The 71901-nt window shown below is 39.3% G+C and overlaps 1 long non-coding RNA gene across 1 annotated transcript; it reads right to left on the minus strand.

Moving 5' to 3' along the window:
- Positions 1–6968: 6968 nt before the first annotated feature.
- On the minus strand, positions 6969–46824 carry LOC139030913 (uncharacterized). Its single transcript, XR_011483354.1, has 6 exons — positions 46518–46824; positions 35051–35175; positions 33074–33208; positions 20068–20290; positions 13253–13547; positions 6969–7079 (listed from the first exon to the last, which is right to left on the minus strand). It is a non-coding gene; the product is annotated as an uncharacterized lncRNA (long non-coding RNA).
- Positions 46825–71901: the final 25077 nt, after the last annotated feature.

A 71901-nucleotide genomic window follows, 5' to 3' on the forward strand; every position in this document is an offset into this window, starting at 1 on the left:
AAAGAGCAGCTGTTAAATGTATGGGGTTTCCCTTGTATGTTACTTGTTGTTTCTCCCTTGCTGCTTTTAATATCCTTTTGTTTCTAGTCTTTGTTAGTTCGATTAGTACGTGTATTGGCATGTTTCTCCTTGGGTTTATCCTGTATGGGACTCTTTGTGCCTCTTGGGACTTGACTATTTCCTTTTCCATGTTGGATAAGTTTCCAACTATAATCTCTTCAAAAATTTTCTCATACCCTTTCTTTTTTCTCTTCTTCTGGGACCCCTATAATTTGAATGTTGGTGCATTTGATATTGTCCCAGAAGTCTCTGAGGTTATCCTCAGTTCTTTTCATTCTTTTCACTTTATTCTGCTCTTCAGAAGTTATTTCCACCATTTTATCTTCCAGCTCACTGATTTGTTCTTCTGCTTCAGATATTCTGCTATTGATTCATTCTAGAATCATCCATTCTATTTTTAATTTCAGTAATCATGTTGTTTGTCTCTGTATGTTTAGGTTTTAATTCTTCTAGGTCTTTGTTAACTGATTTTTGCATTTTCTCCATTTTGTTTTCAAGGTTTTTGATCATCATTGCTATCATTATTCTGAATTCTTTTTCAGGGAGTTTGCCTATTTCTTCTTCATTTATTTGAACTTCTGTGTTTCTAATTTGTTCCTTCATTTGTGTAGTATTTCTCTGCTTTTTCACTATTTTTTTTAACTTATTGTGTTTGAGGTCTCCTTTTCCCAGGCTTCAAGGTTGAATTATTTCTTCCTTTTGGTTTCTGCCCTCCTAATGTTGCTCCAGTGGTTTGTGTACACTTTGTATAGGGTGAAATTTGTTCTGAGTTTTTGTCATTGTTGTTGTTTTGTTTTGTCTATTTGTTTGTTTTTCCTCTGATGGGCAAGGCTGAGTGAGGTGGTAATCCTGTCTGCTGGTGACTGGGTTTTTATTTTGCTTTGTTTGTTGTTTAGATGAGGCATCCTGCACAGGGTGCTACTGGTGATGCCAGGTCTTGTATTCAAGTGGTTTCCTTTGTGTGAGTTCTCACTGTCTGATCCTCCCCCGGGTTATTTCTCTGGTAGTCTAGGGTCCTAGAGTCAGTGCTCCCACTGCAAAGGTCAGGGCTTGATCCCTGGACAGGAACGAAGATTCCACAAGTGGTTTGTTATGGCATTAAGTGAGATTAAAACAAATACCCAAAAATAAGAAACCAAAGGTGAACCCGAGACAAATGGCAGTTGCAAAATCAGGCAAATAATAATTAAAGTAATGGAATATACACATAACGTATACATCCCTGAGCAAAGTCAAAACTGTCCAACAAAAATAAAGTACAATAGATTGACCCAGTGAACAAAGGAAATAAAAAATTATATTTACCAGTTAAGAACAAAACTAACTAAAGCACAAACTGGAAAACAAAACTAAAGCAAGGTGCCAAGTGGGGAATAAAGCAATGAAAACAAAACTAACAAATATGTTGAGAGGAAAGGAAAAAAAGAAAAGAAAGAAAGAACAGATATGCAAAGTTAAATAGAGGTAGATGAAGAAGATTTATATACATTAAAGGTTAACTTCAAGGGGAAAAGAACAGTAGGAAAGGCAAGCAAAGGAATAAATGTTTAAAAAATATAATAGGTTTAAAAAATTAAAATCATAATAAAGAGAAAAGATAAACAAAAAAGCAGAAGAAAGAAAAAAGGAAAATCCCACAGAACTGCAAGAGCTCAATATAGAAGCAGAGGTTTATAACAACAATAAAAAGTGTGACTTAATATACACATGACTTCCCTGGCGGCTCAGACGGTAAAGCGTCTGTCTACAATGCGAGAGACCCAGGTTCGACTCCTGGGTCGGGAAGATCCCCTGGAGAAGGAAATGGCAACCCACTCCAGTACTCTTGCCTGGAAAATCCCATGGACGGAGAAGCGTGGTAGGCTACAGTCCATGGGGTTGCAAAGAGTCGGACACGACTGAGCCACTTCACTTTAATATACACATATACACATACACCCATGAGCAAAATGAAAACTGTCCAACAAAAATAAGTCTAGCAGATTGACCCAGTGAACAAAGGAAACCAACAATTATATCTACCAGTTAAGGACAAACTAACTAAGGCACAAACTGGAAAGCAAAACTAAAGCAAGGTGCCAATTGGGGAATAAAGCTATGAAAATAAAACTAACACATATGTTGAGAGGAAAGAAAAGAAAGAAAGAATAGATATGTAAAGTTAAACAGAGGTAGATGAAGATGATTTATATACATTAAAAATTAACTGGAAGGGAAAAAGAACAGTAGGAAAAGCAAACAAAGGAATAAATGTATAAAATAATAATACGTTTAAAAAATTAAAATTAAGGGAGGAAAAATGGAAAACTCCATAGAAATGCAAAAGCCCAACACAGAGACAGAGGTTTATAACAACAATAAAAAATGTGACTGAGAAAAAACGAAAAGCTTAATTAGATTTCATAGTGCCAATTAAATTGACAACTACAATGGGGGGGGGGAAGAAAAGTGAAAAGAATCTACTGCGCTTAGTCGCTCAGTTGTGTCTGACTCTTTGTGACCCCAGAACAAGTCAAACCATAAGAATAATGAATGTTTTTCTTGAGTCACTGCTGTCAGAGTCCAGCCTCACTGGGAGTCGCAGTCCACCTCACCTCCCTAGGATGCCCTCCAGCACTGGTCTCTGGACCTGCTGTGGGGGCAGCTCAGATTCTAATCTGGTCCTATGCTGTGCGTTCTTGCCTCCAATATCCACAGCTATCAGAACTAGTGCATTTTCTTTTGTGGGAGCTCTCAATGTCCTTTTATATATTCCATAGACACAGAGTCTGCCTAGTTGATCCTGGATTTAATCTGCAGCTTGTACAGCTGGTGGGAAGGTTTTGGGTCTTCTTCCTTAGCCACACTGCCCCTGGGTTTCAATTGTGGATTTATTTCCACCTCTGCATGTGGGTCGTCCACTGGGGTTTGCTCTTGAGGCTGCCCTGGAGGACTTGGGTTGGCCCCTATGAGGGCCAGGTGTGGAGATGGTGCAGCTGCTTGGGTCGCAGGGGTTCTGGCAGCACCAGGTACTCAGGGGAGTTGAAGGCTAGGGCAGCAGGAAATACAGTGTTTTAGAAGGGTATGGCAAGCTGTATTGACCAATACGCTCCAGTATTCTTGCCTGGAGAACCCCCATCCCTGACAGAGAAGCCTGGCAGGCCAGTCTACAGTGCTGCAAAGAGTCAGACACAACGGAAGCAACCCTGCATGCATAGATGCAAGACTTTTTTTGCCTATGGCAGCTCTGCCCCAGCAAGAGTCGAGCGTGAACATGGCATAGCTGCTTGGCCTGTAGGGACCCTGGGCAGCACCAAGTGTGCAGGGGCATGAACTGCCTCTGCCGCAGGAGTTACGGCCTTTTCAGACTATTTTTTCAAGCCTCTTATAGCTGGCGATCAGAAGGCCTCTTTGGCCAGTTTTTCTCCATAGCTCTGCCCATTCAGGCACTTAGAGGCCTCCCTTGCCTGGGGTCCTTCTCTGTTGTTTGGTGCCTCAGGCACTTAAAGGGGCACCCTGGGTGGGGTGCTATTCTGTAGTTCAGTGTATCAGGAGTTTGATGGGCGAGGCTCTCTATTGTTCAGCTGCTGATGCTGGTGTGTGGGGAGAGAGGTTATGGTGATGGCTCCACCCTCTACACATGACTCAGCAGAATCACCTTGCTTCCATGGCTGCCTGGCTTTCCTCCACAGGCATTTCCCACTACAGTCTCCTCCCTCACATCCCTTCAATCTGTCTCTCCGCAGTCAACAGCAGCCTTCACCCTGGGATTGCTCCACAATCCCTAAAGTCCAGCTCCTAGCCGCTGGGCCTTCCAAGGGACCTGTGTCGCTGTCAGGGGTATGTATGGTTACGGCAAAGACTGTCTGATTCTCATTCCATTTAGGCCGCCACAGATCAGCGGTTTCATTCTCAGCCTTAAATGTTTCTCCTCTGACTCAGACAATTGCTCCGATGTGGGGATCAGACCCCTGCTTCAGTTCCCCCACCCACCGAGGGCAGGTCCAATCCTACTAACACACCTGTTTTTCCCCCTAGTTCCTTCCTCTGACCGAGTTTTGTGTGGTTCAATATATTTTTTTCCCACTCCTCAGGTACTCCTGTCCTCTCTCAGCAGGTGTTCTGCATGTAGTTGTGTGTCTGAAGATGTATTCCTGATGTATCAATGGAGAGAGATGTACTCCACATCCACCTACTCCTCTGCCTTGTTCCTTCAGACCAGCTCTTTTAAAGACTCCTGAAGCTAGCACTCAGCTCACTTCCTGTGTTGTCCTTTTAAAATGAGGATGTGACCTGTTCTATCATTCCCTCTAGTTGTACCACATTATCATAACACACTACCCTCACTTCCACTGATCACACTGAATCTTACTACAGTGCTGGTTGTTGCCTATCTAGTTCTCATTTTGAAGACAGGGATCGTGTCCAGAATAGATAGAATAATATAAAACCATGACGTGGCAATCTGGAAATAACAGTCTACAAAGACAATCTTGTCCCTCTTCAGAGCCCTGGATAATGCACATGCAACACTCTGGCATGTTTGTATTGGAATGATCAACATGGGTAAAGAACTGTTCCATCCCAATGGATTTAAGTAAATTGCTAAAATGAATTTTCAGCTGTTTACATAGTGCTCTTTACAAACTTTCTGCCTTCATTGTCTATATTGTCAGGGAAATGCAGGTTAATTTATTATGGACAATCACATTCATCCTGTACTGCTTTGCCCAAAGAAACCCAGGCCCAACGTGGTAACATCAGAATAATTTACCTCATATTTTCCCTTGAAAGATAAAGAAAACAGAATCATTCTGCCTTGCTCCTGAGGAAAGACAGAGCTTCCCCCAAGACCCTCAGAACTTCATCTGGCTGCAGTCTTTCCCAGAGTTTGCTGGCCCTGAGACAAAACACATTCATTTCAGATGGATCAATACTGTCACCCAGTGGACGGTCAGCTAAGCAGGTTGAGGCCTTTGCCTTGCTCTTGGCTTGAAAGCCAGAATTCTGACAGCCAGGAATTGAGTAGGAACCTGTTTGTTTTAGGTGATCGTGAGTAGTGGTTGACATTTTCTTACAGGGAACTGGAAGGACCTCAGCTGATAAGTCTTTGGTTTGGATGTCACAGATGAATGCAGCTTGAGGAGGACATATATTTTCATTGTGCTGGTGCTTTTTTTTTAAGCTACCAGTAAATTTACAGGAAACAGAGACTATAAACCAAACATGCAGTCTGCCAAGACTCATAGGATCAAATAGGCTTGCCGGAGTTCGGTGATATTTGATCACCTGTCAGGTCTGTGGGAAGAGTTCCCTACCACAGAATAAGACTCATTGTTTATTGTTCACAGTGACAGGGATGTGTATTTTGAAAACTGAAAACAGATTATTTTGTGTGTATGTTGGTTGAAATTTGAGGAAGTTACTCAATTTACTGTAGTGATATTAGTGGATGAGCTACATCTGTTTTCTCTAGTTAGTATATATCTCAAAACACAAGTACAGATGCAGTCTCTGCCCCATCTCATTAGTCCTGAGTCTCTTTCTCTTGTCTAAACTGTCATTTGAACACTTGCAACCAACTGGCTTACTTTCATATTAAGGTGACAGGCTGTTTGCCTATAAATATTAGTGTTATAATCATCCTAATTATTACAACAGCAATCACATTTGTTACTCCTAAAATTCAACTTCTATAAAGTACCTCTAGACTAGCAGATGAAACCATGGTACCCTTTTTAGCTACAGGGTCCTGTGAGATCATCCAGGTTGTTGCTTCTCATTAAAATCATCTAAGGAAGATTTTAAAAAGCACTGATATCCCAAATAGCCAGACAAGAGGGTGCTTATTGTGTGAATGCTTTAAGTTGAAATTCTAGAAAAGGCAAACCTAATCTACAGTGACAGTAAATCACTATAGTGACAGTAAATCACAATAGTGACAATGATTGCCTGGAGATGGAAGGACTTACTGCTAAAGGGTCAAAGAAAACTTTTTGGGGTAATAGCAGTGTTTTCTTTCTCAATTATAGAAGTGGTTTCATGAATATCCATATTTGTCAAGTCATTGGGACTGTACACTTTACAGTGAGTGCATTATATTGTATATAAAATATATCATAATAAAGTTGATGTAAAGAGAATACTGATGCTGAGTCTCACCCACAGAAATTCTGATTTAATTATTCCAGGGTAAGGCCTATTAATCATTATTTTTTCATGCACATAAAGCATTGGTTGGGATTGAGAGCCAGTCCTCTCCTCTACCAGGTGAGAATAGCATGGTTATAATGAAAGACACTGGACTAAAAACCATATCTCTAGGTATTTTGCACCCCAAACCTTTACCTTTACTAATAATATTCCTCCTCTCTGGAATTTCTTTCTCCTCCTCTTTCTTAGCTCTATCAGAATCCCTCCCACCTTTAGAGCCCAGCTCATATATCATCCTTTTCAGGCTACAGCTCTCCCCACTATACTAGAAGCTCCATGACAGGAGGGAATGTGGTTTTTTTAATTTTTGTATCCTCAGTTCCCAATACTGTGCTTGGCACAGAGCTTTCAATAAACATTTATTGAATTGAAAAATTGTTGGAAGGGAATTAACACTTACTATCTGCCCATGATGTGCCAGAAATTGAAACAAGCAATTTATGCACATTATTTTACTAAATTTTTATAATTTTATGAATTGGTTATCATTGCCCCCTTTGGTAACCTCAATGTTAAAAGATATCCAACTTTTAACTTCACTAAGAGTGATTATAAGGCTAAGATCTGTAGTCAAGGAAGTACCACAAAAGGTTGTGATACAAGCTGATCCATTTCTGCATTCTTGTAGCCTCTGTGCACTCTATGAATTATCTCTAAGTCTGGTAAGTAACATACACAGCAGTCAAAGAGTTATGACTCAAAGCACATACCAAAAAAATTCCTGGGATGACATTGTGCCTTTGAACCAGAAGTGGACTTTTGCTACTAGTAAATTTGGATGCAGTGATGATGTTGTATTTCATCAGTCGAAAGGCATCTGAACGACACTGAGAAAAGAAAAAGGGAAGCTGTAAAGATATTGAAACCCAAGTAACAAATATTTTGCTCCATTCATCAGTATCTGTATCTTTGAATAAAAAATTCGAGACTCTATCCCCACCTGTCTATTAGAAATGCTTTCATAAGCTCACCGGGCTTCCCAGGTGGCACAGTGGTAAAGTACATGCCTGTCAAAGCAGGAGACATGGGTTCAATCTCTGGGTTGGGAAGATTCCCTGGAATAGGAAATGGCAACCCACTCTAGTATTCTTTCCTGGGAAATCCCAGGGATAGAGGAGCCTGGTGGCCTGTAGTCTATGGAGTCAGAAAGAGTTAGATGTGACTGAGTGACTGAGCACCCATGCACGCACGCATATATAAGCTCACCAAAGACCTCTCTGTATTGCCAAGCCCAGGGGACAATTTCATGTTTCTTTTAATACTTCACTGCTTTATGGCATTTAAAATGTTTGAATTGTACCTCTTTCTCTGTCTCATGGATTTCTGTGGCCCAATTCTCTTCTGTTTTCTTTCTATTTCTCTGTCTTCCATCCTAGTCTTTATCGTGTAAACTTTTCTCTACTTGGTCTCTAAATTTCTACCGTACTAAAATCTCCATTCTTGCCTCTGACCATTCAGCATCTTCACACACTCCTTGGATAACCCATAATTTTAAGCACTCTTCATGTCTACATCAAACATCTTCCAAAGTTAGTACTCTGCTCAGAGCCAGACCTGTAGGTTGAATTGCCTATTTCTTGATGTCTCCATTCTGATGTCATTTGGGGACCTCAACTCAGCATTTCCGATCTGAATTTTTCATCTTTTTCTTCAAATACTGTTAATGGCAGATTAAAGATGGCTATCAGTCCTTTGCCATGCCACTCCTCGAGTAATGGGAATCTATTTCCACTCATCTGGGCTGGCTCAGTGGCATGCTTTAACCAATCGCACACTGTGTAACTTAAGAGATCTCCAGCTTGCATTTTCACTTCTTGGGATATTCCTTTTCAAAACACAGACCCCATGTTGTGAGAAAATCTGAGAAGCCATGTGGAAAGGCCCTCATGAGGAGGACAGAGACCCCTGGCCAGCAACCATAACTGTGAGCTCCCAAAGGGCAGCGGCACCACCTGCCAGCCTTGTGAATGAGCCTGTTCTTGAATCCTCTGGCCATCTTCATCCTGCCTCAATCAGTGCTACCTGAAGCATAGCCAAGCTGGTCATGAGCAAACACGTGACTGTTGTTTTAAGATTTCAAAGTTTCTAGGTGTTTTGTTATGCTGTGACTGATAATAGACATTTCTTACTCTCCTCCTGAATTCCTTCTCTCAACAAGGGGCACCGCCATTATTCTAACTGTCCACATGAAAAGCTGGGTGACATCTTAAATTCTTCCCTCACTCAACAAATTAAATCTTAGAGAGTTTTGCTTCTAACTCGCACTCATATTAAGCATCCTTTTTCAACCCCACTGTCCTGGCAGATTATCTCTCACCTGGTAAAATGTATTCATAGTAACAGGGCTCCCTGTTACTCTGACATTTTCTGGATTATTTTTTCAAAATGATCCTTCTAAAATTAAAAAAAAAAGTCTTCATATTACTTCTCTTCTTAAAATTCTCTAATGAATCCTCCTACTTTTCAAGGAGAGTTCAAATTCCTTATCAAACCTCACAGTCTGTTGTTCATGAACCTCTAGTTGCTAGCTCCTTCAACATGCACCCCTTAGTACTGATTTATTTCCAGTCTCCCAAATTCATCTTCCAATTTCCTATCCCCTTGCCTTCCAACATGCATTATTCCAACATGCCTTCCAAAACACAGTGTGTGGGAGATGTTCTCTGTCCAGTTAATTCTTCTTGGTGCTATAAGATGCTTCTTGCCTGAATGTTCTGTTCATACTTCTGACCAAGCACTCAGTTCACTGTTGTGATTGTCTGTTCTCTGGATTGTCTTTTCCTAATAGATACGATCAAAGTCTAATTCATTTTTCTATCACATGCTCCTACCAGTTCTTGTCACATGCTCCAGCATTTGTAGAGCTCAGTGAATGTTCAAGTGTCAAAAGTGCTCACTGTGGATTTCCTTGGTGGTCCAGTGGTTGAGAATCTGCCTTGCAGTGTGGGGGACGTGAGTTCTGTCCCTGGTTGGAGAACTAAAATCCCAGATGCCTTGGAGCAACTAGAGAGACCATACACAGCAATGAAAGATCCTGCTTGCTTTAGCTAATAAAGAATGCTCTTTGGACAGATTGTTATTGTTGTTCAGTCACTCAGTCTTTTCCAACTCTTTGCCACCCTATGGACAGCCCTAAGTAGATATTACTAGTATTTTGGACTTATTTCTTCATTGCTAAAAGGGTTCAGCCAGAGATGGCTCCTTTTATCAACTGCATTGGCCTCCCCAGTTCCTGCCGAGTTTACATACAAAGCCCCTTCCACAACTCCTGCTCCCACAAGCCCAAACATATATTCCTGAAGTGCTAAATATGAGCCGTTCCTCTCAATCCATTCACCTCATTCAATTCCACTCTTGCTTCCCTTAGCTGCTAATTTGCCTACTCCATGCTGCTATGCAGCATGCCACAGTGCTTATGAGCACAGGTCCTAGAGTAAGACTGCCTGGTCTGAACCTCAGCCCCACCACCTTCTGAGTAAAAAGCGGACAAATAAATAACTGTCCTTTGTCTTACTGACCTGTACTCAATAGATGCCTATGCAGAGAGCCAGCTATTTGGGGTTCTTTTGAGAATTTAATGATATATCAGGTAAACAGTGGTTGCAACACAGTAAGCACTCAAATACTTTCTCTCTTGATCTTATCTTGACTTTGCCATTTCTGATCATTTCAGCAAATATTTACTGTTTATTAGTTGCCAGACATACGGTGTGGGACCGTCAGGCACTGGCTACCCCGAGGATAATCAGAGCCCTTGGATCTGATGCACGTTGTTGTCATTCCAGTGAGGAGTTGAACTCCTGACTGTAGTCTTGCTCTCTCATCAACTTGGCTTATCTGTCTCTTCAGGGGAGACCTAGCTCAGTTCACAAGTAAATAGTTCAAGAAGCCCCTTCCATAGGGTCAAAAAAGAATTTGCAAAATTACATTAGCCAAATTTACATTTTAAATTTGTTGTTTACACTCTGCCTTTTTAGCAAAAACCTGAGATGGTTTATAGGAGGTAAATATAGCCTAAAAGAAAATCATAAATTATAAAAATTATAATGAGGAGATTTTAATATAAACAGAAGCTCTAGATCCAAAAAGAAGAAATGGATTTTAGATAAGTGGTCCATAAGTTCTTACTGTATTGTTATGATTCAGTCTAAAACTTTGCTCTATACTTTCAATCAAAGTGAAAACAGAAACTCAGTTGGGCACCAAAAATCTCATTACCAGGGAAGAAGAAGCCAACCAGATCCTCACAGGAAATAAAACTTTTCTAGCTTCTCATTCAAAGAGACAATTTTCACACTTTGCTTCAATTCCAGGACATCAAACTTGTAGCAAATAATATAACATCCCTCAGAAGAAGCTCAGAAGATATTCAGGACAACATCCTAAAAGGCATCTCATTGAAAGTAGTTCTACAAGGGGCCACATGGCCCAAGCCCTCAGCTTTCATGTGCTTCAGCCTGATGAAGAACAAGACCTGGACTCTCAACAGTTCTGTAAAGTATCCCTCGGGGCTATAACTGGGGCTGGGATCATGAACTGACCAGGCAGGGCTGGAAAAGCCCCTGTGGGAGAGACCCTCAGTGTCACACAAAGAAACCTGTACTGGACTCTATAAGAAATCCGTAGAGGGTTTTAAGCAGAAGATGATGCGTGTCCAGATGTTAAAAAAAACACCTTTCAATGTGTAGGAAATATTAGAACAACCAAGACCAGAAGCAGGAAACTCTTTCAGGGAGTCCACTGGAGAAAATCAAAGTCTGAAATAAGCAGAAGCTTTGGGATTGAGAAGAAGGAACAAATAGGAAAAAAAAAAAAAGTCACAATAATAGAATGAATAAGACTTAGAGACTTACTGTCAGAATAAGAAAAACAAATATCGTATATTAAAGCATATATGTGGAATCTAGAAAAATGGTACTGATGAACCTATTTGCAGGGAAAGAATGGAGATGTAGATATTGAGAACAGACTCATGGACACAGTCAGGGAAGGAGAGGGTGGTATGAATTGAGAAAGTAGCATTGACATATATATACTATTATGTGTAAAAGAGCTAGCTAGTGGGAAGTTGCTACATGACAAAGGGAGCCGAGCCTAGTGTTCTGTGATGACCTGGAGGGGAGGGAGGCTCAAGATGGAGGGGAGATATATATATATAATTATGACTGACTCACGTTGTTGTACAGCCGAAACCAACAGAGCATTGTCAAGCAATTTTCCTCCAATTAAAATGTAAATTTAAAAAATGACCACATAGAAATATAAAAAATAAAAATTGTTAAACACTGGGGAAAAAAAAAGATTTAGAGATGTATTATATGAAATGAGGGTAAAGGCTTTCATGTAGACGATGTTTCATTAGTGCCTTCTCAGATCAACTTTTAGTGGCTCTTTGAAATACAACCACAAATGAGAGTTAGGGCCCAGTCCAGGCTCAGTTGAAAATAATGGATTAGGAATGTCTGCCATGTATGCAGAATAGGAACATGTTGGCATGACTGGTGTTTACCATTCTTATTCTCTGACAGAGGAAACACAAAAGTATACTGTGTGTTTTTAAATGTGCACCCTGTATACTTCCATATCTGTGGGCATGCATGCTAAGTCGCTTCAGTTGTGTCCGGCTCTTTTATCCTCAATAAATTAACCCTCTGTCCATGGTATTCTCCAGGCAAGAATACTGGTGTGGGTTGCCATGACCTCCTCCAGGGATAATTCTATGTATATGAAAATTTAAAACAGTAAAAACTAATTTATTGTGATAGAAGTCAGAATAGTGGTTACCTGGGATGATTAGGTGGTAGAATATTGACTGAGAAGGGGCAAGAGGAAGCTTTTTCAGGTCTGTATATACTCTATATCTTGATCTGAGTGGTGATTTTATAGGTGTATATACAGGTGAAAGTTCATTCATCTACATATCCTTAAGATTTGTGACCTTTGTTATAGGAAGGCCATACCTCAATTTAGAAAAATGGAGGAAAAACTCCTTCCATGATCCTCAAATAGGAAAAAGAGTACATCAAGGCTGTATGTTGTCACTGTGCTTATTTAACTTATATGCAGAGTACATCATGAGAAATGCTGGACTGGATGAAGCACAGCTGGAATCAAGATTGCTGGGAGAGATATCAATAACCTTAGATATGCAGATGACACCACCCTTATGGCAGAAAGTGAAGAAGAACTAAAGAGCCTCTTGATGAAAGTGAAAGAGTAGACTGAAAAAGTTGGCTTAAAGCTCAACATTCAGAAAACTAAGATCATGGCATCCAGTCCTATCACTTCATGGGAAATAGATGGGGAAACAGTGGAAACAGTGGCAGACTTTATTTTTTTGGGCTCCAAAATCATTGCAGATGGTGATTGCAGCCATGAAATTAAGACACTTGCTATTTGGAAGAAAAACTATGACCAACCTAGACAGCACATTAAAAAGTACTTTGTCAACAAGGGTCCATCTAGTCAAGGCTATGGTTTTTCCAGTAGTCATGTATGGATGTGAGAATTAGACTATAAAGAAAGCTGAGCACCGAACAATTGATGCTTTTGAACTGTGGTGTTGGAGAAGACTCTTGAGAGTCCCTTGGACTGCAAGGAGATCCAACCAGTTCCTCCTAAAGGAGACCAGTCCTGAGTGTTCATTGGAAGGACTGATGTTGAAGCTGAAACTCCAATCCTTTGGCCACCTGATGTGAAGAACTGACTCACTGGAAAAGACCCTGATGCTGGGAAAGATTGAAGGTGGGAGGAGAAGGGGATGACAGAGGATGAGATGGTTGGATGGCATCACCAACTCAATGGACATGAGTTTGGGTAAACTCTGGGAGTTGGTGATGGACAGGGAGGCTGGTGTACTGCAGTCCATGGGGTTACAGAGAGTCGGACACAACTGAGCAACTGAACTGAATGATCCTTTGTGTGGCTGAGGAAATATACGAATATATAACATGCAAGTAAGTATTATTATACAGTTTGCATTTATACACATGATACTCACCTGAATTCAAGGCATGCTTCTATGTCTATTCAGTTTCCTGTACAGTTTGGCCAGTTCTTTCATAGTCTTGTCCTTTTTCTTAGCTGAGAACACATAGACTATAATGATCTGATCCACAGAGGACAGCTGGTCAAATAGTAGGTGATCGTATTCCAGGTCTGTCACTTCAGGGATGTGGTAAGCGCTACACTGATACTTGTTCCTTTCATTCCCATACAGTGTCCATCTCAGGACCGCAGGACAAACCAGCTGGAAGGCAAACCATGCATCCTAGTTCTCAATGGGGAGAGGAAGCCTAGAAATTTAATGGTTGAAATCACGTTTAAAGAACTGAAAGGAGAGAAAAAATATATCTTTTAAAAACACCAAAGAATCAAAGTGGCTACTTTAGTAAAGGATCGAAACTTAATTCTGGACAGAATTCTGTTTGCCATCATGCTAAAATACTTGTCGATACACTAAAAGAGTTCAATGTAGATTTTTTTCCAGCTATATAGGCACCTAGGGTTCTGAAACCAAGCTACATATTCAGAGCATTTTAACAATGTAAGAAGACTGTTGGTCTGTAAGATATTTACTTTACTTCCTCTTAGAAATGGGGAAACTGAGACTTAGAAAATTCAATAATTTGACCAAAACCACACAAGTAGTAAAGGAAGGGTTGGAACTAGAACCAGTGTGTATTCTTTTCTATTATGGTCCTGCTGTCTCACTGACTCCTGAAGATGAAGTGCCTGTGGCATGGTTCTGTGTTAGCTTACGTATATTACTAGAGAGGATATGCAGAGAGACTCACGTGGTAAAGGATCTGCCTGCAGTGCAGGAGATCCAGGTTTGATCCCTAGGTCGGGAAGATCCCCTGGAGAAGGGAATAGCAACCCACTCCAGTATTGTTGCCTGGAGAATTCCGTGGACAGAGGAGCCTGGAGGGATACAGGGGTCACAAAGAGTCAGACACGGCTGAGGGACTAACACTTTCACATGCAGACGATACCAGTCTAATGGCAGAAAGTGAAGAGAAACCTCTTGATGAGGGTGAAATAGGAGAGTGAAAAAACTGGCTTAAAACTCAACATTCAAAAAATGAAGATCATGGCATCAGGTCCCATCACTTCATGGTAAATAGACGGGGCAAAAATGGAAACAGGGACAGATTTTATTTTCCTGGTCTCCAAAATCACTGTGGACAGTGACTGCAGCCACGAAATTAAAAGACTCTTGCTCCTTGGAAGAAAAGGTATGACAAACCTTTGCTGTTGTTGTTCAGTTGCTAAGTCGTGTCCTAGTCTTTATGACCCCTTTGAACTGCAGCACTAGACAGCATATTAAAAAGCAGAGACATCAATTTGCTGACAAAGGTACATCTAGTCAAAGCTATGGTTTTTCCAGAAGTCATATATGGATATGAGAATTGAACCATAAAGAAAGCTGAGCGCCAAAGAATTGATGCTTTCAAATTGTGGTGCTGGAGAAAACTCTTGAGAGTCCCTTGGACTGCAAGGAAATCAAATCAGTCAATCCTAATGAAAATCAACCTTGTATATACATTGGAAGGACTGATACTAAAGCTGAAGCTTCAGTCCTTTGGCTACCTGATGAGAAGAACCTACTCACTGGAAAAGACCCTGATACTGGAAAAGACTGAGGGCGGGAGGAGAAGGGGATGACAGAGGATGAGATGGTTGAAGGGCATCACTGCCCCAAGGCACCTGGACTGTGAAAGGAATGGTGAATATTAAATAAACTTGGGGTCCTATTAGGGAGGGTGAAGATGGAAATGATTCTTGGCTATTCAGTTAGAAAAATGTTCACCAATGTCCACCACAAATGTAATGATTTAAACTGTGCACTTGCTGAAACAATTATAAACAAAGCATGAAAAGTTAGGGAAAGGACTTCCCTGATAGTACAGTGGATAAGAATCTGCCAGCCAATGCAGGGGACACGGGTTCAATCCCTGGCCCAGGAAGATTCCACATGTTTTGGAGCAATTAAACCAGTGCACCACAACTTCTGACCCCATGTGCTGCAAGTACTGAAGCCCCAGTGCCTAGAGCTTGTGCTCCACAAGAGAAGCCACTGCAAAGAGTAGCCTGTGCACCATGAGGAAGAGCAGCCCTGCTCACCTCAGCTAGAGAAAGTCTGTGCACAGCAACAAAGATCCAGTGCAGTCCCCCCACGAATTAAATGAATAAATCATTTAAAAAAAATCTATTGACCATTTAAAAAAAAAAACTTAGGGAAAGGACATATTAATACTTGATTGCCTATGAACTGTCATTCATACAGATCACTCTAATGAGTAAAACTGTGCTTATATGCTCCTCATACTGTGGCTGATTTCATTTCTTTTGTCAAATAGCACTTATGTAGACAGTGCTCAAAGTTCTGTAACTGAATACCTGTTTTAATTTATAGACTGCTATAGCCTGATGCTGGGAGGGGTTGGGGGCAGGAGGAGAAGGGGATGACAGAGGATGAGATGGCTGGATGGCATCACCAACTCGATGGACATGAGTTTGAGTAAACTCCAGAAGTTGGTGATGGACAGGGAGGCCTGGCGTGATTCATAGGGTCACAAAGAGTTGGACACAACTGAGCGACTGAACTGAAGTGAACTGATAGCCTTTGGAGAAGGAAATGGCAACCCACTCCAGTACTCTTGCCTTGAAAATCCCATGGACGGAGGGGCCTGGTAGGCTACAGTCCACAGGGTTGCAAAGAGTCGGACAAGATCAAATGACTAAACTTTCACTTTCATAGCCTTTACCAGTCTTATGTAAAAAATGCTGCACTATGTTGCACAGATGTTACTGTTTTTCTTCATTCTGATTTTATGAGTAGAAGCTGGGCTTTAAAAATTCTGTTCTTATTCTTTGAAGTATGTTGCACATTTCCTAATAGGATGGATAGTTCTGAAAACAAAGGGCTATTTAAACTTGCTCCTGTAGTTCAACTTCATCAATGGTGACTGTGAACCATTATGAAGAATGTAGCAACTTGCTTGTGCCTAAAAAGAGAAATTGGAACTGGAATGTGCATTATATGGGGAGTTCATGGGCTTAATTAATCTAAAACTAAATCTTAATGTGTTTGCGCATCTGTTCATTTTTTTCAGCATTTTGAGACATCCAAGAAATACTTTATTACTAGTATTTTCCTGTGCATTAACCTCTAGATGTGAAAAGTTACTGAACTTCTTTTTATATACATGAATTTAAGAAATTAATGTAGATGCATTTTCTGTTTACTGCCCTTCTCTGATGTATACAATAAACTCGCATATAGAGGGTTACATTAAAATATTAACTTCAAATGTGCATCATGACAAATACAGAGAATGAAGATGAATTTCTCAAGCACACAACAAAACAGTATATATCTCTCACTAAGAGGCTGAACAATCTTAAAAGAAATCAACCCTGTATATTCACTGGAAGGACTGATGCTAAAGCTGAAGCTCCCACACTTTGACCACCAAACGACTCACTGAAAAAGACACTGAGGCTGGGAAAGACTGAGGGCAGGAGGAGAAGGGGATGAGAGGATGAGATGGTTGGAGAGCATCACTGACTCAGTGGACAATCTGAGCAAACCCCAGGAGATAGTGAAGGACAGGGAAGCCTGGTGTGCTGCAGCCCATGGGGTCGCAAAGAGTCAGACACAACTTAGCAACAGAATAACAAGAGGCTGAATATTACATTAACAGTCTTATATTGGGGAGTGGGTGGTAGACACAGTGCTAAAAACTTGATCTGTATTATCTCATTTAATTCTTTCAGAGTTTTGTGAAATATTTATTATTATCCCCATTAAAGAAACAGAATCTTTGAAGGTACTTGACTGATGAAGATCTCATAGCTAGTATGCTCTGCTAGTGTGTTATCAGGACTTTATGCCAGGTGTCAGCCTGTCTTCTGTGCATAGGTTTTGGCTGGCAACTGGACTAGAACATGGAACCCATACAAAACTGTGATTGCATGTAAGATTGGCTTTCTCAAGCATGGAGCTTATTTCTAATTCATGGATTAGGTGAATACTGGATTAGGTAAATGCTGTGTTAGGAGAAGCCTTTATACTTTCTAAATTCAAGATTTAGAGTCTAACTGTGGATTTAAAAGTTTCAGTTAGGGTTTGCAGAAATAAAGGACTCCCTTATTAGATTGATATTCATCGTTTCAAATGTCTGCAACTTATATAGCTGATCTGTCAAAATAATGCTACATTTCACCTGAAATGATTGGGTTTTAACTTCTTTCAACAAACTTGAAAGCCACTTAATTTATTTACTTTTTAAATTTATTTTTATTTAGCTGTGTCAGGTCTTGGTTGACGCACAAAGGATCTTTAGTTGTGGCATGTGGGATCTAGTTCCCTGACCAGGGATTGAACCCTGACCCCCTGCATTGGAAGCACAGAGTCTTAGCCACTGGAACACCACAGAAATCATTTGAAAGCCATTTTAGCTCTAAAATACATGTGCCTACTTGCTTTTTCATTAAATTTTAAAGGATCTGGTTAGTTTTGTTATTTGCTCCCAGGCCTCACCTAGGGCCAAGGCCTTCCATGATCTGGCTCCAACACTGCCTATCCCATCTTCTACATTCTGAGCATCAGTAAAACCAAACTGTTTGGCTTCCTGTGCTTTGCCTGCACTGCCCCTCCATCATGTCTCTGCTCTACTGCTTGCTTGCTCTGTCTTTGGGGTGGGAAGGGCATTGTAGGATTATTATTACCCCTTAGGTATGTCATGGATGTTAAATGACATCTTGGGAGAACAGTGTTTAGCATGGTACTTAGTGTATAGTAAGTGCTCAGTAAATGTTAACTGTCCCTGACATGACCAATATTATCAGTGTTCTTACTATTCACCTCTCTACATAGACTACCCATCCCTCCCTGCCTGCATATCCAAATTCTCATCACTCAAGATTCTACTCAAAGGCTCCCTTGTTGCTGTCGTTCAGTAGCTCGGTCATGTCCAACTCTTTGCAACCCCGTGGACTGTAGCACGCCAGGCTTCCCTGTCTTTCACTATCTCCCAGACTTTGCTCAAACTCAGGTTCATTGAGTTGATGATGCCACAAATCGTTTAAAAAATTTTTCTCCCTCCTCAAAACTTCTTTAGCATTTCACTTCTGTACAACTCCAATAGCATTTTCTTCTTTATTTTCCATGGATTAATAGCATACATTCTTAATCTCTCTTTGCAGACTTGAAGCCCTTGGAGGGCAGGGACCAAGTCTGTTTTTCTGGCTGTGACTGTATCTCTGTGGATGGCAGATAACAGTTGGTGGTTGAAGAAGTCATTCCATGGCCAAGGGTCCGGTAGCACTGCTTGTTTAGAAGCATTATCTGCTGACAATGCTTCAGACACCAGAAACATTGCCCTTGTTGCATTTACCACTTTTCTAAAAATTCATTATCTTCACCAAATATTACTGAAGCAATATTAAGATTGAGAGCTCTAGGGATTCTCAGGTCCTGGAAGTCTTGGCAGATGTCTGCCCATCTGGTTTGCTATACATGTGGTGGAGGAACCAAGGCATCTCCTATGGCTTCCGAATGCTGCCATCTCAGGGTGGATTCCAGTACAGAGATCAACCACTCTTCCAGCCACTGCTCCCCTTCCCCATGCCTTCTAGACCTGGAGGAAGATGACACTGGGGCTTTCTCTGCCTGAGGTAGGAAGCGCTGCTGTTTGTAGCTACTCCCAGAGATACAAATGCATAGAGCACTTGGCTGTTTATGCTGACTAAGGAAACAAGAATATATTTCTCTTGGGAGGATTACATGAGAAGGCAAGGGAAGCAATAACACCTGGCCCTCATTTACCATTACCAGAGTCAGAATTTTTTAAAATTAATTTATTTTTTTAATTGAAGGATAATTGCTTTACAGAATTTTGATGTTTTCTGTCAAACCTCAACATGAACCAACCAAAAGTATACACATATCCCCTGCCTTTTGAACCTCCCTCCCATCTCTCTCCCCACCCCACCCCTCTAGGTTGATACAGAGCCCCTGTTTGAGTTTCCTGAGCCAGACAGCAAATTCCCGTTGGCTATCTATTTTACATATGGTAATGTAAGTTTCCGTGTTCCTCTCCACACATCTCACCCTCTCCTCCCCTCTCCCCAGTCCAAAAGGCTCTTTGGACAGCCTCCTCTATGTCTGCTTCTCCATTGCTGCCCTGCAAATAAATTCTTTGGTATCATCTTTCTAGATTCCATATATATGCATTAGTATACAATATTTATCTTTCTTATTCTGACTTACTTCACTCTGGATAATAGGCTCTAGATTCATCCACCCCATTAGAACTGGAGAGTCAGAAATTTCTGACATACAATCAGTGTTCACTGAAGAGGTAAAAACAGAGTCTTGATTCCTGATTAATTCAAATTCTTTCTGCTAAATGGGCAGCCTCTTGGGAAGCAGATTGGAGAGAACTCAAATGATTGAATCAAGGCATGAAAGTTTGTCTCAGTTTTTAAAAATCTTTTGGCCATACCATGGGTCATGTGGGATCTTAGTCCTCCCACCAGGGGTCATATTCCTGCCCCCTGCATTGCAAGCGCACAGCCTTAACCACTGGACCACCAGGAAAGTCCTGTCAGTTTTAAGAAAGATTTTTCACTGACAGCATGTAAGTGGCAACACCTTAACTCGGTCTGCTTAGAGAACTCTTACATGAAGCAACTGAACAGCAGGCTTTGCTCAGAATTTGTAGGTGAACTGAACGAGATATTAATCTAAAGCTCTTTCAAATGTAAGCTGAACCATGAATTATTAAGACAAATGAAGCTGGTTACCTGAAGGGTGGACTGCTGGCTGGGGTCTTCTGAATTTGACAGAGAGGCAAAGGCTTAAACATACCCTTTAGTTTTAGGAAGGTATTTTGGTATCGAAGATATTCCTTATTCTCATTGCTTTCCTTTGTACTTTGTTTCAAAGGAAATTTTGCTGTTGAGATTCTTCTTCTGACCACTTTTTGTGGAAACCTGGGCATTTTGCAAATATGTTGGGTTTTGATTCCTGAAACATAAAACAGAATATACTTACTGCTTAGTGAACCTAGGTCACTATAGGTGGAGCTATATGGACTATTATGAAATAATCTGGACACTCCTTCACCCTTACAGAATTGTCTCTCTGTTGGTTCTTTGATTTTAAATGCACTATGTGGTCTGTTCAGAGAATATATAGCGTCTATGTAATAAGCAAAGAAAAATTTTAGGTTATCAACAAACAGATCTGATCCAAAGGAGAGATTGTCTGTACTTAACTTGTGCCTGGTAATGTGCTAAGTACTGTAAACAAATAATCCCATTGAATGAAGTACCTTCATGAGGTACTCTTATTTTTATGACATCACAGGTAAGTTGAAGTCCATTCAGCTAGAAAGAGGCAGAATCAGGCTTTGAGCATAGCTGTTTAATTCTGAAACTTGCACCATATGATTAGACATAGTGCTTCACAAATTTTTCTTATCAAATCAAAAATTGTAGACTATAAACCCCTGTGTATAATAGATCATTATCTTAGAAATATGATGTAAAAAGAAAATATGATGTATTTGTAGGGTACACAGTGGTAAAATTACTAGGTTCCTTGCAGGTGGAATCAACAATGTAAGGAGCTCAATCACCCCAGCCCAGCTGACTGCCTGTGGACTGAGGGGTTCCATTTTTCAATTTCTGAGTTAAACATCTGTGGCACATCCTTTGGGGAACTCTGCTATATACTACGCGTGCGTGCATGCTAAGGTGCTTCAGTTGTGTCTGACTCTTTGAGACCCCATGGACTGTAGCCTGTCAGGCCCCTCTGTCCATGGGATTCTCCAGGCAAGAATACTGGAGTGGGTTGCCATGCCCTCCTCCAGGGGATCTTCCTGGCCCAGGGACCGAACCCACATCTCTTATGTCTCCTAGCGGCAAGCAGGTTCTTTACCACTAGTGCCACATGGGAAGCCCACTGTATACCACAGTAGGTAGCAGATTACCTCCTCAAATGGAGAAGCTTGCCTTTTAGATATAGCATACAGTTGATGCTTGTCACTCACAAATTCTATATTTGTGAATTTGCCTACTTGCTAAAATGTATTTATAACTCCAAATCAATATCTGTTGCACTTCCGTGGTCACAGTGACATGGAGAGTGGTGAAAATTTTTAATTGCTTCATGCACATTTCCAGCTGAGATTAAACTTGCTTCTTGTTTCCCTGCTCATACTGTAAACCAGTGTCCTTTACATGGTCTATTTTGTGCCACATTTTACACATTTTTATGCCTTTTGTTGGTGATTTTGCCATTTAAAATCACCTGCAAGCTTAGTACAGAAGTGCTGTTTACTGTTCCAAAGTGCAAGAAGGTTGCTATGTGCCTTAATGAGAAAATGCTTGTGTTACCATTCAGGCACAGTTCATAGAGCTGTTGACCATGGGTTCAATTAATATATCAACGGTATGTATTAAATAAGCTGTCTTTATATAGAAACACATATAAAATAGATCATGTATTGATCAGTTGAAAACATTGTGACCAGAAGCTTGCAAGAAGCTTGCTCTCTATTTCCCCAGGAGTGGCAGTTTGATATCACTAATTCAGTATTGGCAGAGACGCTACAGAATCTAACTACCATGTATAATAAGAATCCACTGCATTATGTCACCAGTCAAGAATTGAAACAGTGACAGGTAATCAGAAACTGTCATCAAATACTAGTGGTGTGTTGCCATTACAGCATCGCATGCCAATGTGAGGACACGGGCCCCTTTCAACACAGCAAGTTAACCAAAGACATTAGCAAGGACAGAGGTTTCGGTGGAGAGATTGAGTGGTGACGGTTAAGGAGTAAAAGCACTTTCTGATCCAGAAAAGGAATATGAAAACACCTCCCTTTATGAAAACACACAAGTTGGCCAAAAAGATTATCTTTTCCAAAAAGGAAGGAAATAAAATTAAGGTCGGCTCCTTTCTTACAATGGCCACTCACCTGGATCTGTGTTAAGGATCTACAATATGTATAACACTTCCAGTTTACAAACTCACCCCCTGGGAAACCTTGGAAGGAAGAGGTATTTAAATATTAGTCTGCTAGAAGTCTGAATGATGAAAATGGATTATGTGGAACAACACGACGGATTCTATAACTGACCTAAGGCAAATCTGTAGTGATCAAGCCATTGAAGTAGGATATGCTTGGCCTTTTTCTGTAGTCCTCTCAATTTAATAATGGCCACTACATCAGACATAGGGCTTATGTCCATTACTGGACCAAATGTAGCTATATCCACTGAGTCTGTTAAACCTGAAGGCTTCAAAACAGGAAATTTTATATATGTTTATTAAAAAGAGAGAGGCAATTTATTATATAATTATCAAACATCTGTTCATTCATTTCCTCATTCATTCATTCAGTAGGTTGTCCAACAAATGTTTTCCTAGTGTCATTTAAAGGGCAGGTACTAGGAAAGAAACAAGGACTAAAGATATTTATTTATCTATATATATATGTCATGTTCCCTTGTGAATATGTGACACTGACACTGTTCCCTTGACACTGAATTACATATTTTAAAATGATTAAAGGGTAAATATCATGTTATAGGGTAAATACTATGTTTTATATATTCTACCACAACAAAAAATGAGGGAAGAAAAAGCTATGTTCTCTAGGAGCGCACAGTCAGCTCAGAAGAACTAGATAGATAAACACTATGGTACAGCACAAAGACTATGTTATCCATAAGTCCAGAGTGTTTTGAGCATAAAAATAGAAAATTTACCACTTGCAATACTGAGTTACTTAGCAGAAGAAAGTTTCAAAGTAAATAATGAAGGCATTAAACTTTAAAATAGATAGTAGTATGTATGATCTGTTCATGAATTTGGGTATATTAGAGTAGATACTTAGGTTTGGATGAGTTTATGTGACTAAGAAAATTGCTAACATTCAGTTTTATATACATCCATTTTGTTAGTCACTCAGTTGTGTCCAACTCTTTGCAACCCCATGGACTGTAGTCTGCCAGGCTCCATGGAATACTCCATGCAAGAATACTGGAGTGAGTAGCCACTCCCTTCTCCAGGAGATCTTCTCGAACTTGGCTCTCCCACGTTGCAGGCAGATTCTTTACTATCTGAGCCACCAGGGTATACGTAATTAGAGAAACGTTTATGTATAAAACATATGCATAACTGAAATCATTATCCACGTGTCATTTGCACAATTTGAGTGTATTATGACAGGGACAGATGAAGATATGAGAGATATTCTGAACCCCGGAAGAATGTGAAGAAGGGAGAGAATTCAAAGACCTTAAGGAGAATAATGAAGTAGATGGTGAGGTTTTGAGGAATTTGGTCTACAGAAATCAGGCAATAAAGATGAACCTGGGAAAAAACAACCCTATCTGAAGGATTCAGACTTGAACTCTCTTGTCATGATGACTCTAAAAAGGACTTAGAGAACCCATTTGAAAGCTTGATAAAAATTGCCCCAAAAATGCATGTCTTAGGTCCTGAGCCTCAGCCTCAAAAATAAGGAAATGCTGGATAAATAATCCCCAGAAAAGTTTAGAATTTGAATAGGGAAATAAAGTAAATCAAAGCTTTAATGTGTATAAAGCAATTTTGAATTACTGGGATACTTGTGTATTTGTTTTTCTTGCAATATTAAAGCTATTTTTAAATTAGAGAATCTGAGAGATTCCTTTTGGGCTTTCAGTTTAAATTGAGTTGACTGATTTTACCCCTGTGATTATTGAGTTTAAAAGTTCAATCTAATTTAACTAAGTTCAAAACTATAACTGGAATATTTAAGAGAATTTGAGATTCTTCCCAAATTTAATTTATTTGCTTTATAAAAGTTAAAAACTAGAGACTATTTTGTTTGAGTATAAATATGCCTTTGAGGTACTTAGATAGGATCAAAATATATAAAAATATACACACACTTTAAAATATATAAGGGATTGTTATTCATTGAGTTGTATATGAGTCATTGTTAAATGAAGTTTAATCAGTTCAGTTTGAGTTAATCAAATATTAATCAAGAAAAAAGGAGACAGTTGTTATTTTAGTAGAGTTTATAGATAGAATAAATAGGTTTTTATTGACTTTAAACTTAACAAAAACTGGGTGTTTAATTGTCACTCCAATAAAATAAGTTTTCATTTCAACACTAAAGTGATCGCATTTTTCCATTTACAAAAATTTCTTGGATATTAAAAACCTCCACATTGATTCCTTGTTTTCTTAAAGCCTCTCCCCATTACATGCTTAGTAAGTTGGTTAATCACAACTAAAGAGAATTTCTTTAAAATTTTTAATAGAATGAAATTGACAGAAGTTTATGTGTCTTCTTAGAAGAAATGTCTATTCAGATCTTTTCCCCAATTAAAAAATTGGTTTATTCATCTTTTTATTATTTAGTTGTAAGAGTTCTTTATATTCTAAGTCCCTTATCAGATACATGATTTACAAATATTTTCTTCCATTCTTTAAGATGTCTTTCACTTTCTTGATGGTATTTTTTTCCAACACAAATGTTTTAAATTTTGATCAAGTCCAACTGATCTGTTTTTTAATTTCTTTTTTCACTTGTGCTTTTGCTGTTGTGTCTAGGAAATTATTGCCTAGTCCAACATCATGAAGATTTACACCAATGTATTTTTCTTTCTTTTAGCTGTACCATTTAGTTCTATAGAGTAAGGACAAGATTCAACTTCCTTCTGTTGCATGTGGATTATCCAGTTTCCCAGCACCATTTTTGAAAAGACCATTCTTTAATTGCCTTGGAAGTGTGGCCAGAGTTTTTTATTAAGAAAAATCTTCATCTCCTCACATTTCCATAGAAGGAGGTTCCTTCGTCTCCTCTTTTCAAGAAATCTTATGAGGGTGGACGTGTCTTGTTTCTTCTTCCATCTCCTCATTCTCTCACATGGGAGGATACAATTAGCTAATGGAAGAGCAGACGATGGTGGCTTAACCTGACCACATTCTCCAAAGTGGCACCTTTTCAACAGTTTTTAGGATATGTTGTTCAGACAATTGTTGGGACTACAATGAAAAAGATTTTGTTAGAGCAGAGTGACAGAAAGACCCTGAAATAAACGGGGCAGGCACAAGAAGATTTCTGTTTAAATATCCTCTCCCACAGTAGCCAAGGAGTGCAGGTGAGACTCTGCCACACTGGACCATCTTTCCTTATTTGGGTCATAACATAGTTTGCTCTTGCTGACCACTTGCTCATATGTAGCATGAGTTTGCCCTGAATATCCTATTCCCGTGTGACAAAACTACCAATAGATGTGTCTCCACTCCCTGTTCCAATTTCCCAGCTTGCACTTTGATGGATAGGGTTACTAGTTTTTTTCAACTAGGGGAAGGATTTAGGAAACTCCACTTTGGCCTCAGGTTCAATCTATCTTCTCCAATCCACCTCTACCTAGGAGGACTTTCAGTAATAAATGTCTTGAATTTTCTTTATTTTTAAAATTTATTATTTATTTATTGGTTGCCCTGAGTCTTTGTTGCCCTCGGGCTTTCTCTAGGGGTAGCAAGTGGGTACTGTTTTTTGTTGTGGTGTGCAGGCGTCTCATTGTGGTGGAGCACGGGCTCTAGGCACACACGCTTCAGTAGCTGCAGCCTGCAGGCTCAGCAGTCACTGCTCTCAGGCTCTACCGTGTGGGCTCGGTAGTTGTGCGGCACAGGCTTAGTTGCTCCCCGGCATGTGGACTCTTCCCAGACCAGGGATCAAACCTGTGTCCCTTGCATTGGCAGGTGGATTCCTATCCACTGCACCACCACGGAAGTCTCAATGCCTTGACTTCTGTTTGGCTCCTTATCCCTGTTTGGAATCAGATTCAAAAAGGAGGAAGGAAAAGGGGCTTCCCTGGTGACTCAGATGGTAAAGAATCTGCCTGAAATGCAAGAGACCTAGGTTCAAACCCTGGGTCAAGAAGATCTCCCGAAGAAGGGAATGGCAACCTGCTCCAGTATTCTTGCCTGGAAAATCCCATGGATAGAGGAGTCTTGTGGGCTACAGTCTATGAGGTTGCAAAGAGTTAGACACAACTGAGTGACTAGGCGCGCGCGCGCACACACACTTCCACTACAGGGGATACATGATTCCTGGTCATGGAACTAAGATCCCACATGCCACTTGGCACAGTCAAAAAAATTAAAATAAGTAAACAAAAGAGGAAGAAAGAGCAATAGGCACTTCCAGATTACCAACATTTTTATTTCATTCAGTTACAGGTTTTGTGTTATACAAAGTTGTTTTACTGTTTCATTTTTCACTGGGCTTTTTTGGTTGAGTTGGATTCATAATACTTATTTTATCTTTTTTGAAAAATTATTTATTTACTTTTGGCTGTGATAGGTCTTCCTTGCTCAATAATAGATTTATTACAATTGTTGGTGTTTTGGTATGCTAAAATTAACTCATCAGCTATTCCTGTGAAAACAAATTATCAGGAAGAAATGAAACAACAAAAAACTTTCTTTGAAATGTCATGCTTTAACATTCTCCTTTGGAAATAAACTACAAAGAAAATATGAAACATCTAAAAAGCAAAGAATCCATCTTCCAAAATTATTTTTAAAAGGTAAGTTGTCACAGTTGAGAAGATTCTTGCTCACACAACCTTGAACATTTATTTTTGAGGGGAAGGGAAAACTGCTGATTGTAGGAGTTTTCAGAAGTTACAAAAAGGGACTCTGATACTTACTTTGTGCTATTTGTGAATTCAAGAGATAAATATGTCCATCTTTATTAAGGAAATAACACAAGAAGCCTTTTCATGCCCTGTGGAGAAGGAGTCCTCATCCTAAATCTGAGAGAAATGAATATAAATTACAGCACTCACACCTTCAGAACTGCATCACATTAAACATATTTTTTTTTCTGATTTGGTTTCTCTGTTAATATTATCCATATTGTTTTTACCTTTGTGAGTTCTTTACACATTTCAAAAAAATTTTTTTCGTATTTCAAAAGTAATGTATTCAACACAAAAAATAGCCATACATCCTTTCAGTCTTTTAAAATATACTTATAAGAATATATTTTTCTTTTCTTATTTGGTTGCATGGCATTCGAGATCTTAGTTCCCCCATCAGGGATCAAACCCATGCACCCTTCATCAGAAGTGTGGAGTCTTAACTTCTGGATCACCAGGGAAGTCCCAAGAATGTATCTTTCTTTGAACAAAAGTGGAATCAAACAGTACACGCTGCTTTGTCATCTACTTCCCCCCTACACAGGCACTTACCACATTCTATGAACATCAGAGGGTTTTCTTTTGTGATATTTCTTCCCTTAGAAACTAAAGACCATGCATATGGGGGAAAAAAGTAAATTCCTTATATTGGAAAACTGTGACTATAAGCATATTTCAGTCAGTTTGAAAATACTCTAAGGAGCATCATTTATAAATATTGTTTTGTATTAAATAACTAAAAAATGATCACCAGTTTAACAGTACCGAGATCCCCTGACAAGTTAAGCACTGAAGATTATCCCACTCAGTGAGAGAAGCTATAGAGGCCTGGACCAGAGTGCATGGATTTGCCTTTTTCCATCTGAGGCAGAAAGCAGAAAGGGCCTTCTCATGTGGCATCAAATGCAGAGGTGTGGAAATTATGGGGAGGGAAAGGCACTTCAGAAGGATGTAGCAGAGCAAATAGAGGGAAACAGGATTTGGGGTTCACAGGAAAGAAATCGTGTCTTCTGAATGCAAGCTTGCCAGATTGTTTCCTCCCAAAAACAACTACAGAACCAAACCTATGGGGATGCTGTTAAGTCTGCCACAGTGAGGAAGGGGAATTTGAGGACCACTGTCGTGGCAATCTGGGGATCAGAAAGCTCACCAATGCAGAGTGAGGCATTTAAGTGGTTTGACATGTAAGAAGTTAAGCAGTCTAGAAAATTTTGAGAGAGCTGGGGTCTAAAACACCCCTCTTCTTTCATACCAAACTAATCCAAAGCATAGGCAAATGCCAACAGTAACACAAGAATCTCTATGTACAGTATTCAGATATCTGTTCCTCAACTTATTGTAATCAGGATTCTACTTCAATCTGTCCCTGAAATGGCTCTTGTTGAAGTCACTACTGATCCCCATAGAGACAAAACCAATAGATACTTTTTACTTCTCATTTGCTTGGCTTCCCTGAAAGGCTCACCCTGTTACCGCTCCCTCATCTTGAAACTCTTTCCCTTTATTTTGTGTGTAGTTTTCAATTTCAGGAAATAAAATCTTCTCCAGCTATTTTGTATATAATTATAAAATCCCTGAAAGAGCAGAAGTGGCAATCTCTAGCTGCTCCCAGAACACCAAACTGACTGGCCAGGGAGGCTGCTGCCTCTGCCAGGTCAGGAAGGTGCATTCAGGGAACAGCCACTAGGCTGTTGGGCTCAGGAGCAGTGAACTGACACTGTGTCCTCGGAACTTGGAAGCTGCCACAGTTACATCTCAGTATCCATGACTGGACGATGCAGCACTATTATGGGAAAACCCAATTTTTTCATGATTTTGCTTGCCTAAGCAAGAAGGTTTTCCCTTATTTCCATCTTCCAAATCTCACATCAATGCATCTAACTGATGGCCTTAATCCAGAAATCCATGTGCCAGGGTGTCTGGAAATAGTTTTCAGCTTTCCAACCCCTGTAGTGTACTACAGGGAGAGGGGAACAGACACAGAGCTCATCGTGTCCACATGGTTCTCCTCCTACCTGGTTACCAGGCCGTTAAGTGTTGGCTTACCTGCCCTCTTCTTTCCTTATTCTACCTCCTCTTCCTTAGTGATTGATTCTTCATCTCAACACATAAACCAGAAAACAGTCCTATGACTTCTGCCTCCCACTTAACTTGTACTCTCATCTATTTTCCATCCTCACTGCGTTAGTCCAGTCCACAGTATCTTGGCTAGATTAGTGCAGTAATCTTATGACTGATCTCCCCACACTATATACCTAAATATATCCCCAGGGATAATTGGTATAGAAAAGTTCTCAACCCAAGTGAAAACATCTTTCCTTTTGGACATTCAGAAATGTGCCTTTGACTGATGGCATAACAGGCATTTATTGATAGTTTGTGGGGACAAGGGATGTGTTTTGAAAAATGCCAGGTGGTACTGCATAACCAAGAGCTATCTGGTCCCAAATGCCATTTAGTGCTCTCTCTAGAAACAAGGGCTCATAAATGCAGGATTGAATGGACACTAAATTTCAAAAAATGTTGGAAACCAAAACAAATTGTAAACTTTAAATTTCACTGAGTAGGTATAGCCAACAAAATCACTACCATCTTTTGCCACCATTGTTTTATGAGAGAAGATAATTAATTTTTTAAAATGTGTATACAAATGTTTATTTTGGCTTTAATCATAATAACCAAACACTGAAAACAAATGTCCACTGGTGAAAGGACATTCAAATGGTCCACTCAAATGTCCAACTTGTGAAAGGATCAAGTGTGGTATATCCATACAAGACAATACCACTCACCCATACAAAGGGAGAAACAGATATATACAATAACATGGATGACTCTCAGATACATTAAACTGACCAAAATTAACCAGGAGGGAAAGAGTGCCTACTGGTTCTTCTTGTGTGAACGACTGTCCCTATATGAAACACTAGAAATACATATCTAATTAACAGTGACAGAAAGAACTGACTATCTGGGGCCAGGAACAGGGAGAACTGACTGGGAAAGGGACACATGGGGACCTTTAGGTGTGTTAGAAATTATATCTTAATTGTGATGGTTGTGGTTACATAGGTTATACACTTGTCAAAACTCATCGGGTATAAATTTAAAGTGCATGATTTTACTGTAAATAAATCATTTTTCAATAAAGTTGATTTTTAAAAAGTTAAATATAACCACCCTCATGCCCTTTAGGATGGCACCTTTTTTTTTTTTTTAAAAGAAAATAAAAAATGGTGGTGAGGATATACAGAGAAATTGGAACACTTGTGTACTGGTGCTAGGAATGTAATATAGTGTAACAGCTATGGAAAACAGTAGGGTGATTCCTCAAAAACTAAAAAATAGAATTACCATATGATCCAACAATTCCACTTCTGGGAATATATCCAAAAAAATTGAAAGCAGGAACTTGAAGAGAGATTTGAACACCATTATTCATTGCAGCATTATTCATAATAGCTAAAATATGGAAACAATCCAAGTGTCTACCAACAGACGAACAGATAAAATATGGAATATGGAATATTATTCAGCCTTAAAAAGGATGGAATTCTGACACACATGATACAACAAGGACAGACGTTGAGGACATTATGCTAAGTGAACTTTCAGTTCAGTCGCTCAGTTGTGAACTTAGACAGTTACAAAAGGACAAATACTGCACAAATCCACTTATATGAGGTACCTAGAGTAATCTAAGTCATAGAGATATACCTGCCTCCTGAAAAATCTGTATGCAGGTCAAGAAGCAACAGTCAGAACCAGACACGGAACAACAGACTGGTTCCAAATTGGGAAAGGAGTATGTCAAGGCTATATATTGTTACCCTGCTAATTTAACTTATATGCAGAGTACATCATGCAAAGTGCTGGGCTGGATGAAGCACAAGCTGGAATCAAGATTGCCGGGAGAAATATCAATAACCTCAGATATGCAGATGACACCACCCTTATGGCAGAAAGCAAAGAAGAACTAAAGAGCCTCTTGATGAAAGTGAAAGAGGGGAGAGAAAAAGTTGGCTTAAAACTCAACATTCAAAACATGAAGATCATGACATCCAGTCCCATCACTTTATGGCAAATAGATGGGAAAACAATGGAAACAGTGAGAGACTTTACTTTTTGAGGCTCCAAAATCACTGCATATGGTGACTGCAGCCATGAAATTAAAAGACGCTTGCTACTTTGAAGAAAAGCTATGAGCATCCTAGACAGCATACTAAAAAGCAGAGGCATTACTTTGCCAACAAAGGTCCGTCTAGCCAAGGCTGTGGTTTTTCCAGTAGTCATGTATGGATGTGACAGTTGGACTATAAAGAAAGCTGAGCACCGAAGAATTGATGCTTTTGAGCTGTGGTGTTGGAGAAGACTCTTGAGAATCCCTTGGACTGCAATGAGCTCAAACCAGTCAATCCTCAAGGAAATCAGTCCTGAATATTCATTGGAAGGACTGATGCTGAAGCTGAAACTCCAATACTTTGGCCACCTGATACGAAGAACTGACTCATTGGAAAAGACCCTGATGCTAGGAAAGATTGAAGGCAGGAGGAGAAGGCGACAACAGAGGATGAGACGGTTGGATGGCATCACCAACTCGATGGACATGAGTTTGAGTAGGCTCTGGGAGCTGGTGATGGACAGGGAGGCCTGGCGTGTTGTAGTCCATAGGGTCACAAAGAGTCAGACAAGACTTAGCAGCTGAACTGAAGTCATAGAGATAGAAAGTAGAATGGCAGTTGGCAGAGGCTGGGAGAGGGGAGAAAGGGGGATTGTTTAATGGGTACATAGTTTCAGTTTGGCAAAATGAAAAAGTTCTGGAGATGGATGGTGGTGATGACAAGGTTGCAAAACAATGTGAATGTACTTATGCCACTGAAAAGCACATATAAAAATGGTTAAGATTTTTTTTTTAAGTTAAATACAAATAAACAAGTCAGCATGTGCTCCTTCCAGATAAATGGGCCTATCTGTGTTCAATAGCTCAATTCTTTGGTTCTTTTTCTAAGACTATGTCAGAAGAGAAAAATAACACTAGAATAATATAAAACCAATGTCCTTATTTGCCTGAAATATTAAAATAGAGACTATTTTGAACTTAAATCTTTGTTCTGTGTTATGCATTTCATTTGCTTGCACTTCACTTTGTAGGCCTTGAATAGCTTCCTGACTTCTTCGGACACAGTATTGACATTGTGGAATGACTGAGAGAGATTGTAAGCTGTTTTCAGATGACATGGTTCATAAAACCCAGAGAGGCAAGAAATTTGACATAAAGACACTATTTATGCAAAAATTATCAAACTTCAGCATATGTGAAATAACCATGGTAATTTTATTACCATGAGTAACATAGTAACATAGTTTTGATGTCTGTCCCTAAAAATAAAGATATTTTATATGTGTTCATACATGTTCTGAAATATGTGTACCATTAACACAAATGCACTAAAAAATTTAAAGTGTCAAAAGTTTTGATCAAAATCAATCAAGTTAGCTCACTGCTTAACTACATTAAATTGGAGATAGTAATATTTTGTCTCACCTCTTGAGAAACAAAAGCTTTAGTCTAAAATTCCTCAACAGAGATTTTGTGCAATTGTGAAATGGTTATTAAGTTATTCTGAGCCATAGATTTAACACTGCTCTAACATCTCCAAGTTCCTTTGGAATGTTTATATGCTTAAAAAAAGAAAACTTAAATTGACTTATTATATTTCACTTTAGAAAAAACAAGTGCCACACTGTTTTAAAGAAATCATAGATTATATAAATGTAAGCAGTGCAACTGATTAGGACACCAGAAATTAATTCTCCAAAGCTCAGGAATCATGGCCTTAGAAGAAACTAAGTATTCTTTTTACTCCTACTTCTACCTTTCTAACTTCTCCTCATCTCAAACTTTCAGTTATTTCTCAGATGAGGTCAATAAAGAGTCATGGAAGGATTTTTAACTAGCCAAGATGTCAAAATCCTTATTGATTAATCGAAATCATCAGGCAATACTAAACTATGAGTCAACATTGTTCTGCTCTGGTCTGTGCTGAGGTGATAACATGAAGATGATTAATGAAACTGCTGGACCTACCTCCTCAGGTAACTGTGGAGGAAAAGGTTTGCATTTTACAGGTGCCAGAGATAGACTTATGCTTTGGGGATGCCATTAGTAGACCAAGGTGATGGCAAAGCGTCCAGAAATCTTCACGGTAATGAACTTATTCACCTAGAGGCAATAGAAAGGATTGTTAATTCCTGCCCAGAATTCTCATTCTCATAATTCAGGTGGAAATCATAGACATTTACATGATGCACAGAAGGAAATTTCAGACCAATATTCACAAACAGCTTCAGTCTAATTCCATTAAGTCAGAAGTGAGGTTTAGGTTTTGGTACTGTCAATTCATTGGTGCTTGATTTATTGAGAGAAGAAAGAGAAGTGGAGAGAAATTATTTGGAATTAATGTAATTATGTCTTATAGAGAAAGATTCATTTTTTATTGCAAAAATGCTGGGTCAGTTTACAAGTACTTCTGAGCCCTAATTCAAGTCTAAGACACAAATGATCTCGCCCATAAGACACACTTGGTAACATCTGATTCCCTTGATGTTGAGAAAAGTAATTTATGCCTGCCAAGTCCTTAGAAGTTTTACGAACCTTAATATTATTGTGAAACTTATTAAAGTTGGAGGTATTTTATAAGTGAGATGGAAAGCTAATGACAAATAAATAACTTCTTAAAGCTCAAATGAATATCTGCAGATTTGTAGAGCAAATTTAAAAGGCTTACTACAGATGAAGTGTCCTAATTGAGTCAGCTTCATTAAGCATGCAAGGACTTTTATTTGGTTACAAGTTATACTCCCTTGCTTCCTGAAGGCCTCCAGCTGGAGGAATTTGAATTGAATAATTTATCCCATTGCAACCCTGAATTTTTTAGAAAAAAAGAGTAAGGAAACCCTGATTCCTGACTGTCAGGAAGCTTTCACATACAGGCTTACCTGGTACAGTTTCTTTACCTGCTCTTTACTTCCCTAACTCTAGAACTGAGTAGAACCTCTTTAAAAATAACCGTCTAAATAGTATATATAAGATGATACCATGGATTTTGTAAATCGTGTAGGACAGACCCGGAGGTACTTTTCACGCCTGTCCAGTAGAAATACAATATGAGCCACATAAATAATATAAAATTTTCTAATAGTCACATTAAAAAGAATAAAAGCAGGTGGAATTCATTTTAATAATATTTTATGGCCAAATATATTCAAGAATCAACGTTTAAGTGTATAATGATGTAAAAATGATTCGTGATATTTTACATTCTCTCATTTGTATTAAGTCTTTGAAATCTTGTGTGTGGCTTACATTTACAGTGTATTTCAAGGGTTCCATAACCATGGATGCCTGTGGCTGTCACACTGGACTGCACGGCTCTATATGTCTGTGGTGCTGCTGAGGCTGGCTGCTCAGGACACCACCAGCACCGCATATGCAATTGCCCTGGAGGCAAAGTGCAGTCCACACACACACACACACACACACACACACACACACACAGTAACTATTTGTGAACAGACCAAGTCTAGCCCATAAGTTTCAGACTGATAGCTCAGAGATGTTTGGTTTAGTATTCTCAGAGTTTGAGCTAATTGCCAACTTTAAAATATCAGGATATTTCATTAAAAAACCTGAATTTATGACTTCTAAAAAAATCATAAAATAGAGCAAGCCTAGACCCACAGTCCCATTTGGCAATAGTCTTCTGGCCCTGCATAAAGGCTGTCCCCTTTAAAATTTTTTCTTAGTAGGCATGAATTTCTTTTCTAGTAATAACTTTTTAAAACTACTGCTGCTGAACAAAGACAAATCCATTTTAAAAAGGACCAAGTGAAGTGAAGGACTGAAATAAAAATTTATCAGATCAACTGGCTAGTGTAGACCACTAAACTGAATAATTCAGACCTCTTAATCCTCCTACTCACAATAGTTTATTTTAAAAACTCAAAGTAAATTAGTGTTACAGAATAAAGATGAACAAAAGAATGATAAATTGTAAAATAATACCCAAATTTCAACTGGATCGTCAAGTTTTCCCTTCGAAGGCCACATCCATTCCCTCACAGTGGTTCCTTTTTTGCTGAGCATCATGCCTCCATCCTGATTAAACATCATTGATATTAATTACTTGGCTATGAAAAAGACAGAAATGGGTCTCATTTAGAACACAAAATTTCATGGACTCATTGATTTGGCTGAGATGACAGACACCATCAGGTTACAGCTTTTAAGAGTACAGGACTCCCTTCTATCACATTCCTGGTGGGTGGTCACCTTGCCTCCGCCTGAATACCTTCCTTGAAGGGAAGGCTGGCATATACATCTCAGCAGGTCAAAACTTCCCTTCTCTGAGACACATCCCTTCCCATTCACCACTTCCCATCTACACTGTCATGGAAATGGGCTCTCCAGCCATGATTATCATGCCATGTGGTCCCGATGCCTTGGCTCTGGCTGATTGAATTGGGTGGACAGCTGACATAGAACTGTATTGCAACTGGATGCAAAAATACATATACAAAAGGCTATGAGGAAGGAGTTGAGCCCAGTGCACTCAAAGGACCGATAGAAGGCAGTGTGGCTAGCGACTTCCCTGATGGTCCGGTGGCTAAAAATCCTTGCTCCCAAAGCAGGGGGCCCAGGTTCAATCCTTGGATCCCCACATGCTGCAACAACGAATTCTAATGCTGAATTTAAGCACAGCCCAAGAAATAAATATTAAAAATAAAAACAGTGTGGCTAGAGTCCAGAGTGGTGCAAATAAGGCTGGAGTGATTGGCAGGTAGTGACTGGATATGCAGGTATTCCTATGCTGTATCTTGAATTTAATCTTACAAGTAACAAATCACACAAGGGCTTAATAACAAAGCAATGAGGTGACATGATCAAACAGATTGGTGAGGAACCAAAGTAAATGCTGGGTACCAGTTAAGAGGTCATATCATTGGTCCATGAGAGAGGATGGCAGCTTGGTCTAGGGAAGGAGTGAGAGAGATGGATACACATGTGTATCTTCAAGAACCATCTAGATTTGGATAGGTAGAATTTGTGCGGTGAAAAACAGGGAGGTGTCAATTTTATATTCCCTATACTTTATATGTCTATTAATGCAGTCTAGCATTTTATTATATTATCTTTTCTGGATGAATAGCATCACACTACGTGTTCATGTCTAGACCTTCTTTGTGTCTTCCTTCTTCTCAGCATAGCACCTGGCACAGAGACGAAGTATAAATTGCACTGATAAAATGGATTCAATTAAACAAATACACAATGGGCAATTACTAAATTCAAGATACTGTTTAGGGACTGTTAGGTGTCTAGGGATGCTCAGCATGAGGTGATCTCACTGCACTCAGGAGATTTTCAGTCTTGTAATTATAATTATCTTGATAGATTACATTTATTTGGAGCCTACTATGTGCCGTGCCTTAAATACATACTTTTATTTTTACTTATTTATTTATTTTTGGCTGCACCACCCAGCATGTGTAATCTTAGTTCCCTGACCAGGGACCAAACCCATGCCCCCTGAATTGGAAGTACAGTCTTAACTACTGGTCAAGGCAGTGTTACATAATGGTTACAAACTCTTTAGAGCTAGACTGTCAAAGGTATTGAAACTAGCTCTTCCATTTCCTAATTGTATGAACATGGGCCTATTTCTCAACCTTTCTGTGGCTCAGTTCCCTTGTCTTAAAATAGCAATAACAACAGCACCCACCTTATAGAACTGTTGTTAGTACTAAACGATCTAATATATGTAAAGCACTTCAAACAGAGCGAGACAGCTTGTAACTTTTCAAGAAGTGTTGCTTTTATTAAGTCTCACAAGTCCATTTATAGCCATTATGGTTTCTCTTTCCCAGATGAGAAAACAGAAGCTGAAGGATGTTCACAGAATATCCACAGCCTAGTGTGAAGTTCAATAGAGAGGCTCATCATCTAATGAAAGAATAATAGTTCCCTGTATAAAAGAGGTGCTTTTGGCTTAATCAAATGCACAGTCTAACAGGTGGGCTGGAGGGGCAAAGTGACAAAACCAATGAAAAAAGCAGAAATAGAAATCCCATGCCTTGGCGCCTAGAGAGCATCGCTTTCTTGAATAGCCTACCCTCTCACCCTGGGCAACCCAGCCTTGAGCTGTTATTTCTGTGAGGAGTCTCATGCAACGTAGGAGGAGTTCTAGCTAAAGCAGCTGTCCCCTGCTGACACAGTGCTGCCTTGCACACCGAATCCTGGCAGCAAGGGTCCCAGCCCACCTCCTTTCTTACTCACCTTCCTGCTGATGCAAGCTTCTGAACCTTCTCACCAAGAATCCCCTGTGGTGGGATGACAGATGTGCAAAAGGGGGGTTGCTTTAACAAAGACCTACTATATTGCACAGGGAATTCTGCTCAATGTTATGTGGCAGTCTGGATGGGAGGGGAGTTTGGAGGAGAATGGATACATGTATGTGTATGATTGAATCCCTTCACTATTCACATGAAACCGTAACACTGTTCGTTAAATACACAATATAAGTTTTTAAAAATTGCAATAACAAAAAGTAATGTAACACACAGCATTTAAGACATATAAAATTTATAAAGCATAAAATGAATAGCCATATCCAGTGCCCAGTTTACTAAATAATAGATTACCAAAAGTAAAAAAAAAAGAAGGGGGAGGGGACTGGTTTAAAAGATCACTAACAGATAACAAATTCTCTTTGGAAGCAACTTTTTTGGTTTGTTTTTGCCTTCTCTTTTTCAGAGCCTTCAGTTCTGCTGAAAGCAGACTGTACCCTGTGCCAAGGAATGGTCTGTGGTGCCCAGGATGAAATTACACAGGGGCAGGACTTAGCCATGAGGCATAGTGTTTTGGGCTTCTGTGAGTTCCCAAAATACCACCAACAGATGGTGGTGTATTAATCTGCTACTGTTATCAAGGAAGACAGGGAGGGGATGAGGAAGGGGGCCACTCTAGACGAGCAAGTGGAGGGAAATCACCTCCTTGTTTGTTTCGCATATATAATCCTCACCTTGGACATTTAATTTCATGTAACAAATATTCAGGGGGACATTTTCTTGGCATAAACTTCATTCTTGGGCAATACTAAAGTCTGGCCAGGGCACTGAACATTCTGGCATCTGCCCAGAAAGCGAAGACTTGGGATGTACTTTTATTTTAATTCTAACTTTGCTGATTTGTAAATCTATTAGTCTGTCTGTAAGTTAGCCCTAAATGAGATCTCAGAAATCACATGGCCCACCTTTGTATCAACCACTATTTGTTTATTATAGTTTTTATTTTTAACTTAATATTACTTAAATGACAAGGGGAATTTTTAAAAAATATTTCATAAAATTGTTGTGAACAAAGGAATGTCAGGTTTAGGTCCAATTTTCTTGTAGGCAAAAGGGAAATAATAATAATATATACTTTAACTATGCAATATTGGACAGAAAATTGTATGTTAATATTTTGAGGGGCTTCCCTGGTGGTCCAGTGGTTAAAAAAATCCACCTTGACATGCAGGGGACACTAAATGGATCCTTGGTCTGGGAAGACCCCACATGCGGCAGAACAGCTAAGCCCACATTTCACAGCTACTGAGCCCACCCATCTAGAGCCTGTGCTGCACAAGAGAAGCCACAGCAATGGGAAGCCCTCGCACCGCAACTAGAAAGTAGCCCCCACTCGCTGCAACTGGAGAAAGCCCACACGCAGCCACAAATATTCAGCACAGCCAAAAATAAATAAGTAAATAAATAGTTTGAGCTCTCAGATTCCTTGAACACCCTAGTAGTTTATATTAGTATACTGTAGAGGATTTTATGGAGTTTATCACTATCCTATAGGCTTAGTTAGACCTTCTCAGCCAATTCATTATTTCTACACTGACCACAGTGTCATTATATATCATGCCTCTTTTAGGTGTACCCATTTGGGCTATGTTCCAAAACTAGGAAAAACTAGCTCCCAAAAGGGAACTGTGTCTCAGAGTTATTTTCTTTCTGGGTGAGTTACACGTTATATCACCTAATAGGGTTTTGTGTGTGTGTGTGTGTGTGAGAGACAAAATTAAACAAGATATACTTCTGGAAAGTGGAGGGGATCAAAACCATTGTCATTATAATATATTACCTAAAATGTCCAGTTTTTAGTAAAAAGATTATCAGACATGCAAAGTAAAAGAAAAATGTGATTCATACACAGGAATAAAGCAGAAGATAGAAGCTTTCTTTATGGGGCCCAGATGTTGGATTTATCAGACTTTAAAGCACCTATTATATTTTTAAAAATTAAAGGAAAACTTTTTTAATTAAAAGAAAATATGATACCAATGATTTATTCAAATGTAGAATAGCAACAAAGAGACAGAAATTAAAAGCTAAATAGACATTCTGGAATGTAAAGTACAGTAGTAGAAGTGAGAGATTCAATAGAGGGGCCCAACAGCCTATCTGAGCTAGCAAAAGAAGAATCAGTGAACTTGATGATAGCTCAGTAGAGATTATCCGGTCTGCAGAACAGAGAGGGAAAAAAGTGAAGAAAAATAGAGTCTGAGAGTCCTATGGACACTGTTAAATTCACTGACATATGTGATGGGCGTACCAGAAAGAGTAGAGAAAAATGGGCAGACAAATAAAAATAATGGCCTAAAAGTCTCAAGTTTTATGAAAAACATTAATCTGTACATCAAAGCAGCTCAAAAAATTCAAAGTAAAATAAACTCAAAAGAGATTCACACCTGCACACATCAGAGTCAAACTGTTAAAAGCCAATGATGAACAGAAAATCTTGAAAGCAGCAAGAAAGCAATTAGACAAAGAGTAAAACGCAAAGGGGCCTGACATATAGTAGGTGCCCAATAAATATCAGATATCTATAAATTTAATCTTCCAGCTTAGAGGAGAATCAACCAGTATCCTTGAATAATAAAGGTATATAAAAGAATTAAAATACCAATCCAACTTCAAGAAAGCATGATTTCTCAGTTGTTTTTCTAATAGTGAAGATAATTAGGTGGATAGTATCCAGAGTCTAGGCCAAAAATAGGCAAAGTAGAACCAGCAGGCCAAATATGGCCTGCTGCCTGGCTTTGTAAATAAGTTTTTATTAGAGCAAGCCATGCACATTGTTTATATGTTGGCTATGACTGCTTTCATGCTACAGTGGCAGAGTTGGTAGTTACAACAGAGCCTGAATGGCTGGCAAAGCTTAAAATATTTACCATCTGGTCCTTTAGAGAAAAAGTTTTCCAGCCTCTGGCCTAATTCTTCTCCCTTGTTCCCTCCACTGGGTCCACCAGAGAGCTGGCAATCCTACTGTTGCCATGCTCTTTCCTACTGGATTAGACTTTGAGAGATTGTGGCTCACGCAAATCAAGTTCTATCTGCTCCACTGCAGGTGGCATACTCAGCATTCAATCTCTACCTTCTCCTTCCTTTATAATAAATTCCTGTTCATTTAGTTCTTCATTGCTCATTCAGTCAAATTCCATTTACAGGGGTAGATGCTGAGCAGTCTAAGCCCACGGATGCAATGCTCCCTTGCATCCCTTTTGGTTAAAGTGTGTGCCTGTGACTAAACTGACCTAAAAACACTGAAAGGAAGGCCTCACAGTTTACTGAAAAAAGCTTTTTTCTGTTAGACATGAAAAAGATCATGTAGCTAGTATCACTGGTAGCGACACCAGGATGATTACCTTGGAAGAGAGGATGCCTAGGATAGCCAAGTGGAGAGATGAAAATAACCTGGGTCCTTGATGATGTCACTGAGCCCTAAATTATCTGTACCCAGAGCCCGTCCTATCTCCAATTTAAAATGGTATTTTTCTGTTACTTGCTATACCAAAGCATCATAACTCTATTTTTAGCAAAAAATTTTGATTATAATTTTCATGACTGGCTCTCTTAAAATCCTGTCTGTCCCAGCCACCCCATCCCCACCATCTTTTCCCAATAGCCTGACACAAATATTTCCTAGTCTTGTTCACTCATTCTTCAACTACTCAGCAAATATTTATTAAACATTCACTGTATACTAGGCTTCCCTGGTGGCTCAATGCTAAAGAATCCATCTGACAATGGAGGAAACAAGGGTTTGATCCCTGGGTTGGGAAGATCCTCTGGAGAAGGAAATTGCAACCCAAACCAGTATTCTTGCTTGGAAAATCCAATGGAGAGAGGAATCTGGTGGACTAAAGTTCTTGGGGTTGCAAAAGAGTCAGACACAACTTAGCAACTGACTAAACAACAGAAAAAATACTAGGTACATACTAAGTGTTGAGGGTGGAGCAATGAATAAGAAAGACATGGTCCTTCCCATAATAAAGCTCACAGTTTGGTTGTACAGACCCAATAAATAAAAGTTTAATTTCAGTTTGTTATTGGTGCTAAAAAGAAATAAAGTCATCACTTAGAGTAACAGAAAGAGGATGGGTTTGTTTTTTAGATGGATGGTCAGAAAAAGTCTCTTTTGGAAAATAGTCTGCAAGTTCCTTGAAAAGTTAAGCATAGATTTATCATAGAACCCAGCAGTTCTACTCTTGGTATCTATCCAAGGGAAATGAACCATAATGTCCACACAAAAGCTTGTACATGAACATTCACAGTAGCATTATTCATAGGAGTCAAGTAGTAGAAACAACTCCAATGTCCATCAACTAATGAATGAGAAACAAAAGGTGGTAAATATCAATACATTCAATGGAATATTATTTGGCCACTAAAAGGAGTGAAATACTAGTACATGCTACATCGATGCAACTTGAAAGCCTTACTTTAGTGAAAAAAAGCAAATCATGAAACACAATATATTCTATCATTTCATTTATAAGAAATTTCCAGAATAGACAGATCTACACAGGCAGAAGGTTTATTAATGGTTCCTAGGATTGGAGGGAAGGGTGGGGAATGAGTGGCTGCTAAGTTTTCTTTCTAATGTGATGAAAACATTCTAACATTAGATTATGGTGATGGTTGAAAAACTCTATAAATATACTAAAAACCTCTGTATTGTACACTTTAAATAGGTAAATTTATGGAGTGCAGTTTTTCTCAATAAAGCTATTTAAAACAAAAGAAACAATCTCTCCTAGGAGTGACATTTAAACGGAGACCTGAGAGATGAGAGGAAATATCAAGCAAAGAGATGGGACAAGAACTTTCAGTCACAGAGAACAACAGTGTACAAAGGCTGTGAAGAAAGACAGAAGGTCAGCAAACAAGAGGGTGAATTATAAGAGATGAGTCTGAATAGGGACCCGAGCAGAGAGGATCTTCTGAAACTCTCAAAGTCATCAAATTCCATTCTGACACATTCATCGGGCAGTATAATCGTTATGGAAATGGGTATGAAATGTTTAACAGTGACACTTATGGATAAGACAGCAAGTGGAGAACTATTAATTCCAAATGCTATAGCAGCAAAACACTGAATTGTGAAGAAAAGAAGTGTCGTCGAGTTCTGAAAGGGAGAAGTAAAGGAACACTCAGCCTGTAACTGGGGACGTCCATTAAATCACTCTCACCATTGTTATAAAGATCAACTTCTAGGAGATATTTGCAGAATTTTAGCAAACACATGAGGAATTCTCATCTCCAGAAAGTTCATAATGTGGGGATCCTGTGGAATACCAAACAGGAACAGAAAGCACTAAGGCAACATAAATACGAAATTCATAGTGTCCGAACCTGGTGAGCACTTTTAGGTGACATACTTAAAACATGAGCCAAAATGAAGTGACCGACCCAGGTTTGGATCATTAGAGGATGTAGAAAGGAACTGAAAGATGATGCCGAACTTCAAGGAGAATCTAAAAATATCTAAACCAAAACCAGGAGAAAAAAGATAACTAAGTCTTACAAGTTTTATTAACACCCTTGAGAGGAGGGATTTGTGGTTAAGAGACTAATGCTAGGATGATCATTCATCTTATATGTACTTAACACTTCTCAAATTCTACTATTCATGATCAATTCGAGAGTGGAGAGAGAAGTAACAATTTATTTTGCAGCTTCTCCCAGGAGGAGTAGGAGTCTATTCCCCACCACAGGAATCTAGGTTTGGCCATCTGACTTGCTTTGATCAATGAGTCACTGGCAAAGATGATGCTAGAGGAGGTTTGAAAAATGCTTATGCACTGGGATTCACCTTCATTCTTGCTGCTTTTGGAGCTCAGTCACGATGTAAAGAAGGCTTTACATGAGCTAGCCTTAGATACTAGAGAGACATAGCCCAGTTGCCCTGATGCTCCAGACAACTGCCAGATACATCTAACTCCAAAATCCATGCTCATAACAACGTTATTATTACTACTATTATTATAATATTACCATTATTATAGCTATGCTAATAATTGCTCATGCAGTGTATACTCAGTTCTAGATTATTCTTTTCACATGTTAAGTGTTGGAAGGGGAAATAGCATTGGAATTAGCATATGAAAACTGACTTCAATGTTTTCGTCTATCATGTGGACTTAGGAAGATATCCATCTTCTTTGAGCTTCAGTTTGGAATTATATCTAGTCACAGGGTTAGATAGCATCACCAACTCAACACACATGAATTTAAGCAAACTCCAGGAGATGGTGAAGAACAAGGAAGCCTGGCATGCTGCAGTCCATGAGGTCACAAAGAGTCAGACACAACTTAGAGGCTGAACAACAACAGGGTTCCCAGGAAAATTAACTAACATGAAAAAGGGCTGTCTCAACTTAAAGTGATACATGTTTGCAATTAGTGGGGGGTGGGGGCGGGGAGATGTTTCAATCAAGTTTACCAGCAACAATTTCCAAAGACTATAACTTGTAAAATCCCTGGAAAATCTAACTAATTAAAATACATTTCTTCTTCACGAAAGCAGTTATAGTTTTCCACCTAGTCTGTAGTGTCACAGAATACAAAGTCCAATTAGAATGCCATAAAATCACATGGTGTTTCTTAACTTTTCTTTCGAAACTGTGGAACTACTAGCGTTGGGAGAGGAAAAGACTTTTGAAAGTATGTGCTTTCTCAGCCTTTGAAATGCTTCCAGATTCTGTCATCTTCTTTTCATCTCAACATCAAAGTTGGGAAAGGCTCTTCCACACTGAAGGGCAGGTGTGTGCATGCCACTCAGTAAGGTACTTTGCTGCCTCATTCATCTCTCTCTTTCTCTACTTGCATCTTGAGAATCAAACATTAGTCTTTTATTTCTTTTAGCTTTTAGCTGACCTGTACTCTATTTGCTGGCAAGCTGATGACATATTTTTTACAGGTGATTTGACTCATAAAAACAACCAGGGAAGGGAAACAAGGAGAAGAGGTTTCACCAGAAGCTAGTCAGCACATAACAAAATGCTGAACATGGCAGAAACACACAAAAGCATATTTATGAACTGGCTTTAAAAAAGCGTGAGGGGAGGGCTCTTGCTCTCTGGATGACCTAACCGTCAGCTTCCACTGTCTTGAAATCAAGGGAACACAGGAAGCTCAGGTTGGTGCTCTGTGATGACCCAGAGGGGTGGGATGAGGGAAGTGGGAGGGAAGCTCAAGAGGGAAGGGGTGTTAGTCACTCAATCATGTCCGACTCTGTGACTCCATGGACTGTAGCCTATCCTACTCTGTCCGTGGAATTCCCCAGCCAATACTGGAGTGGGTTGCATTTCCTTCTCCAGGGGATCTTCCTGACTCAGGGATTGAACCCAGGTCTCCTAAATTGTAGACAGATTCTTTACTATCTGAGCCACTAGGGAAGCATATATAGCTGATTCATGTTGTACAGCAGAAACTAACACAACATTGTGAAGCAATTACCCTCCAAATAAAATTTTTAAAAATACAGAAGCAGGAAAATATGTGATTGAGGATCATTCAAAAAACTGAAATTCAGCAAATATCAAAGCAATATGGTATCTTAGTTCATTGAAAGGCTGCATATCGATAAGCTACCATGTCAATCTATTTCTAAAGCTCCAGGGGCCAAAAAATGTTTTTCTCAGCCCACATTTCATGTTTTTTTTTTTTTTCCATTTATTTTTATTAGTTGGGGGCTAATTACTTCACAACATTGCAGTGGGTTTTGTCATACATTGACACGAATCAGCCATGGAGTTACATGTATTCCCCATCCCGATCCCCCCTCCCACCTCCCTCTCCACCCAATTCCTTTGGGTCTTCCCAGTGCACCAGGCCCGAGCACTTGTCTCATGCATCCCACCTGGGCTGGTGATCTGTTTCACTATAGATAATATACATGCTGTTCTCTCGAAACTTCCCACCCTCACCTTTTCCCACAGAGTCCAAAAGTCTGTTCTGTACATCTGTGTCTCTTTTTCTGTTTTGCATATAGGGTTATCATTGCATTTTTTTTTTAAATTGCTATATTTGTATATTTACCTTTGTACAACATTTTCAACTAGATGCTTTAAAGTGAGTCACCGACTAAATTGAAATTGAGCACATGGAAGAGGTACAGGCAGAGGTGTGGGGTAAGTAATAATCCAAAGAACCACAAATACAGGGGAAGAGTCATTACAGTGAGCTGCACAGTGTCCCCCCAAGTTTCACATGCACCCTGTACCTCAGAATGTGACATTATTTACAAATAAACCAAGTAACATCAGGAATCGCCAGCAACCAACAGAAGCTGAGAGAGGCATGGAACAGAATCTGGAGAAGAAAATATGATATACTGGGCAACACTTAGGATGGATGAGACACTTTTAAGCACACATAGGTACACTTTACATTTCATTTAAGTTGTTTGTATAACTGTACTATAAAGACCCAAAGCACCTGGCTACCCTTACAGAGGCGGGCCACAGTTCATCAGGTTGGAAAGAATCAGGCACAACTGAGAGACTGAGCTCGCAAGCATGCACAGAGGGCACAGAGTCCTTAGGTCGGTGGTTTTCATGTGTGAAAATCAAGGGAAGGAGCAAATTCCCTAATTAGCTCAAATCAAAAGAGTCAAAATAAGGTCACAGATGCAAGACACAGGGTGGAGAACACGATTCAGAGGAGGCAGGGTGTCAAAGCCAGAGGAGACCACGAGAACTCTGCAGAACTCTTGAGGAGGATGTGAGACTTTGTACGGGCATGGGATGGTAGTGCTGCCAGTGTTATCTAGTCCATAAGAGGGTAGGGAGGCCCCGCTGATACCTGGCTCACCCAAATAACCCAGTTTTGCTTCCCAGCTGTGTGTTCCTGGGGCCTTGGCTTCATATAAGTCCCTATATGAAAAGGGGCTATAGCATCTTCACACGGATGGCACAGTTGGGTTCTCTGAGACCTACAGTCTTTTGGTCTGTTCTGATATGCAAGTCTGTACATGGAAAAGCCATGAACACATGTATAGGTTTCATTTTCCTTATCTGCTTTCCCAAACTAGATTGCTGATTTCAAAGATTGTTTTCCTATCCTTTCCATTATTGGGATCTAGCCCTTCCTTCATCTCTTACCTTACCCACAGGTTCTAGTTTGTCTGGAATTTCATGTACCTCTTAGGAAAAGAAATGCTACCACATCCAAAAGGTGTGAAGGTTCCAAGGATAACTTGATTTGGCAAGTCACTAAATATGTTGGTATACATGCCACCCCAAGGGAGGGCAGAATAGCTTTGGCAGACAGCTAGGCGGCCAGAAGGATAGATAAGATCCAGGTTAAGGAACTGCTATTGATAAAACAACAATAATGCTGGGAATAACTCTCATATAGAATTTACTCTTAAGTAGAATTTTTCTTATAATAATTCCTAAATAGAATTTTTCCTATCTAATTTTTAAAATCAACTTATCTAGGTAATGAAGTCCAGAGAGAGTGACTTGCTTTCCCCTAGTCACTGAGCACAGTAACGATGGTGCCGGGCCAGCACATCTGACTGTGACTTCCATTTGCATGATCTTTCCATGTGTTCACATTGCCTGAACCTCCACTTCAGGTGCAAATTCCTTAAAACCAATCTTGTGACTAGTAACAGGAAGGTCTGGTCAGACAGGTTCTGTTAATGGAAGAGTCACTGGAAGCCAAAGTTGCCCACTGCTACCCAGTATGGCCTCCTGAGGTCATTCCAGCATACAGCAAAATGATTGGGCCTCCCCAAAAATGTCTATGGACAGACCGGGCAAAGGAGGACTGAGGGACAATTATGGGTATGCAAACAATTTCACAAAACCTAGTTGTACTAACCTTTACAAAGCCATGATGAACCCTTGAGGTCTTTTTCATTTTGGATTTGTAAGAATTCATTACAAAATCCTCATTCTCTCTAACTTAAATCCCCAAATCTCTAATCAGGAAAATGAACAATTCATTTTTTCAGAATCATGTGACCCCTTAGGTGCTTAACAAAATGTTGACTAAAACCAGAGATCCCTTTAAGTAGAAGAAAGGTTTATAAATTGGAGAACTTGCCCTGACCTCTTTCTTGGGTTGACTTCTCCCACCCCCAGAGTGAGGGAATGTAGACCCTTGGGAGAAAGGGATTGAACAAATACAGGGATCAGACCTCTTTTTTAAATGCTTCTGGGATTTTCTGCTGAAACAGAAACACTCCACCTGCTGCCCCTCACTCCTGATCCTTCCCATCCTTCTTCAATCATTGGCGTTTCACAAGGATATTAGGTCAGAGAGGAACCATCTGTCAGAGCATAATGGAACTTTTTCAGATTCTGGTCAGGCTTCTTGATTGTTGGCATATTAGTCCTCCTCCTCAGCAACTCTAGCCAGAAACACTGGGAATCTTCAGGGATGGTGTTCACCTCTTCCTCATTATAATGGCTCAGGATAAGCTGTTTTTGAATCCTTCTTTCCTTAGCTTAGCTTCTTCCATTTTTCTGTTCAAAAGAAAAAAATCCAAGATCTGGCCAATTTCCTGTTCTTATCAAGGGCTGGGGGATGGTCAATGGCTGTTTAGGCCTCTGTGACCTCACCTTTGTTGTTGCTGCTGCTGTGTGGTTACTAAGCCATGTCAGACTTTTGCAACCCCCTGGCCTAAAGCCCAGCAGGCTCCTTTGTCCATGGGGTTTCCCAGGTGAGAATACTGGAGAGGGTTGCCATTTCCTTCTCCAGGGGATGATCATCCTGACCCCGGGATCAAACCCACATCTTCTGCATTGGCAGGCAGAGTCTCTACCACTGAGCCACCAGGGGAGCCCGACCTCACCTTTACCACCTATCTAATGGATTTCCTTTCAATCAGGAAAGCTAGGCTTTGAAATCCTTGGCCAAGCATTTGTTGAGTACCTGTCATGTCTACTGTGTCTGAAGCAGTATACAGAGGCTGCAGCAAATGCAGGACTAGGAAGTAGCCCCCGTGCCTACAGGGGCAGCACTACACAGCACAAGTTTGGATGAGGACTGAGGTGGACCTGGCACTGCCACGTGAGACTATAGAAAGCAGGCAAAGTATTAACCTCCTCTGAACTTCGATTTCTTCGTCTGTAAATGGGGATAACAATACCTCATGGAAGTGTGGGAACCTCTGACTTACTAACGCACACAGACCTCTGGGCCGGACCCTAATGATTAGCATGTCATCTGCTAAAATGAATAATTGTTTTTATTACAATTTAGTGGGGAACATATATATACATATTCATTAATAATATGATGGTCAAGGAAAAGGGCAGGTGAATATGACACTACCTGGCTTCTAGGTTTCAGACAGAAACCTTCAAATTAAGGTAGCCTGTTAGAACATTCATTTAACCATTCACAAATATTCACTAGGTGTCTTCTGCAGTCTAAACTTATACATTCTTATGAGAAACATGCTATCTGTCCCCATTCTTATGAGAGTGACCGAGTTTTGCAGCTATATGGTAAAGCCTGGATGCAATGCCAAGGACTTCCCTGGCAGTCCAGTGAAAGCCCCACTTCCAATGTAGGGGGCACCAGATTCGATCCCTGGTTGGGGAATTAAGATCTTATATGCTGTGTAGAACCACCCCAAAAAAACAAACATAAAATCCCACCTCCCCAAGAAAAAGGCTGGATGCAATGCCATCCATATCAACTCCATACTCTCTACCCTGTTCTCTTCACTTCACAATACTGCTCTCTACATTCCTAGTGTTGGGTGCTGTAAGAGCTATGGACATATGTGTATTTAAAAAATGCAGATTAAGCAAGGCTCTTTTTTTGAGAGTCAACCAGTGAGGCAGACCTTCCTGCCTCTAACACATACAAAGGTATACACACATGAATACACACACATGCATATAACATGCACACACACTCACGTACTCAAGTGTGCCAAGTAGGAACTGCTGGCAACATGCCACAGAAGAAGCCTCCAGAGTCAGGTTGGCAAAATTGTCATTAAAGAGAGGTTCTTAGCTGCCCTGGAGACCAACAGTACCTGCTTAATATCTCCATGGACTGGCTGGCATGGCTTAGTTAGTCATGGTCTGAGTTACCAAAGGTGGGCCGCTGAGCTTTTGTGTTATTAAGACATAATATTAAGATGGAATTGGGCAGACTCATGATCAACATTTGAGAATAATCAGAAATGTCCAGATTCTAATTAGGGGAGGTAGGAGCTACTTTCTTAGAGAGAGAGTTAGCAGATTGGGAGTTTCCAAGCACAGAGTAAGATTCAAAACAAACAAACCTCAGCAACAGCGTGACAGAAGATCTAAGACTGCTCTCAGCAAATCCCTTCAGATACACAGTAGTTTCAAACAGGAATCCTCAGTGTTTTTCATTTTAAGGTGCACTTGAAAACTCCTAAAACTGAGCTGGCATATCTCAAGGATAACCTTATATTGGGAAGAATTGGTCAGTGTGTGTTTGAGTGTACACGCCTATGCATTTGTTGGCTGAGGCAGGGACTTGGAATGTGGAAAGAGCTATGCTGAAAGGATTTTTAAAGGATTAAAAATAACTGGAAATAACACAGCTGATTAAGGAAAGGAGAGGTATAATAGCCACCCCATTGCCAGGGTTGGGGCAATTAGCAAGGGTCTCTGACCTCTCTCGGAGAAGCTGGAGGAGGGGCTCCTCAGGAAGTCCTGTGAGCAAAGAATCAGATCCAGGAGGGTGGGCAAGAGCCAAATCTGCTAGAAAATGGAAATGCTTGATTAAAACACTTACTTCCTCCCCACTACTTTTGTCTCGTCTCTCACTTTCCTTCTCCTGCTGCTCCTTCTTTTCTTTCTTGTGTTCTCATGAAAATGTGTCCTACTGCTAAAAACGAGGTGAGTGGGCAAAATTTTTGAACGATGTGACAAAAGCAAAGCACTTATAGATTTCTACTCTTCCCCACACCAGAACACACACAAGCCACTCCAATTATAAGCATCAAAGGCTGGCAGGATTTCAGCTTAACTCCACCCATTTATAAGCCAACTGGAAACCCAAGTTTAATTATCATTCTCCAAGCCCATACCTCTGCCCTTTCAATCAATGCCTAGATGGGATTCTATTTTTCTGTGACTTTCTACAATGGACCATTTTGGATTATTCTTGAAAGAAAGGTAAGTATGCCTCTGAAGTGTAAACCCTACGCTGCTACTGCTAAGTTGCTTCAGTAGTGCCCAGTTCTTTGTAACCCCTAGACCATAACCCACCAGTCTCCTCTGTCCATGGGATTCTCCAAGCAAGAATACTGGAATGGGTTGCCTCTCCTCCAGGTAAACCCTATAAATCATTGGAAAAAAAAAAAAAGACATGGTCCTCCTCCTTACCAATATTTAAGATACAAAAGCTATAGGGCAAAAAACTCCAGTGCCAAATCTCCTATATTTATATAAACCCCACATTACTCAAACACTTAATAGGCAGCTAAGATCCAGTAAAGTTCTCCATTGCAATTTTTAAAGCAGCATTTCCTTCTGTAATCCCTTTAACAGACCCCTAGATAAAGAGTCTTTCAGTCATTGTGTGACTCTAGTCAGCCTCCCGAGCCAGTAAGGACTACCTCATCTCTGCCTTTTCTCAAAGTTTTGCTAGTGATCTGCTCTCCTCTTGCCCAAGGCCCAGAAGTTGACCTCTGGATTCTCCAGCAGATGATAATTATCACCAAATTGGCAAGTTCAACAAAAGTGTCTTTGGATTTCCCTGGTGGTCCAGTGGTTAAGAATCCACCTTGCCATGCAGAGGAGGATGCAGGTTAGATCCCTGACAGGAGAACTAAAATCCCACATGCCACAGAGCAACTGAGCCCACACACCACAGCTAGAGAGTCTGTGCACCACCAAAGACCCGGTATGATGCGACGAAGATCCTGAGTGCCGCAACTAAGACTGAAGCAACCTGAAGCAAATAAATAAATGAATAAATATTTTCTAAAAACAGAAAATCCCTGATACTTACACAAAATGGTTTATTGGAGTTTCAGATGGCTGGTTATTCCTAGGAAAAATCATTGTCAGGATTTAAGGAACAGTCATTTTCTAAGTCAGAAGCTACCCAGTTATCTCAGACTTTTAGTATCTAGACTATTCAAAGACAGAGGCTGAGATAGAAAGGGAGCTACATCTCAAATCATCTTGAATCAAATTGGTCTATGAATCTAACAGTAAGCTAAATTCCACATGGTGGGGGCATTCATTGATTCTAAGAACTGAAGGATTATCTGGAGAATATCTAATCCTGTTTTATAGATGAAGGAACCAAAGCATAGAAAAGGGATCAAAAATCACTAAATAAGAGTTACTGTTCTACAGATTGTGCTTTTAGCTACATTATTCCAGCAACTCTATAAGGTAGATTCTGGTAGGATTTCCATTTCTTATGAGGAAAGTAAGGCTTGAGAAACTAAGTGTCCCGAGTTCCATGGTTGGCAAATGGGAGCATGAAAGTTGTGTGGATTCCAAAGCTTGGGCTCTAAACCTTAACAGACATTAGACCCTGTACCTCAGGTCACATAGCAAATGAATGGGTAGAGGCAAGTCTGAAATTGGCAGACTAGTGTTTTTGCATCACCATACTCTAACAGTGAATATAAGAGCTTCATTAGTTACAGCCCAGATTCAGGCCCAGAGAGCAGCTCTAGGTAGACCTGGTCTAGAGAACGTGCTCTGCCGTATGGAGTGCCCTGGGATCTGTCTGGTCTGGGATGGGAAGGTTCAGATTATGTTTGTCAGACTAGACTTTCTGTGATAAATCCATAGTGTATCCTAGTGTGGATCTGCCAATGAAATTAGAGACTTTTTTCTTTCTGCCTTCAATTTCTCTGGGCCTGACTTGATATTAAACTTCTATAATGTTAAGCAAATGTGGTAGAAATTTGGTAGGGTAAAACGGCTGATAGTTCTGACTTGCGTAAAATTGCATTTTGTTCAGCAAGCATTTATTTAATCTCCATGCTATTACTATCTATCAGCCTGGTAATCAGGGGATGTTAGTATTAGGTCACTTTTCTTACAGAAATGTTTTGTAATGCAAAAACTGTAAAATTACATGTGCTTTTTAAAAAACTTGGATCCTGTATATGACAGATCCCTTGAGAATGGATTCTACCAATTCTACCAAGACAATTAGCAAGTCTCATTGTTACAAAATCACTCCCTTGATGCAGTTTATTACTGTGGGTCATGTATAAAAGCATCTTACTCATCCCTGTTGCTATGTTCCAGTAAAATTTGCCTCTTCCATCTACTCTGCCAAGCTATCCTGTCTTAGTTTTAAACCTATTTGTTACAAGCAACCACTTCTGATGGTATTGGGTTATTATTAAAGAATGCTTTTTACTTGCTTAGTGCTTTAGTGTCTATAAAGCATGTTTATATATATTGTGTCACAACATGTTACGGTAAGCAGCAGAACACATATTATTATCTCTAAATGGCTAAAGAAACAGAGGTTCAGGGAGTTCAGGATCTTACCCAAGATCTCATGCCCACGGATTAAAGAACTTGGGTGTTCTGACTCCAAGTTCTTTTCCTTTCAATTTTTAAAAAGATATATTTTTTAGAGAGTTTTAGGTTCACAGCAGAATTGAGTGGAAAGTACATAGAGTACAAAATGCCCCCTGCAAGTTTAGTTTCCTTTTCATTAAAATATGCTGCCTGCTCCATATCTTCTGAGGCCTTTTTTTAAACTTGAAAAACTAATTCTATAATTCACTGGGAAGAATGAATTGGTGAAACTGATTAAGATGCTTTGAAGTAGAAAGAGTAACCAGAGGAGATTTGCTGTACCAGATACTAAGATAGTAATAATTAATATTTACTGAATGCCTATTTGTGCCAGGAATCTTTACAACAACTATAAAAGGTAGCTACTAAGATTATCCCTGTTTTACAGATGAGGAAAATGAGGCAAAGGCAATTAAGTGACTTTCCCAAGGTCACATGAGTTGATGGAGCTGGGATTTTGGCTTCAAGGATTCTTTCTTACCATCACAGCTGCCTGTCTCATACTATATAACCTAAATAATTAAAATAGTTAAAATAAACCCACATACCCATGGTCAATTAATCTTTAAAAAAGGAAGTAATATAAAATGGTGAAAAGACAGTCTCTTCAACAAGTGGTGCTAGGTAAGTTGGACAGATGAATGTAAATCAATGAAGTTAGAACACACCCTCATATCTTACAAAAAAGAATAAACTCAAAATGACTTAAAGACTTAAACATAAGACATCACACCATAAAACTCTTTTTTTTCCATTTATTTTTATTAGTTGGAGGCTAATTACTTTACAATATTGTCGTGGGTTTTGTCATACATTGACATGAATCAGCCATGGATTTACACCATAAAACTCTTAGAAGAGAGCACAGGCAAAAGATTCTCTGACATAAATCATATCCATGTTTTCTCAGGTCAGTCAACTAAGGCAATAGAAAAGCAAAAATAAACAAATGGGACCTAATCAAACTTAACAAGATTTTGCACAACAAAAAGAAACCAGAAAAAAAAACAACAACTGTAAAAACAACCTACAGGATGAGAGAAAATATTTGCAAATGATGTGACAGACAAGGGCTTAATCTCCAAACTATACAAACAGCTCATTTAACTCAGTGACAACAACAAAAAAACAAACCAAGAAATGAGCAGAAGACTTTAATGGACATTTTGCCAAAGAAGACAAACAGCTGGCCAGAAGGTATATGAAAAGATGCTCAACATCACTAATTATTAGAGAAATGCAGATCAAAACTACAATGAGGTATTATCTTACACTGGTCAAAATGGCCATCATTAAAATGTCTACAAAAAACAAGTGCTAGAGAGGGTGTGGAGAAAAGGGAAGTCTCCTATACTATTGGTGGGAATGCAAACTGGTCCAGCCACTATAGAGAGCAGTCTGGAGGTTCCTCAGAAAACTAAGAATTACCATATGATCCAGCAATCCCATTCCTGGGCACATTTGTTGCTGTTCAGTTGCTAAGCTGTGTCTGATTCTGCAACCTCATGGACTGCAGCATACCAGGCACTTTTGTTCTCCACTATCTCCTAGAGTTTACTCAAATTGGTATCCACTGAGTCAGTGATGCTATCTGACCATCTTATCCTTTACCACCCCCTTCTCCTTTTGCCTTCAAAATTCCTAGCATGAGGGTCTTTTCCAATGAGTCGGTTCTTCTCATCAGGTAGCCAAAGTATTGGAGCTTCAGCATCAGTCCTTCCAATGAATATTCAGGACTGATTTCCTTTAGGATTGACTGGTTTGATCTCCTTGCAGTCCAAGGGACACTCAAGGGTCTTCTCCAGCACAATTTGAAAGCATCAGTTCTTTGGTGCCCAGCTTTCCTTATGGTCCTACTCTCACATCCATGCATGACTACTGGAAAAACCATAGCTTTGACTATATGGACCTTTGTCAGCAAAGTGACAGCTCTGCTTTTTATTAATAATATGCTGTCTAGGTTCATCATAGCTTTCCTTCCTGGGAGCAAGCATCTTTTAATTTCATGGCTGCAGTCACCATCCACAGTGATTCTGGAGCCTAAGAAAATAATATCTGTCACTGCTTCCACTTTTTCCCCTTCTACTTGCCATGAAGTGCAGGGAACAGATGCCTGGGCACATACAAAATTATAATTTGAAAAGATTCACAAACCCCTATGTTCACAGCATCACTATTCACAATAGCTAAGACAAGGAAACAATCTAATGTCCCCTGACAGACGAATGGATAAAGAAGATGTGGTACATATACACAATGGAATACTACTCAGCCATAAAAAAGAATGAAGTAATGCCATTTTCAGCAACATGGATGGGCTTAGAGATTAACATACCAAGTAAAGTAAATCAGAAACAGAAAGATAAATATCATATGATATCATTTATATGTGGAATCTAAAATCTAAAATGGGCTTCCCATTGGCTCAGTGGTAAAGAATCTACTTGCAGTGCAGGAGCCACAGGAGATGTGGATTCAACCCCTGGGTCAGGAAGATCCCCGGAAGAAGGGCATGGCAACCCACTCCAGTATTCTTGTCTGGAGAATCCCAAGGACAGAGGAGCCTGGCAGGCTATGGTACACAGGATTGCAAAGAGTCGAACATAGCTGAAGTGACTTAGCATGCATGCACAAAATATAACATAAATGAACCTGACTACAAAACAGAAAAAGACTCACAGACACCAGGGAAGACTTGTGGTTGCCAAGGGGGAGAGGCATGGTAGAGGAAAGAACTGGCAGTTGGGGATTAGCAGATATAAACTATTATATATAGGATGGATAAACAGCAAAGTCCTACTGTATAGCACAGGGAACTATATTCAGTATCCTGTGATAAACCATGATGGAAAAGAATATTTTTAAAAAAATGTCTATATGTATATAAATGAGTCACTTTTTGTGCTCAATTGCTCAGTCGTGTCTGACTCTTCTGCAATGCCATGGACTGTAGCCTGCCAGACTCCTCTCTCCATGGGATTTCCCAGGCAAGAATACTGGAGAGGGTTGCCATTTCCTTCTCCAGGGGATCTTCCCAACCTGGGGATCGAATGAGTCTTCCACATCTCCTGTAGGCAGGTTCTTTACCCACTAAGCCATCAGGGAAGCCCAAGTCACCTTAGGTACAGCAGAGATTAATACAACATTGTAAATCAACTATACTTCAATTAAATTTAAAAAATAGCTGAAATCTCAATGGGCAGATCAATGAAATAGAATAGACAGCTCAAAAGCATACTAGTGTATATGAAACTGAAGCTATCATTAGGTTGAGAACCCAAATTAGTGGATAACAAGAGGATGTATTCAATAAAAGCCTGCAAAGAGGTAATACAGTGTTATGGTTAAATGCACAGGCTTTGGTATCCAATAAACCTAAGCTTATACAGAAGCTTACCCACTTATTAGCTCTCTGACCTTAGTATAAAAACAGTGACTTACTCACGAAGGCATCTGTCAATAAATTGCTTCATGTAGTGCCCTGTGCAAAATGATCTCTTAATATACCCTAACTATCATTATCAGCACTCAATAAATACTAGCTGTCATTATCACTGGCATGGGAGGAATAAGACTTGAATCTCATTACCTCACAGCATACACAGCAAAATTTCCAGCTAAATGTAGAAAAAAGAAATAAAAAAATAGGATAGAGCTATCTAACTTGAAAGTAAGGAAAGGTTTTTTCCAGTTATAAAAACAATGAGAAAAAAAATCTTAAAACAAAACATTGATAACTGAACAACAGTAAGAGTTAAATACCACATGTAGGTGTTTTAATGTAGTATAAGTTTAAATACTAAATTTACTAATTTAAATTACATTAAAAATTTTAACCCTGATTTCAATTTTTAGAAAATTTCACTCAAACTTACTCTTTATCAATTAAATCACCAGGAACTTTCAGAACAATATTTTTAACATCTTATTGCTTGCCAAGATCTGAACTCTGGTGCTTGCTCTGCCTCTCCTGTTCCTTAAAGGAGTTTGGTGGGAGAGACATCATTAACAGAGACCAAGTCAGATGGATGCAGGTCTTCCTTTCCCAGTTGTGTTGCACAAACTGGTCGATTCTTGTCCAGAGTAGGAAAGACCCAAGATTTCAGAAAAATCTAAATAACAATTTGATATTGTTTGGACTTCCCTGATGGCCCAGCAGTTAAAACTTAGTGCTCATACCCCAGTGGGTAGGAGTTCGATTCCTGGTCAGGGAACTAAGATTCTGCATGCTGTGTGGCCAAAAACATTTTTTAGTTAAAAAAAAAGAAGAATTTGACATTTTATTATAAGATCTCTCTTAATTTAGGTTTATTAAATGTCAAAATTATTTGCTTCTCATCTAAACACATTTCATTTTGTGACTTACTTTTTTTTTTTACATGTACATAGCATTAAATACTTTAAATACTAAGCATATATTGGGCTTCCCTGATAGTTCATTGGTAAAGAATCCACCTACAATGCAGGAGATCTCGGTTTGATCCTTGGGTTGGGAAGATCCCCTGGAGAACGGAAAGGTTACCCACTCCAGAACTGGCCTAGAGAATTCTGTTTATTTTAGTCCATGGGGTCACAAAGAGTTGGACATGACTGTGCGACTTTCACTTTGACTTTCAAGCATATATTATATTTAAAATACAATCCCCAAAGTGATAAGTGGTGAGTTTCACACCAGCAGCCTGGTGAAGAACTAGAGAATGGTGGAGAGTGAGTGGACTTTGGAGTCAGATAGGGCTGGGTCTTACCCCTGCTCTGTCTTTTTCCAGCTATATGACTCAATGCATTGCCACATTTCCTGGCACATTAGTTTTCTCATCTATAACCTGGAAGTGATAATCAGACCTTTTCTGTTGTGTCCTTGTAAGGAGTATAGATAACATCTGTAAAGTGGCAGGTCCACTGTCCATCACAAAGTAGACACTTTCCAGTGCTTGTTATTGTTATTACCTCCTCCCATTTGTTTGATTTGTCATGTATTGATCGTTAATTTGCTGAGATGTTTAGTTTTCCATTAGTTCCTTGAACACAGGGGCTGATTTTATGTTTTCTTAGAACAGTGCTTTGCTTATAGCTGGCCTTTCTTTCCCCGATTTCTTCCCTTCCTCCTCCCCATCGCCTTCACATGTGATCTTTTACAGCCTACCTAACCAGGTTGATTGGCTGGTAAGTCTTGTAACACAGAGTGCCTTTTCCATGGGTTACCAGGAAGAGAAGGGTTTGTGAGTATGTGTATATTTTTATACAGATACAATAGGCAAAGTGATAGGGTGACTTGTCCAGAGTCCCACAGGCTCTGCATCTCTTCGTGCTTTTACCCTGGTGGCTCAGATGGTAAAGAATTTGTCTGCAATGCGGGAGACCTGGGTTTGATCCCTGAGTCAGAAAGATCCACTGGAGAAGGAAATGGCAACCCATATCAGGATTCTTGTCTGGAAAATTCCATGGGCAGAGGAGCCTGGCAGGTTATAGTCCATGGGGTCGCAAACAGTCTGACACGACTGAGCAACTAACACCCACATGCCGTATCAGCTACCTAATAAATGTATAGAATTCTAAAGACTGCAAAGGGCTCCTACATTTGCATTATGGCTACTTGTAGTTTCTTCACAGCAGTATCAAGAATTGTCTTCCATTTTAGAATTTCCAATTTTGAGGAAGGATGTTGTAGGACCAAACCTTAAAAAAAAAGACAGACATATTAACACAAAAGGGATATTTCAAAATATATACTGAGTCAGTACTCATTGAGTAGACCCTATCCAGTCATCAGTCTACCAAACTCTACCTGGTAAAAAAAAAATTAACAAAAAGAAACACTCAAATCCATTTATATTAAAGCACAAATAATTATCTGCTTAAGAATGATCTTTCCTATAGGAGGATTTACACTGAAGGGATCATATCTTTAACCCCCTATGATGACATCTAAAGTATTAAGAGGCCTTTCAAGAATGCCTTCACATCCTGTGATTTTAGAATCCTCAGGACAGAATCTCATCTATCAGAGAGAACATTTTATAGGCAGTCAATAGACTTGGGTTCAGTTCCTGATTCTCCTACTGAGTAGTCTGGGTACTCAACATCTCCGGGCTTCAGTTTTCTCATCAGTAAAATGCGGGAGCTGAATGAGATGATTTCTAAGGCCTCTTAGCTCTATAATTCTTCCTTTATAAAAACTCTACCCCGGTAATGAACATATGGAAGGATCCATCTACAGCTTCAAGGAACTTAAGGGAAGAGGAAAACCTGCTATTTCTTTATTCCAAGTCTAATGCATTAAATAAACCAGTAAATTACATATAGAAGAAAATTTGGAAAATAAAGAGTGGCATGGGGAAGGATATGGTATCTTACCCTGCAAGCACTGTTACCATCTTGGTGTGGCTCCTTCCAGATTTTTTTACCCCATGCATAGGTACTTTAAAGCATTATTTTGCAATGAGAATGTTTAGTGTTTACTCTGTCTCCAGATCTTTTGCCTTAGTCATGAGCTCTTCATTTTAGCCATAACTCCAGGTGAAACTTTGAATCAGGGCATTCTGGCTCCTCCCCACTTTGTTCACCTCTAATCCTTTATGGCAGAAAGTGAAGAGGAACTAAAAAGCCTCTTGATGAAAGTGAAAGAGGAGAGTGAAAAAGTTGGCTTAAAACTTATCATTCAGAAAACTAAGATCATGGCATCTGGTCCCATCACTTCATGGGAAATAGATGGAGAGACAGTGGAAACAGTGGCTGACTTTATTTTGGGGGGCTCCAAAATCACTGCAGATGGTGATTGCAGCCATGAAATTAAAAGACGCTTACTCCTTGGAAGGAAAGTTATGACCAACCTAGATAGCATGTTAAAAAGCAGAGACATTACTTTGCCAACAAAGGTCCCTCTGGTCAAGGCTATGGTTTTTCCAGTGGTCATATATGGATGTGAGAGTTGGACTGTGAAGAAAGCTGAGCATCGAAAAATTGATGCTTTTGAACTGTGGTGTTGGAGAAGACTCTTGAGAGTTCCTTGGACTGCAAGGAGATCCAACCAGTCCATCCTAAAGGAGATCAGTCCTGGGTGTTCATTGGAAGGACTGATGCTGTAGCTGAAACTCCAATACTTTGGCAACCTCATGCAAAGAGTTGACTCATTGGAAAAGACCCTGATGCTGAGAGGGACTGGGGGTAGTAGGAGAAGGGGACAACAGAGGATGAGATGGCTGGATGGCATCACTGATTGATGGACATGAGTTTGAGTAAACTCTGGGAGTTGGTGATGGACAAGGAGGCCTGGCGTGCTGCAATTCATGGGGTTGCAAAGAGTTGGACACGACTGAGCGACTGAACTGAACTGAATCCCCACCTTAACATGAGATTAAGGACAGGCTTAATCTTCTCTTCCCAAATAATGGAACTACTTGACTTCCCTTTCTTTGAGGCATCATGCTACCCCCATCTCATGCAGCTCAAGTTGGGCTGACAATTACAGTTCTTTACTACACATGAGCCAAAGACCCAGGTTTGACCAACAGTATTACTCCAATTTCAAGCCAACCATCATTGGGCCATAAGGTGGGTACCTAACTGAAGTAGAGCTCATCAGAGTCACTACCTTGACTAATCAGAGTCAATCCGAATATCCTGAGATTATGTGGACACCGGAGGAGAAGAAGCACTTTCTTCCTAGGCAGGGAACATGTGAATTTAGGGCTGGGGGGTGACATCTTCTTCACGGTATGAAATGAGTCTAACTGTATAATTCAGCCAGAGTTGGAAGAAGAGTCCCTGAAGCATGGAGTCCAACACCCTTGTTACCCAAGCTGATTTCTCAGAACCCTGAAGAAAAAGTCCCCAGGGTACTGGAGTGGAGAAACCAGAGGTGGCTGGATTAGAGGGGGATGCCTTTGAAAAGTTTGACTTGGAATCCATAAACTTAAATGTCTGACTCTTATTGGGGTTATACCAAGAGGATGACTGGGAGAAAGTTTCCAAACTCAGGGAATGGAAGTGATTCTCACTCTGGTTGCTGACTGTTGCATAAGGGGATCTTACCATTTTCTGAACAGATCTTGGATGTCAGTGAGAAGTGGGTGACAACAGGTAAATTGCTATCCTGGGAGATCTGGGAACACTGCTTTTGATCGACAAGAGCTAGGAAAGAAGGAAGAAGGAGGAATGTGAGCAGGGAGAGGGAAAGGAAGAGAAAAAGAAAGCATTTTGCCAGATCATCATCAACAGAAAATTCAATTGTCAATATTTTAACATCCTTACCAGGGAATTAAAATTTTCCATAAGCACCCAAAATTCCCCATAAAATATTTTCATTAGTTCTGGAGTCAGTCTTTCAAACTGAAAATGCCAGACTTCCCTGGTGGTCCAGTGGTTAAGATCTGCCTGCCAATGAAGAGGACATGGGTTCGATCCCTGGTTGGGGAAGATCCCACATGCTGCAAAGCATCTAAGCCCAGGCACCACAACTACTAAGTCCCTGCTACAACAAGAGAACCCCCTAATCACTGCAACTAGTGAAAGCCCACATGCAGCAACAAAGACCCAGCAGAGCCAAAATTAAATAAATAAATTAATCAATTAAAAAGTTTTAAATGAGCATAGATTTATTCTAAAAAAAAAAAAAAACCAGAAGATTCCTCTGCATAATTTCTTAATTTATTAGGGGACTGTGTTAATGCTTTTAAGAATTGCCTTTTCACATGAGAACTGCTGAAAAAGGATTAATTCTTTATTTTAATTTCTTCATTTAATAACTGGATAACAGCAGCCTGTTGTTGGCTTAAAAAAAAAAAAAGGCATGCTCAACAAGGGTAATTATTAGAGAAATGCAGATCAAATCTAGTGAGATACCACCTCAAACTAGTCAGAATGACCATCATGAAAAAATCCACAAACAGATGCTTAGAGAAGGTGTGGAGAAAAAAGAACTCTCCTAGTCCAAAAGAACTCTTGGTAGAAAAGTAAATTGGTGCAGCCAATATGGAAGTTCCTTAAAAAACTGAAAAAAAAAAAAAAAAAAAAGCCAAACCCTGAAAATAGAGTTTCCATGTGAGACAGCAGTCCCACTCCCAGGCATATATCCAGAGAAAACTATAATTTGAAAAGATACAAGCACCCCTATGTTCAAAGTAGCACTATTACAATAGCCAAACACAGAAAAAACCTAAATGTACCACTGATAGATGAATGGATAAAGAAGATGTGTATACATACACAATGAAATACTACTCAGCCATAAAAAGAATGAAATGATGTCATCTACAGCAACATGGATGGCCTGAGATTATCATACCAGGTGAAGTAAGTCAGAAATAGAAAGACAAATACCAAATGATATCACTTCTATGTGGAATCTAAAATATGACACAAATTAACTTATTATGAAACAGAAACAGACTCACAGACATAGAAAACAAACTTATGGTTACTAAAGGGGGAAAGGGGGTGGGGAGAGGGATAAATTAAGAGTTTGGGATTAGCAGATTCAAACTACTACATATATATATGACAGACCAACAAAAAGTACTGTCATACTGTATAGCACTTGGAACTATATTTAATATCCTGTAATAAATGATATGGGTGTGTATAACTGAATCATCTGCTGTACACCAGAAACTAACACAACACTGTAAATCAACTATGCTTCAATTTAAAAAGAAGGCTACAAGGACACAAAGCCTTTCAGTATCATTAAGTTTTGGGCTAAAATATAAATCTAAGACAATACATTTATTATCTATGAAGTGGAATGAATTCATCCCACAGAGAAAACATATACATTTTAAAACCTGTCTAAATATAAAGCACAGAAGAATTGATGCTTTTGAACTGTGGTGTTGGAAAAGACTCTTGAGAGTCCCTTGGACTGCACGGAGATCCAACCAGTCCATCTTAAACGAGATCAGTCCTGGGTGTTCATTGGAAAGACTGATGCTGAAGCTGAAACTCCAATACTTTGGCCACCTGATGCGAAGAGCTGACTCATTTGAAAAGACCCTGATGCTGGGAAAGATTGAGGGTAGGAGAAGAAGGGGACAACAGAGGATGAGATGGTTGGATGGCACCACTGACTCAATGGACATGGGTTTGGGTGGACTCTGGGAGTTGGTGATGGACAGGGAGGCCTGGCATGCTGCAGTTCATGGGGTCGCAAAGAGTTGGACATGACTGAGCGACTGAATTGAACTGAACTAAATACAAAATTTAGATATATTTTGAAAAGAAAGCAAAACTCATGGGAGCTTCTTAAATTTTATATGTAAATTAGGAGGTCTGTAAGTCCAGGATCTCATAACAAATATGCTGTACCAGGTGCAGAAATAAATGAGAAAATCACAATGATAAAAAAAAAGGCAAAAGAAATAAGGCTATAGGTAAGAAATTGCACAGTAACCATGAGTTTCATCTATTGAGCACTATGCTAAGTACATTAAAAGCATTGTATTATTTAATTTTCTCAACAAAGTTATACCATTAATTCCTCTCCCTCTCTTATTTTATAATGAGGAAATCAAATAAGTCTAGGATAAGGCCTGAAAATTGGCTATTCTAACAAGTTCCCAGTGATGTTGATGCTCTGGTGTAGGGACCACACTTTGATAACCACTACTACAGGGCATCTCAACCCATTTATTAAGAGCAATCACTTTTTCTTAAAAAGTAAAAATTCTATTGCTGGAATTACCTTGTGAAAGCAAATATATTCGGCCTCATGAATCATCAGGAATCAACAATAATACTTATATACTAAAGGTTATCATTAGGATCATATAAAAGAATAAGGATAATAATAATAAAATAGAAAAGAACAATATGTAGTGTCTGCTACATTTAGGTTCTTTTCCAAGTGCTTTAGTGATTATTTAACATTCCCAACAACACTGGAAGGAGGTATAATTTGTTGTATCATGTTACAAATAATGAAGCTGAGGCAAAGAGAGGTTACAAATGTGTTCAAGTTACACACCTATGGAGTGAAAAGCTAGGATTTGGACCTAGAAAGACTTTGACCATGTGGATCACAACAAACTGCAGAAAATCCTTAAGAAGATGGGAGTGTCAGACCACCTACATGTCTCCTGACAAACCTGTATGCGGTTCAAGAAACAACACTGAGAGCTAGACATGGAACATTGATTGGTTCCAAATTGAGAAAGGAGTACGACAAGGCTATATATTGTCACCCTGGTTATTTAATTTCTGTGCAGAATACATCACGTAAAATGCCAGCCTGGATGAATCACAAGCTGGAATCAAGATTGCTAGGAGAAATATCAACAACTCAGATATGCAGATGATACCACTCAAATGGCAGAAAGTGAAAAATAACTAAAGATGAGAGAGAAAGAGGAGAGTGAAAAAGCTGGCTTCAAACTCAACATTCAAAAACTAAGATCATGGCATCTGGTCCCATCACTTCATGGCAAATAGAGGAGGAAGAAGTGGAAACAGTGACAGAAGTGGAAGCAGTGACAGTGATTTGGGGCTCCAAAATAACTGTGGATGGTGACTGTAGCCACGAAATTAAAAGACACTTACTTCTTGGAAGGAAAGCTGAAACAAAACTAGACAGCATATTCAAAAGGAGAGACCCCACTTTGGCGACAAAGGTCCATACAGTCAAAGCTATGGTTTTTCTAGTAGTTATGTATAGATGTGAGAGTTGGACCATAAAGCAGACTGAGTGCTGAGGAACTGATGGCCTTCAAATTGTGCTGGAGAAGACTCTTGAGAGTCCTTCGCACTGCAAGGAGATCCAACCAGTCAATCTTAAAAGAAATCAACCCGGAATATTCATTGGAAAGACTATTGCTAAAGCTCCAATACTCTGACCACCTGATGGGAAAGAGTTGACTTACTGGAAAAGACCCTGATCCTGGAAAAGATTGAAGGCAAAAAGAGAAGGGGGCGGCAGAGGAAGAGATGGTTAGATAGCATCACTGACTCAACGAACATGAATTTGAGCAAACTGTGGGAGATAGTGGAGGACAGAGGAACCTGGCATGCTGCAGTCCTTGAGGTTGCAAAGTCAGACATGACTTAGTGGCTGAACAACAATCCTAAGAACAAAAGTGTAACCTCTACAACTAGATTACTTCTCTATCTCAAAGGGGTTGCTGTAGGGATAGCTACAACTACTATTTATTCTTATTGTGAAAACATTATCATTATTATGATAGTAGAATGGGAGTTAGGGCTAAAGTAATATCAATAACCTCAGATATGCAGATGACACCACCTTTATAGCAGAAAGTGAAGAGGAACTAAAAAGCCTCTTGATGAAAGTGAAAGAGGAGAGTGAAAAAGTTGGCTTAAAGCTTATCATTCAGAAAACTAAGATCATGGCATCTGGTCCCATCACCTCATGGGAAATAAATGGGGAGACAGTGGAAACAGTGTCAGACTGTATTTTTGGGGGCTCCAAAATCACTGCAGATGGTGATTGCAGCCACGAAATTAAAAGACGCTTACTCCTTGGAAGGAAAGTTATGACCAACCTAGATAGCATGTTAAAAAGCAGAGACATTACTTTGCCAACAAAGGTCCATCTGGTCAAGGCTATGGTTTTTCCAGCGGTCATGTATGGATGTGAGAGTTGGACGGTGAAGAAAGCTGAGCACCAAAAAATTGATGCTTTTGAACTGTGGTGTTGGAGAAGACTCTTGAGAGTCCCTTGGACTGCAAGGAGATCCAACCAGTCCATCCTAAAGGAGACCAGTCCTGGGTGTTCATTGGAAGGACTGACACTGAAGCTGAAACTCCAGTACTTTGGCCACCTCATGCAAAGAATTGACTCATTGGAAAAGACCCTGATGCTGGGAGGGATTGGGGGCAGTAGAGAAAGGGACGACAGAGGATGAAATGGCTGGATGGCATCACCGACTCGATGGGCATGAGTTTGATAAAACTCCGGGAGTTGATGATGGACAGGGAGGCCTGGCGTGCTGCGATTCATGGGGTTGCAAAGAGTTGGACATGACTGAGCAACTGAACTGAACTGAACTGAATATAAAGAACAATGTATTGGGAGTCAGAAGACCAGAGTTGGGGGTCACAGACCTATCAAAAATTGTGTGACTCTGGGCAAGTTACTCAGCCCTTAGTGAAACAGAAACTCTATCAGCTATCCCACAGGAATATCAGGACAACTAAATTAGACAATGGTTAGAAAGTTCCCTATGATCTGTTGTTGTTGAGTCACTAACTCATGTCTGGCTCTTTGCCACCTGATGGATTGCAGCATGCCAGGCTTCCCCAACCTTCACTATCTCCTGGAATTTGCTCAAACTCATATCCGTTGAGTCGATGATACCATCCAATCATCTTATCCTCTGTAGTCCCCTTCTTCTGCCCTCAATCTTTCCCAGCATCAGGGTCTTTTCCAATGAATCAGCTATTCCCATCAGGGAGCTAAAGTATTGGAGCTTCAGCATCAGTCCCTCCAGTGAATATTCAGAGTTGATTTTCTTTAGGATTAGCTGGTTGGATCTCCTTGCAGTTCAAGGGACACTCAAGAGTCTTCTCCAGCACTGCAATTTGAAAGCAGCAATTCTTTGGCGTGCAGCCTTTTTTACGGTCTGACTCTCACATTTGTGTGTGACTACTGGAAAAACCATAGCTTTGACTGTATAGACCTGTGTCAGCAAAGTGATGTCTCTGTTTTTTAATACGCTGTCTAGGTTCGTCATAGCTTTTCTTCCAAGGAGCTAGCATCTTTTAATTTCATGGCTGCAGTCATCGTCCACTGTGATTTTGGAGCCCAAAATAGTAATGTCTGTCACTGTTTCCTTTTTTCCCCCCATCTATTTGCTCTTAAGTGATGGGACTGGATGCCATGATCTTAATTTTTTGAATGCTGAGTTTTAAGCCAGGTTTTTCACTTCTCTTTCACCTTCATCAAGAGGTTCTTTAGTTCTTTGCTGGTGGTGTCATCTGTGTATCAGAGGTTATTGATATTTTTTCTGGCAATTTTGATTCCAGCTTGAGCTTCATCTAGCCTGGCATTTCGCATGATGTAGTCTGCACAGAAGTTAAATAAGTAGGGTGACACTATACAGCCTTGACATACTCCTTTCCCAATTTTGAACGAGTCCGTTGCTCCATGTCCAGTTCTAACTGTTGCTTCGTGACCTGCATACAGGTTTCTCAGGAGGCAGGTAAGGTGGTCTGGTATTCCTATCTCTTTAAGAATTTTCCACAGTTTGTTGTGATCCACATGGTCAAAGGCTTTAGCATAGTCAATGAAGCAGATGTTTTTCTGGAATTCCCTTGCTTTTTCTATGATCCAACAGATGTTAGCAATTTCTATGATCTGTAAAACACTATAAACTAAAATGATTTTTATTTTTTTTTAAATAGCTCTTTTGCTACATGTAAATCTACTTATATATATTCAACACAATAGAAGGTGAAATGGGAAATATTAAGGTTCTGAACATAAAGTTTCACTCTAGTAGGAGTCAGAACAGGGTCTACCAATACTCTTCACTGTGCAGTGCTAATCTCTGATGAAGACATTCATCCTTTTTGAATTGCATGACTGTGCTAGTTACTCATATTTCCCTATCAAGTTTTCTGAAATTATTATCAGCAATGGCTTCAGATCCCTAAGATTCTTTAAAAAAAAAAAACATTTCTAGGCTTGCAAATGTTTCAGCATCTGAGAATAGCATCAATTTCTTGGAAATAAAATAGTAAACTTCATTTTAGCTGTGAAAACCATGGAGACTAAGAGTAAGTGATGGGATGATGCAACATTCTGAGAGAGGTGAGTGGTACCTCAGAAGTGAAGGAAGAAGGCAGCAGGACTGATCTCTCTGTTAGGCACACAACCCTTCCACGAACCTAGAAAATGTGTTAATTTTAATTTCTTCTCAAACAGAAAAAACCTGAATATGACAACAATGAATATACAAGTCTAACTGAATTATATTTGTCTTCATAACAATACAGTCATAAGAAGTTATTTTTAGTAACTTTATGGAGGTAGGGACTCACGAAGGCAAACGTGCCCAGAACCCACAAAAGTCATAATGTAGTCCAGGGAGTGAGGGAACACAAGCAGTTCTTCTTCAGTGGTGGGAAGAAATGGGCTGTGGAAGCAGCATTGACCTAAGTGCCTTTAAAATGGGCCAGTTTCTACTATTTCACATACATATAACATTATCACAGGTTTCTAATTCTAGGCTTACAGACTCAAGTGTTTACTCCCCTCTCTGAAATTAATTAAATGCTCTTTATGACCTTGGATACACCTGTCCTTCCACTCAATTCCTTTTATTTATCCCCTTATACAAAGTAAAGCTTAATTTTTCACATTGACTTGGTTATCCCTTTTTTCCATTGTGATAAAATATACATAGCAAAATTACCATTTTTAAATAAAAATATTTTATTTGGTTGAATATGCATAACTTAACATTTATCACTTTACCAGTTTTTAAGTGTACAGTTCTGTAGCATTAAGTTCATTCACATTACTGTACAACCATCATCACCATCGAGCTTCAGAAATTTTTCATCATCCTTAACTAAACTCTGTACCCATTAAACTTAAACTCCCTAATTACTGCCCCCGCCCCCAATTCCCAGTCCCTGGCAACCACCATCCTACATTCTATCTCTATGTATCTGACTACTCTAGGTACCTCATACTATGTATGTTTTTTATAGAGTATACTGTATTTGTTGTTTTGTTTCTAGATTAAAATGCCTTCAAGGTTCATCCATGCTGTACCATGTATCAGAATTTCACCGCTTTACAAGGTTAAATGATATCCTTCTATATATATATATATACACCACATTTTGTTTATCTCTTCATCTGTTGATGGACATTTGGGCTGTTTCCACATTTTGGTTACTATGAATAGTACTGCTCTGAGCACTGGTTGTACAAAAATCTGTTTGATTTCCCATTTATGATCACCTCCAGCTGAAGATAACCTTATCCTAAGCCTCAAATATTTTTAAAAACAATTTTTCAAATACAATGTCTGGCACAAAATAAAAAATAATCATATTCACAGGGAGTCAAGAGAACATGAGTGAGAACCAGCAGAAACAAAAGCAGAACCCAGAAATAGATTTAAATACCTATGCCCATCTGACTTTTGATTAAGATGCAAAAGCAACTCAAAGGAGGAAAGACAGTATTTTCAACAAATAAGCTGAAGCAACTTGAGATCCATAACCCAAAAGATGAACCTCAAGTTGGTCTCAGATGTATACAAAAGTTAACCTAAAATGGGTAATGGGTTTAAATATAAAACGTAAAGTTATAAAACTTTTAGGAAAAAAAAAGAGAAAAACTTCAGGATCTAGGGCAAGGCAAAGTGTTCACAGTCTTGATACCAATGGCACTATTTATTAAAAAACTGATAAATTTTATTTCTTCAACATTTAAAACTTTCTCTGCAAAAGACTCAAGTAAAAGAATGAGGAGACACTGGGAAAAATATTTGTAAAGCACATATATAACAAAGGACCAATATCTAGAATATATAAAGAATTTGTAAAACTCAACAGTAAAAAAATATATTATCCAATTAGAAAATGAGTAAAGACATGAAAGACATTTCACTGAAGAGGACATACAGATGGCAAACATTCAGCATCATTAGCCATGAAAGAAATGCAAATTAAAACCACAATGAGATAACACTACACATCTCCAAGAACTGCTAAAATAAAACACAGTTATAATATCCAAATACTAGTGAGAACGTGGAGGAAGGAGATAACTCAACATTGCTGGTAGAAATGTATTATAAAATGGCACAGTCATTCTAGAAAACAATTTGGCAGTTCCATATAAAAGGAAACATGCAAATACCTCATAGTCCAGCAATTGTACTTCTGGCACTTATCAAAGAGAAATAAAAACTTATGTTTACACAAAAATCTGTACATAAATGTTTGAGCAGCTTTTATAATATTCAAAAACCAGGGGTGAAAAAAACCCCACCCACTGAAGGAGTGAATGGTTAAACTGCGGGCCATCCATACAATGGAATGCACATTACCGAGCAATAAAAAGGGACAAACTACTGATATATATAACCTAGATGAATCTCTAGAGAATTAAGTTGACTGAAGAAAGACAATCACCAAAAATTAAACATTGTAGGATTTCATTTTACAACATTCTTAAGATAACAAAAATACATGGGACTTCCCTGGGGGTACAGTGGAAAAGAATTCGCCTGCCAGTGCAGAGGATGCGGGTTTGATCCATGGATCTGGGAGATTCCATATGCCATGGAGCAACTAAGCCCATGCACCACAACTGCTGAAGCCCACGTGCCTACAGCCTGCGTTCGGCAATGAGAGAATCCACTGCAATGAGAAGCCCGCCTACCTAACCAAAGAGCAGTCCTCACTCGCCACAACCAGAGAAAGCCCGCACACAGCGATGAAGACCCGGTGCAACAAATAAAGAAATAAACCAAAATATAGAAATGTAGAACACATTGGTGGTTGCCCGGGTTAAAGAGGGTGTGGGGACAGGAGGGATGTGGGTCGGATTATAGAAAGACAACATAAGTGATCCTTGCTGTGGTGGAACGTTTTGAAGTTTGACTGTGTTAATGTCCATATTCTGGTTGTGATGTTTTCCAAGATGTTGTCACATGGAGAAAATGAGTAAACAGTATATGGGATCCCTTTGTATTAACTCTTACACATGTGGGTCTATAATTTTCACAAAACAAAAAGTATAATTTTAAAGATTACATATGTGGCTAGCATCCTATTTGTGCTGGACCATGCTGCTGTATGAGAATCTGTAAGATCCCCTGAGGTGGAGACTTCATATCACATGAATATGAAGCATAATAGATGCTTTATTTAACTGGAAGCAATTTAAATTTTTGTATCTTATTCCTGATCTTCACTAATAATGTATTAAAATGATTAATGCAAACCAAATATCACTAATATAATGTGTTTTCAATATCTTACTCGCCATTTTCATTTTTATTTTTAAAACTGGAGGATTATTTATAAATCTAACTAGTAACTTCTATTTACATGTTTTTTCCATAGGTTTACTTGCTGCAACACGATGGTCTTCTTTTGCTTTAACTAGGCAGTTCTTCTTATGATAGTCTTCTCTTGAACAGCTGTTGATTTTGTATCCCTTTAAGTCGATCACAGTCATGATCCTAGTATCATCTTGTAAGGCACTACATTTCTTCAACATAGGATTTTTGGTTGCATACTTATAAGCATCTGCAGTAAGATCATGCCAACTGTAATCTACAAGATTTACAATTCCCACGGGAAATTAATGTTATACACAGCATATTTCTCTAATATCTCCTCAAGTTCGAACAGTATTTCAGCAGCAGTGACTTTGTATTCTTCAAATAGAGACTTTTGCAGTTGTAGTTTGGAAAATTTAAAATTAGTAGATAACACAGAAACACTAGAAGTTTGTGAGACACCAAGTGAGATGAACTCATCTTTCTCCCTGGATTCAGCTACTGTAGAAAGTCTTGCTTTCTCTAGTTCTTTAAATATACTCCTTGTAGGACTGTAAAAAACACATATGAACTTTAAAGATATTTTATACTTTTTAACCTAGTAATTTGACTTCTAGAAACCCATCTTAAGGTATAATAAAAAACTATAACATCTATGCATAAAATTGCTAACTACAGCATGATTTTTGATATAGGAAAAAATGGAAAAGAATCAAAGGCCTTATAGAGATATAGTTAAGTAAATAATGCCATACCCATACAGTAGGTAGCCATAAAAATTGTTTGGAAAATTGCTCTTAATAACTTGGGGAAATGTTTATGTTATAATATTATATAAAAGTATAATACATAATTGCATGTGTGGAAAGATCTCAAATGTATTTTATATATATATATATAATATATATATAAAATATATCTGGCATTAAAAGGACAAGCAAATGCCCACCCAAAAGCAAACATTGTGAGATTATAGAAGTCAACTTTTATTTTCTCTTTCTATACTTTTCTAACTTTTCTACATGAACATTTATTATGTTTAT

Source organism: Odocoileus virginianus, chromosome 24 (genome assembly GCF_023699985.2).
Source record: "Odocoileus virginianus isolate 20LAN1187 ecotype Illinois chromosome 24, Ovbor_1.2, whole genome shotgun sequence".
Classification (NCBI taxonomy): domain Eukaryota; kingdom Metazoa; phylum Chordata; class Mammalia; order Artiodactyla; family Cervidae; genus Odocoileus; species Odocoileus virginianus.